The 71,910-nt window shown below is 39.3% G+C and overlaps 1 protein-coding gene and 1 long non-coding RNA gene across 5 annotated transcripts in view; both read left to right on the forward strand.

Moving 5' to 3' along the window:
* The first annotated feature begins 1,492 nt into the window (after nucleotides 1-1,492).
* On the forward strand, nucleotides 1,493-48,455 carry RRAGB (Ras related GTP binding B). 4 transcript variants are annotated; one of them, XM_064278361.1, is made up of 11 exons: nucleotides 1,493-1,596; nucleotides 2,410-2,443; nucleotides 4,698-4,797; nucleotides 9,389-9,472; nucleotides 11,369-11,435; nucleotides 14,294-14,516; nucleotides 32,422-32,517; nucleotides 34,689-34,811; nucleotides 38,925-39,016; nucleotides 43,630-43,745; nucleotides 47,166-48,455. In XM_064278361.1, exons 1-11 carry the CDS (start codon nucleotides 1,505-1,507, stop codon nucleotides 47,207-47,209), a joined length of 1,071 nt encoding a protein of 356 aa, XP_064134431.1. In that variant the 5' UTR covers nucleotides 1,493-1,504; the 3' UTR covers nucleotides 47,210-48,455. The 4 variants fall into 4 exon arrangements, with proteins under 4 accessions (XP_064134431.1, XP_003420438.1, XP_064134430.1 ...); XM_003420390.4 differs by lacking the exon at nucleotides 47,166-48,455 and adding an exon at nucleotides 44,554-47,123; XM_064278360.1 differs by lacking the exons at nucleotides 9,389-9,472; nucleotides 47,166-48,455 and adding an exon at nucleotides 44,554-47,123 and having other exon boundaries at nucleotides 4,698-4,827.
* A 15,161-nt stretch (nucleotides 48,456-63,616) lies between these two features.
* LOC135228916 (uncharacterized) overlaps nucleotides 63,617-71,910 on the forward strand; it is a 10,310-nt gene continuing 2,016 nt past the window's right edge. Inside the window, exon 1 of the long non-coding RNA XR_010319789.1 lies at nucleotides 63,617-71,416. This is a non-coding gene — a long non-coding RNA (uncharacterized LOC135228916). The remainder of the gene's footprint in view (nucleotides 71,417-71,910) is intronic.

The following is a 71,910-nucleotide window of genomic DNA, read 5'->3' on the forward strand; positions in this document are numbered from 1 at the left end:
CTATTGGTGCATGCAACAACCTGGATAAATCTCCAGAATATTATGCTGTAAGAAAAAGGCCAATAGTAAACACATAATGTACTATTCCATTTATGTAACACAGAAGGGCTTAAAATGAAAAAGAACTGTCCCCTGACCCATCCCTTCTTATCCCCGGTCCCTCTCTCCATAAACAATTGCTTTGAACTCTTTCAGCCATTTCTTCTAGTAGTCTCCACATTTCAATACAGTGTGATACCTACTAGTATCCAGACTTTATTGACTTTTTACTATGCAGTATATGAGAATTTAATTTCCTTACTCCACGCCCCCTCTTTCCAGTTTTAATTAATAGGAAGGAGTGGGGAGATGGATGTTTGTGGGAAAATCTCCCATGAATCCCAGGTTTCAGCAATAATGATTTTATTGAGCGTTTACTGTGGGGACAACACAGTTGTAATAACTTTGGACGTACTGACTCATTTACAAGCTTGAGTTACAGGCACTAACATAACAATAAAGCAGGAAAACAATGACAATGCTTTGCCTTCCTCACCCAAAACAGTTAAGCATAAGCCAGACTCATAGCGACCCTATAGGGCAGAGCACAACTGCCCCCATAGAGTTTCCAAGAAGCGCCTGACGGATGCGAAATGCCAGCCCTTACGGTTAATAGCCAGCACCTAGCCACTATGCCACCAGGGTTTCCGTTAAGCATGAATAGCGGTAAAAAGTCTAGCTTCCAGGCACTGAAATGCAACCGTCTCCTTTAATTCTCCGTGAGGGATGGGTGGGGCCTGGTCTACTCACTGTTAAAAAGACCTTCAGGCTTACCGCCATATCCGGACAGAGGCGCTGAGTGAGAGCCAAAGCCACATGATGACGACAGGCGGCACTCTGGCTTTCCCCGAGCAGTCTCTATGGTGTTCACCCCAGCCCACCGCCCCTTGGGTAACGGTAGTCACGTGACAGGCTCGGGGCTTACGGCAGGTGCCCACGTGATCCTGGCCTGCAGTCGGGTGGCTGCCGTAAGGTACCTGGGTTCCTGATGGGCAGGCAGTTAAGTCGTAACCGCTGCCTCCGGTAACCCTCCGGCGCTGCCAGGTTCAAGAGCAACAAGCCAGCTGAAGCGTTCACCGCTTGGTGCCACCGGCGCGGGTCTGCTCTTTCTACGACCTCCGCCTTCGCGGTCCTCACCCGTTCGCGGGTGAAGTCACCTTTGGGTTTCGAGACCTTGGGGCTTGAAGCTCGAACTCGGGACGAGCCTTCTCTTTGCCTCTCATCCTCCATCTCTTACCCTTGCACCACCGAAACGTTTGGCCAGCTTGGCGGTGCTTTGAGGCCAAGTTCGGAGCGGTAAAGGTAACCGTGGGGAGAGCGGCCCCCCAGTGGACAAAGGCGGAGGCAAGAATAGAGCAGGCCTTTAAGGGCCGCAGGCGATGAGAATTAGCATCTGAGCGGGGGGTGAATACGGAAAAAAAAAGTACTGCGGATACAGAAGGAACTGAAAAGGACTTGTTGCACGATGGAAGACTCTGACTCCGAGAAAAAGATGGAGAAAGAGAATCTGGGGCCAAGAATGGATCCTCCAATGGGGGAACCGGAGGGATCGCTTGGGTGGGTGAAGGCTATTATACTAAATCCGAGGAAGGAGGTGTTTTAACTGAGCAGAGTATTGTGGATTAGACCCCAATCATAAATTGCTTCTGTTTACCAGTAACGTTCGTTGATTGGTGTCATGATCTTTACAACAGAATAAACTGTAAAGGGCACTGGTGCTAAAAAAAAAAAAAAAAAAGGCAGAAAATAGCCCTCAGGAAAGAGGTGGTATCATTGTGGAGGGTGGGGGTGTTCTAATTGAGGAGGCAGTTCTGAGTTGCTTTGAATTGTCAGTAAAGAAATTTGACATCACCATTTTGGGGCTAGGAAGTCTAGGAAGAGGGGGTGCTTCCTGGGCAGGGACCAGTGGCTTGAGAGCGCTTTCTGTGCCAATGTGAATTTGAGACTTGTATGTACTTTATGCCTGTGATGAGTGAAATATAGCTTGAAAGGATGGTTGAGGAACTAAAAATATTTCCAGATTTTAAAAATAGTCTGACTTAAAGGGATATTCAAATATAAAAATAAATCCTTTGATTTACTTATTTTTTAAAACAAAAAATTGAATCTTGAATTTTAATGGCTTATTTATAATCTAAATAAATCTTCCTGAAAGCTATCTCCTGAGCAGGTAATTAGGGACTAGGGAGCATAAACTCAGTTTTATAATTTGGGAAAATGAGAGACAACTTAACTGAGGTCCCACTTACTGCTCTATTGGCTTTTGCGCTAAACATGCTCTTTTGTATTTCAACATTTATTTGCGTTTCGTTAATTCCAATTTCTAAGTAATTGAATCATGGAAACTGTCTTTTGGTTTATATTCTATAGGTGGGTGCTGCCAAATACAGCCATGAAGAAAAAGGTAAGTCTTGTTTTAGATACATCAAAACCATGAAGGTAAATGTAAGAAGATGCTGTTCAGGCAATATGTTTGTGAGGAACATATACCGTGTCTTTTATGTGGTCTCCCTGATGCTAATCTCTTTTTTGCTCTCAGATTTAATTTTTCTAATATATAAATCTGACTGAGTTATTCATATACTTCATACTTAAGAACTTTTCATAAATTCTCCCAGCCAATAGAATGTAAATCCAAATGGCTTTGCATGGCCTACGATGCCCTTTAAAAATCTTTTCCTCACTAAACCATCTGCTACACCTATGCACCCTCTCATAGCCATAAAGAATTTATTCTTCCCAAATTTACAAATTAACTTGCCCTTTATGCAGGACACACACACACAGCACACATACTGCACAGGCATCTGCCTGCGCATTATTTTGAACCTAAGTCAAATGTTACCACTATAAGGCCTTACATGAGTTCTCCAGATGGAATTGAGTACTTCTTCCTTTGTGCTTTTATGGTACTGTGCCCCACCTTGGGGTTTAGGCATAATTGCTAAGAGTGCAGTGCTGGAATAAATTTCTGAACATTTCTTAACCTCTTGGGGTGTCAGCTTCTTCATTCGTAAAAGCTGTCTCATAGGGTTGTTGTAAAGTTTAAATGAGTAGATTCATGTAGAGTGCTTACATCAGTCCCTGACACAGTTATACTGGGTAAGTCTTTCATAAGCAATTGAGATAAGTTTTTTTTAATTAAAAAACAAAAGAAATGCACTGTATTTAATCTTAAACTCATCTAGTAATTCAGTTACGTAACTCGTTTAACTAAGGAAATATTCCTGATGAGCCTGTGTAAAGTTGCTATCAACAAGAATACCTAAAAATACCAGAAATTTCTATATGATCAAGAACAAAAGGAAAACTTTTTCTGTAGCAACCTTCAACTGGTTTGTTAGTAACATTTCCTTAGTGAGATAAAGTTATATAGCTGAATTCCTAGCTTAAATTGAGCTTGAGTGCAGTGTATTTTCATTAATACTCCCTACATTTTTTATAAAAAATTTTTATAAGTCTATTGGGATTGAAGGTAGTACGTGTACTTGATTTAAAAAGCAAGGTAATTAGAACTATATAAGTTCCAAATTTGAAATTGTTTCTTAAAAATCAACTTACCCATGTCTGTCCTAGTGTAAGAATCTACAGCATCTTTGACAGATGTTTTCCTGTCTTTGTTAAATGCTGCCATTGTCGTAAGCCCACCCTTTTCACTGGACAATTCTCATTGTTAAAAACTCTCGTTTTGTATCATTGTTTCAGCAGCTTGCTCATTCTTTTGATAAACATATTTTGAGCATCTGTTATATGTTAGGCATTGGAGATACAAAAGGGGACTCTCCCTACTCTCAAGAAACTCACAGTCTTGTGAGAGACAGGTGCGGGGGGGGGTGGGGGGAAGGTAACTACAATGCATTACGGTCTTTGCAATGACACAAGTATGCATAGAGTGCCATGAGAGGACAGAGGTGGGACACTTAAGCCAGCAATGGGCTAAGAGAAGCTTCTTGAGGAGATGATCATTGAATCAAATCTTGAAAGATGAGTAGGACTTAGTTGAAGGAAAACTAAAGAATGAAAAGTTACTGGCAGAGAGTACAACATGAAACAAAAGCATAGAGCCAAGAAAAGGCTTGGGCCCAGAGAGCTGAGAATAATCAAAGGAGCTATCAGCAGTTCAGTTCAATGTGGCTGGACTCTAAAAATACCACGGGTAGTTTCTGAAAATAAAAAAGAAAGAGAGTAATTAATGGAGCAAGATTATGGAGATAAGAGATGAGATCAAGGGCAGAGGTGGAAAGCTTGACTTTAAGCAGGAGGAGGAAGAACTTTCAGTTATATTGAAACCCTGTGCTAGGTAATTGAGTGCATAAAACATATTATGAGAGATCAGGGTTCATATTCCTCTCACGGTTATAGTTCTCTAACCTAGTTCTGAATATAGAATATAGTAGTGGTACATATTAATAACATAACAAATTTACTGTCATCCTGCCCTCAAGAGGATGTGTGACCATGAGAGATAAATGCCTAGCCACTGTAATTCTAGGTATCTCTGTACTGTTGGGGAACAGTTTAGTTAGTTACAAATATCTGCATCAGGTTGTCAGTACTTCAGTAAAAAATCAAATACAGGAGAGAAATAGGTCCCTTTAGATTTGATTTGCTCTAAATTGCAAACTGGTTCTCTTTCTTTTTCTCTACTTTGTCCTTAGGTGCTGTTGATGGGTAAAAGTGGGTCTGGTAAGACCAGCATGAGGTCTATTATCTTTGCAAATTATATTGCCAGAGACACACGTCGCCTGGGTGCAACAAGTAAGATGTTTTATCTTATTGCAAATTCAGGTGATCTTAACTATTAATAATTTGCATAACCCACTTGGTTGCAGTAGCTTGGGGACTGTGAGCATTGAGGAATTTGTTTTGGAGCATGTTTCCCCTTTTTGCAGAGAGGGGTGTGTCCTAATTCTGGTTACTACCACTCACACTCTTGGGGAGGTTCTAGGCTGCTTATGAAGTGGTATGCTATTGCCTCACTTCCTCTCTGTTCTGCTATATCTTAAACAAGCATAAGAACCCTTTTGTTTGTTTTGGGGAGATGGTGTGTGTTTTTAACTGTTATTATATAAAGGGGAATTGGTAAGTATTAACAAGCATAACAGTAAAATTTGTTAAGATTTTTTAAAAGCAGTGTTTAATCCTAGTCTTCATTAAAAGGAAAACAAGTGGAGATGATGGTGGTGGTGGTTAACCTAATCTGTACTCTGTTTCTTCTCTTCTTGGATACACTTAGATGTTCTCTTTGGAGTTCCAGTTCTATCTTGGCAAATGTGTTATTGCCCATCATGGTTTGAGAGTTAAATCTGGTTTCTTTCTTAGTCTACACTAACTAATTGGGCTGCCATGGCTGTTAGTACAGTCCTGAGAGAACCCCTGTGTCTCTGGGTCATGCCATTTCATTCTGCAGCATCCAAGCATTTCTGAATACTGCCTTTGTTCCTGGCCTCTAGGTGAGGAAGGCATTGCCCTACCTGGCCTCCAAAGATTCCTGACATGGATTTCTACCATCTTGAATGCTTTTAGGGATGAGTCACCCACTACTTCATGAGGCATCTCACTCTGGTTTCAAGAACAATAATGGGACTATTGTTTCTCTTGTTCTGGGTATTATATCCAGTGAATAGTCCTGCAACCAACATTTCATAACTATTCAACTTAAAATAGTTTTGAAATAATCTAGCAGCATTATTAAACTTTGAACAGAATGTTGCAAGTTATATTTTACAAATACATTTTATAAATACATTATTTTCCAGACCCTAGGATACAAATTAGAAAAAAACTTAATCTCTATTCCCAAAGCACTTGGAGTGTATTGTTGACTCTCATAATTGGGGCAGCTTTAATTACTAGAAAGCTATTTCTTAGAGCCCCAAATCGTTTTCCTTTTATTTCTTTTAGCTGGTTCTTTTTCTGTTCTCTTGAGCCTCTACAGATTTTTGAGGATGGTTAGTGTCTTAATCTATCCCTTGCCTCCCAAATCTTGTCTTTCTGAAATTAAATATCCTCAGTTCCTCCAACTATTCCTCATGTGACACGATTTTGAAGCATTTTTAAGGGCTCGTTTTAACTTGTATGCATTTTTCTTAAAGTGCTAAGACTTAAAGGCAAATGTGGTCTAATCAGGGCAGAGTGGTACTACTGTATCTCTTGTTCAGGTTATTACTGTTAGGGAAGTTAGTCCCTTTGCTCCTCCTTTTTTGTAGCGGCCTTCATTATACTGAGTTATATTTAAAAAACCTCAATTCCTTTTCACATATACTGTTATTAAACACATACTCTCCTGGTTCTTGTGCAGTTAATATTTTAAGCCTAAGAATAAATTTTTATCTATATTAAATTATTCAATTTTATTTGTTTTATTCCATGATGTGTTTCTATGCCCTGCATTTGTTAACTCTGAAATACAGGACAAGTTATTTTATCTCTCTGGGCCTCAGTTTCCTTATCTGTAAAGACAGGTTAGATCCCTCTCAATGCTAGCATTTTATCATCCTAATTTCAGTTCAGCTACTTATTTTCACCTCTGACATATTAGCTGTCCTTCCTAGCTTCTTGTACTTTGTACATTTGATAAGTATCTCATCTACTTTTCACTAAGACACCGATAAAAAAAATTTGGTCAGAACAGGGTCCAATGGCTTGTTGTGTCTCTAGAGACTTCCTTCTATGTGATATCTGTGGCTCTGGCCTCTGGAAAGTCTACCTATCCAAACTTCTCCCTGTCTTGATTTTCTAGATTTAAAAACTTTTGTCTTCTTCCAAGTTAAGTATCTGAGCCAAGTAACCATATGATTTCAGTAGATAGAGGAAGCTAATGTGTATTAAATAACTGCCATTTGCCAGGCTTTTGAATAATGCTGTTTCATTGACTTTATTCCTCATATTAACTTCATTTTAATCATTGAAGAAAGTATGGCTTAGAAATTAAGCTCACTTAACTAGTAAATGTTGGTGCTGGAATATAAATCTATGCTCATGCTCTATTCATTTTGCTACAGCCTATATACCTTACCATATTCTAATAATTCCTTATAGACTTCTTTCTCTTTGTGTTTTAAATTTTTTACAGTTTGTCAAAGCACCTGTTTCCTAGTCCAATTGATATTTCTGTTTTTTAGCTGATTTAGCAGAATTATTACCCTGAGACTAGTGAATAGTTCTGTAACCAAAATTTTATAACTATTCAACTTGCTTGAAATAGTTTTGAAATAGTCTAGCAGTATTATTAAGGTCTGAACAGAATGTTGCAAATTATATGACTCATGTACGTTAAAGCGAGCTGTTGAAGTATTGTGTCCCAGGCACTGCGAATGGGACAGGGAATCCCCTTGAGGATATCTCAAGCAGGACCTTTACTGATACTTAATTAGCAAATACTGTATCTCCTTAAAGGTAGTAGAAGTATATACTTATAAACCTTACGCTGGCTTTGATGCTTTAGTATATCATTAGCTAATTTGTCATTGCTGAAGAAAGGTCTGGGTTATATTGCTAAACTTATAGACTAGCTCAAAATATGTATAGTGCATTGATTTTTCTTCATATTCTTTTATATGCAGTTGCTGATTTTTCTATAAAAGTAGTAAAAGGGTACTTCTTTTAAAATATTACACTGACTTTAATGTTTTAATGTTTTTCTATTGTGTCACTGCTGAAAAAAGTCTAGTTTTATTTTGTTAAACTTAGAGCTTCCTATGTTTTGAACTTTTACATAAGGATACTGAGTGGTGGTGTTATTAATTTATTGTGGACTGTTAAAATGCATTTATTGGAATAGTAAACTTGTCAATAAAAATATGATTATGAAGTATTTTAGTTTCAAACACTGTTGACGTCTCTAAGATATCCTACCTTCTCAAAATTCTCTGTCCCCTCAGCTTTTATTTAATGCTTTATTACTCTGGTTTTTTTTTCCTTCATTTTTGATCATCTCTCTCCTTTGAAAAAAAAATTTTACCAGAGTATTTTCTTCTTTCTGCCCCATAAGTGTATGTGATTCCCCAAGGTTCTAGTCTTGGTTCTCTTCAGTTGCCCTTATGACAACAAGGCAGGAAGAGTAAGAGAGCCAGAGGCCATGTAGGAGACATGAGACTAAAGGGGAAAGTAGGATTAAGAGGTTATATCATAAAGTGCCTTATAAACCAAGTCAAGGAGTTCGAACTGAAGGTAGAAGGCAGCCCCTTGAGGATTTTAAACAGAGGAGTATTTTAAAAATATGGAGATTTATATTTTATTATTTTAAATTTCAATTGCAAAAGTAATACTTGTGAAGATGCAAGTATTACAGAAGTGTAAAAAGTCTATTCCCACCCTCACTCTCAGGCCTACATCCTAGGGACAAACACCATTGGTAGTTTTGTGGCTATCCTTCTGGCATTTTGGGGGGGAGTATATAATCATTCATATACAGAGACACATGTTTTTTTTCTTTTTAAACAAGAATGGAATAAAAATAGGCATTTTGGGGATAGCTCTATATCTCTAATATGGAGGATAGATTGGAAGGAGGCAAGGGTAGAAACAGGTTAACCAATTAGGGAGACTGTTTTAGCAGACCAGGTAAGAGATGACAGGGGCTTGGCTTAGGTTACAGTGGTGGTGGTAGATATGCTGAAAAGGAAATGGATTTGGGATATATTTTAGAGGTAGAGTCAACAGGACTTGGTGATAAATTTAGGGGTGGGGAATGGTGAGGGAAAGAGTAGACTCAAGGATGAAACTAAGATTTTGGCTTAGGCCACTGGTTAAATTCACTGTAATGGAGAAGGCTGAAAAAGGAATAGATTTAGTGGGAAGAATGGGGAAATGATAGTTATGTTTGGGTATACTGAGTTTGAGATACCTGTGGTTCATCTAAGTGGAGATAACCAATATATGAGCCAGAAGGTAGAAGAGAAATCTGTACTAGAGATACATATTTGTGAATTATCAATATCCAAATGGTAAATAAAGTAATATGAATAAATTAGCTTACCCAGACGAAGAATACATAGAGAGAAGAAAAGGTGGCTAAGGATAGAATCCTCAAGAACTCCAACATTTAAGGGACAGAAAGAAGAATAGAAGCCTATGAAGGAGATCAGCCTGAAAAATCATAGGTATGATATCAGAGGCCAAGAGAATTTTTTGAGAAAAAGAGAGTAGTCAACAGTGTCATGTTGGAGAAAGTAAGACAAGGACTGAAAAGTCTACTGGATTTGATAATGGGGCCATTGGTCACTTGATGAGAACTGGATTTCTATCCATGTACCCCATATCTAAACAGTCACTGAATCCTGTCACTTCTTTTGTTATTGTCTTTCCCTTTCTCAGTAGTACTTCTTTCCATTTTTTTTTTTTTTAGTACTAGACCGTTTACATAGTCTTCAAATTAATAGCAGTTTGAGCACCTACTCTCTCGTAGACTCTCTTGGAAATACAAAGACATGTAAGATATGATTCCTTTTCCAAGGAGGGGAAGTAAAGGGGAGAAGGGAAGTAGTTTGAGCATCTACTATGTGCCAGGCACTTTATGTATAACTCATTTAATCCTCACAGCAATACTGTGGGATCAGTAGTATGCCCCCCGCCTTTTTGATAGAAGAGGAAATACTCAGAGGTTAAATGACTTGCCCAAGGTCACATAGAGAAGTAGAGCTGAGGTCTCTGACTCCAAAGCCGTGCTTTTTTTTAAAGTATGCATTGTTACTTATCTAGTTTATGAGAAGAGTTATGTACAAAATTATACAAAAGAGAAGTTAGTCAATTTAAGCAATAGCTTCAAGATAGTCATAGAAGAAGCACCAATGTGTGATTGATTATCACATAAATTGTATAGTTAATAATTTCTAGACTTTGAGAAATTTCCAGAACAAGAATTTTCATTATTCTTTTTTGATTTAGTGCCTGGCAGACAGTAGATGCTTAATAAATGTTTGAATGAATTTAGAGGGAGAGATGATGGTAAGTGGGGGGTGGCCACGCAGGGCTTTTAGAGGAGGTGGGATTTAAGCTGGGTCTTGAAAGATGAATATAACTTTAAAAGAAAGACGGGGAGGGCTTTCTAGGCAGATGGACATAGTAGGCAAAGTATAGGGGGGAGGGAAGTATAAGGCAGAGGTCGCAAACAGGCAGCCTGCACGCTGAATGAGGCCTGTAGATGTGTTTTGTTTGACTCATGAAATGTCTTAGAAAATTTTGAATTGGTTGTCAAAATTTAAAACTTTTCGTAAAAATATGGATTTCCCACTACTTTTGAAATTTTTAAAGATCTGGTAACTCTGGGCCCATATTCCTGCATGGCTAATAACCTAGAGCTGAGTAACTGCTACCTGCCCCACCATCCCCTTGGGTGAATGTTTACTCTCCATACATGACTAATTTTGCTCATAACATTTACTGGCCTGGCACCTATTAGCAGGTTTGCGACCACTGATATAAGGTATGTTGGGGATTGGGGAGGTAACAGGGTTTGGGAGGACTATGAATAAACCAAACTGGGCTGGAGTGAAAGGCTTTATTAAAGTGAATCATTGGAGAATATAAAGGTAGATTGAAAGCCAAATTGTGAAGCACCTTAAATGCCCCTTATACGCATGGAGAAGCCACTGAAAGTTTGTGGAATGGGGAGTGACATGTTCAAAGTAGTGTTAAGGAGATGAATCTGGCAATAGCCTAGAGGTTGAGGTAAAGTAGGTAAGGCCTTCTGGTGGGGAGGTCTGTTGTGGAGCTTAGTAATGTAGGCACGAGGGCCTTAATGTTAGTGATGGGTTGTAAAATAAGGATTGAATAGAATTTAGAGATATTGCAAAGGAATTGTCAGCTGAGTTTAGCAATTAATTTAATGTGGACAGAGGAGCTAGAAACAACAAAAAAATGAGAAAATGGTATAGTCATTAACTAAAATAAGGAAATCAGTAGAGGGAGACAGTTTCATTATGTTTCATGTTGTTTTGTGTTTGTTTTTTGTTGTTTGATTTTTTTGTGGGTGAGGTGAGTGGGGGCAAGTGGGACAGGAAAATCTATTAAATTGTGAATGTCTGTCTTACGTGTTAAATTTTAATATTAGTAAAATTGATTGGAGATTGGAGGTTGTTCCTGCTCTAGGTACTAAACTACTAAAAAGTAAAATAACTTACATGAGAGCCAGTTCTGTAGCTCAGGGTAGTTTAAGTGCCCATCTTGCCACTAAACCACACTACTAAGCTGAAAATCACCATCTTGTTGTGGCTTTGAGCATTTCACTCCACTTTGGCCCTTCTAAATTCCATGGGTTTGTGCTTTGCTTATTTTGAATTTTACCTCACAAGGTACAGTTACTAGTCTTATCATATTTATTTTCCAGTTGATGTTGAACATTCTCATGTTCGATTTTTGGGAAACCTGGTATTGAACCTATGGGACTGTGGTGGGTAAGTATCATCTACTTAGTTTGTAAAGCCAGTGGCAGTAATCATGGTATCTAGTATAATAATCGTGGAAAATACAGCTATAATAACTATCCTCTACAATAGACACATTAGATTGAAATTACTTTAAATTTGACACTTGATTAAATAAACATCTGACCTTTTATGTAATTATGAAAATGTCCTCTGTATGTGTGACATGGTTAAGTAGCACTACCACAAGCTCCATGTAGGCATCTTTAGTATGGAGTAGCTTATCTGTCTTTTGCAGGTGAAGAAATTAGGTTTCTATCTCAGGCAGCGTCACATCAGTTCTGAGCTCTTAACCATCACACCATACTACCCTGTTCTTAATTATTTCACTAATTATCTTCAGGAGGTCTAGCACTGTAGATCAGACCCTGAACACATATTCTCCAGATGAGTTGCCTACTGTTGGAAGAGTAGGAGACAGCTCTTCTTTCATGACCAAATTACTCACTGACTTTCCCATCACAAATGCACACTCACTATCCCTTGCACTCTGATGTTGCACCATAGCCTGTGATCATTTACATCTCTATGCTAAGGCAGCGGTATGGGGTGCACAGTGGTTAGGAGCCTAAATGCTGGAGTTACACTTGGGTTTGTATCCCAGTTCTATTAACTGTGTTCTCGTGAATAACCAAACGAAAAACCAAACCCACTGCCGTCGATTCCGACTCATAGCGACCCTATATAGGTCACTTAAACTCTCTGATCCCCAGTTTCTTCATCTGTGCAATTGTTGTTAAGCGCTGTCAAGTCAGCTCAGACTCATAGGGACCCTATGTACAACAGATCGAAACACTGCCCGATCCTGTGCCATGCCCACAATCGTTATGCTTGAGCCCATTGTTGCAGCCACTGTGTCGGTCCATCTCGTTGAGGCTCTCTTCTTTTTCCTTGATGCTGTGCTTTACCAAGCACGATGTCCTTCTCAGGGACTTACCCCTCCTGACAACATGTCCAAAGTATGTAAGACGTAGTCTCGCCATCCTTAATTCTAAGGAGCGTTTTAGTTGTACTTCTTCCAAAACAGATGTGTTCATTCTTTTGGTAGTCCATGGTATATTTCAATATTCTTCACCAACACCACAATTCAAAGGCGTCGATTATTCTTCTGTACAATAGGGATAATGGATAATAATAGTACCAACTCATAGATTATTTTATGTACAAAAGTGTGTAGCAAAGTACCTTAAAAAATAGGTAGATGTTATTGTTAGCTTAATGTTTCCCAGCTCCTAGTATAGAGCCGGAAACCCTGGTGGCGTAGTGGTTAAGTGCTATGGCTACTAACCAAAGGGTTGGCAGTTCGAATCTGCCAGGCGCTCCTTGGAAACTCTATGGGGGTAGTTCCTACTGTGTCCTATAGGGTTGCTATGAGTTGGAATCGACTCGATGGCACTGGGTTTGGTTTTTTTAGTATAGAGCCAGCCATAGAGTAGATATTCATTGAATATTTGTTAAAAGAATAGCTAAATAGCCAACTGCTCTGTAAGAAAGTGACTTCATTACTGTCAATAGATGGATCACTTAACACCCACCCTGTTAACTCGCTACATACTAACCCTTTGTCATTATCATTGCTTCCAATTCTGTGATCCCTGTCAAGAGACCCTATGGTCCAAGTTCCTTGTTTTTAGGCAATAAGATGTTATCTCCTATTCTACAGGTAAGACAGCTGAGGTCCAGTGAGATCATGACTCTCCCAAGTCATACAGCTAATTAATAGCAAAGTGCAGGAAAACCTAGGTTTAAGATTTTTTTTCACTGCAAAATGCTACTGTTTTCTGCTAGCCAGCTGGTAATTGAGAACTTGAGAAACAGAATACAGCTTAAGGAGCAAAGAGTAACATTCTCCTGAAAAATTATCATTGGAGTCATTTTCATACAGCTTAGAGTATTTGGCTTTTTAGTTATTCATTGAACAAATATTCATTGAGCCCCTGCTCTGTGGCAGGTTCTGTGCTTGAAGCTGGAAAACAATGGGAACAGTAGCAGTCCTTGCCCTCATGGAACTTGCCATCTAGGGAGTGATTGATATTAATTAAAAATTCACACAACCACATGTAATATTACATTTGTAGTGTTAAAAAGAAGAGGAATATATTGTTATAAGGGCCTATGGTGAATAGATTGAACCAAGTCAAGGAGGTCAGGGATGAGGAAGTATGGATTGAATTGTAATCTAAAGGAACAGCTAGGAGTTAATTAGATGAAACAAAAAAACCAAACCTGTTGCCTTCGAGTCAATTCTGACTCATAGTGTCCCTATAGGACAGAGTAGAAGTGCCCCATAAGGTTTCCAAGGAGTGGCTGATGGATTCAAACTGCTGATCTTCTGGTTAGCAGCCAAGCTCTTAACGACTGCACCACCAGGGCTCCTGATTAGATGAACCCCCCCCCCCCGCCCAAAAAAAGCATTGCTGTTGAGTACAGTTCCAACTCACAGTGACCCTATAGGACGGAGTAGAACTGCCCCCATAGGGTTTCCAGGGAGTGGCTGGTGGATTCAAACTACTGACCTTTTGGTTAACGTCCAAGCTCTTAACCACTGCACCACCAGGGCAAACATCTGTGACAGAGTGAACTGCATGTGTAAAGGCCTCATGAGCCAATTGAGGAACTTAAAAGAATGTCAGTGTGTTTGGAACACAGTGAGAGGGGTGGAGGGTGGTGGAAATTGTGGCTTAAGAGGTTTGAAGCTAAAGACCAGACCTTTAAATTGAAGCTTTAAGATTATCTTTTGTACTGATTAGGCCAACGGAAATACAGCCTAAGCAGGAGTGACTAAATTGAACACTTGTTTATCATCTAGAATTTTTTTTTTCCTACAGGCAAGACACTTTCATGGAAAATTATTTCACTAGCCAGCGGGACAACATCTTCCGAAATGTAGAAGTTCTGATTTATGTCTTTGATGTGGAGAGCCGTGAACTGGAAAAGGACATGCACTATTACCAATCATGTTTGGAAGCCATTCTGCAGAACTCTCCAGATGCCAAAATCTTTTGCTTGGTGCACAAAATGGATCTGGTACAGGAGGATCAACGGGACTTGGTAAGAAACAAAATGGGTGCTGCACAAATGGTTGATGTGCTTTGCAAACTTCTTTTGTAGAGGTACAGGTAAATTTGTACCATTCCTTTATCAGGAAAAAAAATCTCAGCATAGGCTTTTAAAATAAAGTTCTGTCATTTCTTTCGTTTTGTTTTAATAAGACTGTGTTTTCAGTAAAAGTTTACACAGCAGTCTAGGTTCCCATTCAACAATTTCTACACAAACTGTTCAGTGACATTCATTGGTTACATTCTTCACAATGTGTAAGCATTCTCAGTTATTTCCATTCTGGTCTGTTTGTCATTTGTTTTTAAAAACACTCTTAAACAAATTTTCCACAGTAAAGGAAAGATATGATTCATATAGCAAATAATTTTCAGAATTAGATAATGAAGCTGCCCATGTGATATCACCAAGCAGTCTTTTTAAAAAATTTTTTGTTTATTTTTTAAAAACAATGTAATGGACTGAATTGTGTCACCCCAAAATATGTGTCAACTTGGTTAGGCCGTGTGTGGTTGTCCTCCATTTTGTGATTTTCCTATGTGTTATAAATCATAATCTCTGCCTATGGTTAAAGAGGATCAGGGTGGGATGTAACACCCTTGCTCAGGCCACATCTCTGATCCAATGTAAAGGGAGTTTCCCTGGGGTGTGGCCTGCACCATCTTTTATCTTACAAGAGAGAAAAGGAAAGGGAAGCAAGCAGAGAGTTGGGGACCTCATACCACCAAGAAAGCAGGGCTGGAAGCAGAGCATGTCCTTTGGCCATGAGGTTCCTGCGCTGGGATGCTCCCGTACCAAGGGAAGACTGATGACGGGGACCTTCCTCCAGAGCTGACGTCCTGAATTCAAACTTCTAGCCTACTAGACTATGAGAGGGTGAACTTCTCTTTGTTGAAGTCATTCACTTGCGATATTTCTGTTGTAGCAGCACTGGATGACTAAGACACATAATAACTTTTTTTTTATCATACTGAAAATAAAAAAAAAAACAGTGCCATTGAGTCGATTCCGACTCATAGTGACCCTCTAGGACAGAGTAGAACTACCCATAGAGTTTCCAAGGAGCGCCTGGTGGATTCAAGCTGCCGACCCTTTGGTTAGCAGCCGTAGCACTTAATTTAACCACTACACTGCCAGGGTTTCCGTATTGAAAATACACACAACAAAATATACACTTCAACAGTTTTTTAAAAATATTTTATTGTGTTTTTGGTGTAAGTTTACAAAGCAAGTTAGGTTCCAATTTGACAGTTTCCACACAAATTGATGAATGACATTAGTTACATTTTTCTCATTGTGTCAACATTCTCTTTGTGTTCTGGTTGTTCCGTACCAGTACTCTAGTTTTCCTGCGCTGTTATCTTCTTATTTTGCCTTGATTAAATGTTGATCTTCTGGACTAATACAGATGGTCAATTCAACAATTTCTACATGTATCATTCAGTGACATTAATTACATTCTTCAAGTTGTGCAAGTTGTCCTTTTCCCATAACTTTTCTTTTTTAATGTAATTATGCTTTAGGTGAAAGTTTACAGCTCATGTTAATTTCTCATTCAATAATTTATACCCATATTGTTTTGTGACATTGGTGCAATCCCCACAATGTGACAGCATGCTCCGCCTTTCCATCCTGGGTTCCCTGTGTCCATTCATCCAGTTCCTGTCCCTTCCTGCCTTCTCATCTTGCTTTTGGACAGGAGTTGCCCGTTTGGTCTTGTATATTTGATTGAACTAAGGGGGACATTCTTCACATGTGTTCTTTTTGTTTTATACGCCTGTATAATCTTTGTCAGAAAATCGGGCTTGGAGAATGGTTTCAGTTCTAGGTTAGCAGAGTTTCCAGGGGCCATAGTCTTGTGGGTTCCTCTACTTTGTTGGACAGGTAAGTCTGGTTTTGTTTTGTTTTTCACAAATTTGAATTCTCTTTTACATTTTTCTCCCATTCTGTCTGGGACTTCTTGCTGTGATCCGTGTCAGAGCAGTCATTGGTGGTAGCTGGGCACCATCTAGTTCTTCTGGTGTCAGGCTGGTGGTGTCTCTGGTTCATGTGCTCCTTTAGTCCTTTGGGTTGATATTTTCCTTGTGTCTTTAGTTTTTTTAATTCTCCTTTGCTCCAGACGAATGGGACCAATAGATGTATCGTAGATGGCAGCTCGCAAACCTTTAAGACTCCGGATGTTACTCACCAAAGTGGGATGTAGAAAGAACATTTTCTTTATGAACTATGTTATGCCAGTTGACCTAGATGTCCCCCAAGACGATGGTCCCCAGCCCCCAGCCCTAACAACTCAGTCCCTCAAAGCGTTTGTATGTGTCTAAGAAACTTCTGTGCTTTAGCTTTGGTCTAGTTGTGCTGATTTCCCCTATTTTGTGTGTTGTCCTTCCCCTCACAGAGGTTGACAGTTGTCTACTATCTAGTTAGTGATTTTCTCTTCCAACCCCTCCCTACCCTCATAACCATCGAAGAAATTTTTTTTTCCTGTGTGTAAATCTTCTCTTGAGTTCTTAATTTGTGGTCTCATACAATATTTGTCTTTTTGTTACTGACCTATTTCACTCAGCAAAATGCCCTCCATAATTCATCCATGCTGTGAGATGTTTCCTGAATTTATCATTGATCATCGTCACATAGTATTCTATTGTGTATATGTACCATAATTTGTTTATCCATTCATCTGTTGAAGGGCTTTTAGGTTGTTTTCATCTTTTTGCTATTGTGAATAGTGCTGCAGTGAACATGGGTGTGCATATGTCTATTCGTGTGATGGCTCTTCTTTTTCTAGGATATATTCCTAGGTGTGGCATTGCTGAATCATATGGTATTTCTATTTCTGGCATTTTAAGGAAGTGCCATATTGTTTTCCAAAGTGATTGTAGCATTTTACATTCCCACCAGCAGTACATAAGGGTTCCAATCTCCCTGCAAACTCTCCAACATTTGTTATTTTGTGTTTTTTGGATTAGTGCCAGTATTGTCAGGATAAGATGATATCTCATTGTACTTTTCATTTACATTTCTCTAATGGCTAACGGTAGCACTGGTGGCACAGTGTTTAAGATCTTTGGCTACTAAGAAAAAGGTCAGCAGTTTGAATCCACCAGCCATTCCTTTGAAACCCTATGGGTCAGTTCTACTCTGTCCTATAGGGTCACTATGAGCTAGAATCAACCCGACAGCAACAGGTCTAATGCTAATGATCGTGAGCATTTCCTCATGTGTCTTTTAGCTGCCTGAATGTCTTCTTTGGTGAAGTATCTGTTCATATAATTTGCCCATTTTTTAATTGGATTGTCTTTTTGTTATTGAGGTGTTAAAGCATTTTGTAGTTTTAGAGATTAGCCCCTTGTCGAATATGTTGTAGCCCAAAAATTTTTCCCTGTCTGTAGATTCTCTTTACTCTTTTGGTGAAGTCTTTTGATGAGCATAAGCTTTTAATTTTTAGGAGCTCCCAGTTGTCTAGTTTCTCTTCTGGTGTTTGTGCCTTGTTAGTTATGGTTTGTATACTATTTATGGCATGTATTAGGGCCTCTAACTTTGTCCCTATTTTTTTTCCATGATCTTTATTGTTTTAGATTTTATATTTAGGTATTTGATCCATTTTGAGTTATTTTTTGTGTGTGGTGTGAGATATGGATCTTGTTTCATTTTTTTACACATGGATTTCCAGTTATGCCAGCACCACGTGTTAAACAGACCGTCATTTCCCGCATTTAACGAACTTTGGCTCTTTGTCAAATACCAACTGCTCATAGGTGGATGGATTTACATCTGGGTTCTCAATTCTGTTCCATTGGCCTATGTGTCTGTTGTTGTACCATTACCTGGCTATTTTGACTACCGTTGCTATATAATAGGTTCTAAAATCAGGTAATGTGAGGCCTCCCACTTTGTTCTTCTTCAGTAATGCTTTACTTACCCACGGCCTCTTCCCTTTCCATATGAAGTTGGTGATTTGTTTCTCCACCTCGTTAAAAAATGCTGTTGGAATTTGGGTTGGGATTGCATTGTATCTGTAGATTGCTTTCAGTAGAATTGACGTTTTCATTATGTGGAGTCTTCCTATCCATGAGCATGGTATGTTTTTCTACTTACGTAGGCCTCTTTTGGTTTCCTGTGGTAGTGTTCTGTAGTTTTTTTTTTTTTGTATAGGTCTTTTACATCCCTGGTTAGATTTATTCCTAAGTACTTTATCTTCTTGGGGGCCATTGTAAATGGTATTGATTTGGTGATTTCCTTTTCGAAGTTCTCTTTCTTGGTGTAGAGGAATCCAACTGATATTTTTTATGTTAATCTTGTATCCTGCTACATAGCTGAAATCTTCTCTTAGTTCTAGTAGCTTTCTTGTCAATTCTTTGGGGTTTTCTTTGTATAAGATCATACCATCTATGAATATGTATAGTTTTACCTCTTCCTTACCAATTTTGGATGCCCTTTCTTTTTCTTGCATTATTGCTCTGGCTAGGACTTCCAGCACCATGTCGAATAAGGGTAGTAATAGAGGGCATCCTTGTCTGGTTCCCATTCTCAAAGGGAATGCTTTCAGTCACTGTCCATTTAGAGTGATGTTGGCTGTTGGTATTATGTAAATGCCCTTTATTATGTCAAGGAATTTCCCTTCTGTTCCTATTTTGCTGAGAGTTTTTATCAGAAGTTAGTGTTGGACTTGTTAAGTGTCTTTAGTGCATTGATCATGTATTTTTTCTTCTTTTTTTTATTTATGTGGTAGATTACATTGATTGATTTTCTAGTGTTGAACCATCCCCACATACCTGATATGAATCCCACTTGGTCATAATTTATTATTTTTTTATATGCAAGTGCAAGTGAATTCTATTGGTGTCATAGATTGACTTGTGGCCCCCAAAAATATGTGTGTCAATTTTGGCTAGGCCATGATTCCCAGTATTGTGTGTTCGTCAACCGTTTTGTCATCTGATGTGATTTTCCTGTGTGTCGTAAATCCTGTCTCTGTGATGTTGATGAGATGGGATTAGCAGCAGTTACGTTAATGAGGCAGGACTCAATCTACAAGATTGGATTGTGTCTTGAGCCAGTCTCTTTTCAGATATAAAAGAGAGAAGCGAGAAGAGCGACATGGGGACCTCATACTGCCAAGAAAGCAGCTCTGGGAGCAGAGTGCATCCTTTGGACCTGGGGTCCCTGTGTGGAAAAGCTGTGTTTTTGTTTTGTTTTGATCTGTCCAAGTAGGCTGGGAATGTGTGCCACTCTGGTCATCGGCATCATTGAAGTTCTCACCTCCTGTCTCTAGGTGTTCAGAGCAGCTACTAAGTGTGTGAGCTGGGTAATCTGTTCGCTATTCTTGCAGGGGTGCTGAAGATGTATGTGAATTTTTGGATGAGGTGATGAATCTATCCTGCTTGTCACCAGGCTGCGGGTGCAGGGGGTGTTCTCCCTGGTCGTTGTGTTGGGTGTTGTGTGTGTGCTCCGCAGCTTACCAGTTGCTTGGGGCGTAGGTGCCCAGGTTGTCCGTCACCAAGTGTGTGGTACAGGGACTCTCACCTACAGTCCCAGGTGGTCAGGGCTGCCTGGTGATGTTCACAGCAGGCACAGGTCTCTGGTTACAGTGGGGGCCAGGGCCAGGGGCTGCTGGCTTCTCCCAGTTGTCCAGATGAATGGAGTGCCTCTGTCTGTTAGAATGCATAGTAAGGAGGGTATTGGTGACATTCTTTGGTTGCCTGGTGCTGTTGGCTGGAGGTGTTGGGAGGCACCACTAATTCTCAAGTGCTTATCATGGGAGGCTAGATGGAGTGGGTGGTATTGCTGGTCCTCAAGCCCATGATGTGAAGGGGTAAGGCCCCTTAGGGGACGCGGTGGTGTCAAATGTCCCAAGTCTGCAGCTCCCATTTGGCTGCTGCTGGTGAAAATGGGCTTCAAGTTGATGCCCTGCTCATTTTGTCCTAATAAGAGTGTGTAGTGTTGGGTCAGCATGCAAGGCATTGGGGCAGAGGTAAAAGGGAGGGGTGAAAGGCACTGCAAGTCCATGGACCTCCCATGCCTGTGGCTGGGTAAAGGAGTGGGTGCCTCCTGACCCAGCCGTGAGTTCCCAGCTTAGGGGACATGGATTAGGGGCATGGTGCTGTTGAATGCTGCAGGACTGGTGTCTGAGAGGAGAAGAAGATGGATGAAGTTAAGGGAGTGCTCCTTGGCTGTGTAGCTCTGGCTGGGGGAAGGGTTATGGTGCTTGCAGTCTGGCATTGCTCCCATTTGGTTTCAGAGGTGTGTGCAGATTCTCTGCTGCTTGGCTGCACCAGATGGGGTGGGTTTTGGCTTGGGATGTTGCTGCTTGTCTCAACTTGTGTGCACTGTGCAGATTCAGCCAGCAGGACACCAGGCATCTCCGTGACCCGTAATTCCCCATTTCCGCTATTTTTGAATTGTCTCTTCTTCTACCTGTTGCTCAGTCTGATTCTTCAGCTTTTTCTTTGATTATTAGGGTTTCTGGGTTGTCATATACATCCAATTCACTTGTTTTTCCAGGTCTTTGTTGGAAGAAGGACAACATGAAGCATCTCACTATTGTGCTATCTTGGCCTGGCTCTCCCTTAATTTTTTTTAAAGCTCTGTTTTGTTTTCCTTGTTAGTTTTATATCCTTTGGGCTTATTTTCTCACCCCTTTTATTTTTCAGATTTTTACTACTCAAAAGTTTGGTGATTGTTCATGCATGGATTGATCTTATTTATAAGTAATTACCAAAAATAAATAAATAAATAAAAGACTTTTCAGGGCTAGTAATGGAATGTGTTTGATGAGCATCAGTAATAATCTTTGCTCTCTTGAAAGGGAATTATAGGATCACTGATTATGTGATCCCTGGCTTCTTAAGAGACACTTAGACAGATGAGCTTCCCTCAGGGGCTATGGGTTCACTTTTTCTGTTTCTCCTTTCAGTTCTTCAAGTTTTCACTTCATATATGGTAAAGATCTGTTCTTAAGAACAGGAAATATTACTGGCCTTTTTTTATGTAGGCCTCAGGGATCATTCCTTCTGCTCCTTTCCTGTGGTTCATTTTCTGGCATCAGGGAGTTTTCTCATGTGCATGGGCTGATCAGTACAGTCATCCCCTGTGGACACCAAAATCCATGAATGCTCAAGTCCCTTATATAAAATGGTGTAGTATTTGCATATAGCCTACTCACATCCTCCCATATACTTTAAATCATCTCTAGATTACATGTAATACCTAATATGATGTAAATGCTATGCAAATAGTTGTTTCATCACAATTTCAGACTTGCTCTGGAAGGTAGCCTAGGAAATTTATTGAGTTTATTGAGCTCCTCTGGGAACAGTGATGCTGCCTCGGCATCAGCTGTTGCTGATTCTCCCATGATCTTGAAACTCTTGAGGTGTAGCAATTTACATAGCTAGCCAGCCAGCCCTTACTAGCCTTAAACTCCTTCTCACTCTTCTCAACCCCCTCACACCTACCCTTCGAGGAATTGCTTTGACCACGTAATTGCTTCTCAGGAGCCATTTTTTCACAGAAACACAGGGTGCACACAGCACAAGAAGTGAAAGAATGAGGCACGAGTTGAATAGCACTCAAACAACGAGTGCTGGAGAAAGACTTAGGATCTGTGAAATGGTGGGAGGCTACAGCAGGGTATGCCTACACATCAGTTCATTCATGCAGATTCAGCGTATTGTTCAGCATGGCAAATTCAAGTTTTCCTTTTTGGAACTTTTTTCCCCCCAAGTATTTTCGTTCCGCAGTTGTTTGAATCCACAGATGTGGAAACTGTATACGGAGGGCCGACTATACTAAGCTGAATATCTTTGCTTTTTAAGATTTAAAGAGGTCTTTTTTTTTTTTTTTGCAGCAGCAGATTTGCCCAATGCACTATATTATTTCATTTCTTGACTGCTGCTTCCATGGGCATTGATTATTGATACAAGTAAAAGAAATCCTTGATAACTTTGATTTCTTCACCATTTATCATGATGTACTTTATTGGCCCAGTTGTGAGGATTTTTTTAATATTCAGATGTAACCCATACTGAAGGATTTTACCTTCATCAGTAAGTGCTTCAAGTAGTCTTCATTTTCAACAAACGAGGTTGTGTTATCTGCACATCACAGGTTGTTTATGAGTCCTCTCCCAATCCTGATGCTGTATTATTTTTCATATACTTCAGCTTCTCAGATTGTTTGCTCAGTGTACAGATTGAATAAGTAAAAGGATACAACCCTGCCATACACCTTTTCCAAATTTAACCATGCAGTATCCTGTTGCCCGGTTTGAATGACTGTCTCTTGACCCATGTACAGGTTCTACATGAGCACAATCAAGTGTCCCGGAATTCCCGATCTTCGTAATGTTAGTTTACGAGCTTTCCAAAACCATTTGACAAGGTTCTGCATTTGCTCAAAAATATTACTTTTGAATATCTAGTGTCTCTCTTTATTAATTCTTCTTTTAATTCAGCAGAAAATCCTGTATGTAGCTTGGGTCTTGAGTTTGAGGAGGCTTTGTTGCTAATTTGATCTGTTTTGTTTCCTTAAAAAATTATTTCCTGAACAAAATCACAATAGAGAAATCTGGAACACTCCAACAAATGAGCTCCTAATGAGTTTTTTAATCACTTCTTATTTTGAGTGATCATCTTATTGTTTTTCAAATGCACATATAAATATCCCCCAAAATATATTAATATTCTTTGTGAAATTTTAAGCTTAATTAAGAAAAGCATATTCTTTATTTCATTAAAGATCCAGACTTGGAAATTTTGAAGTAAACATGGCTAGAGTACTTTTCTAAATTATCAATTTCAAACAAGATAAATGTTTTCCTCTATGTGTATTTTGGCGCTCCTTGGAAACTCTATGGGGCAGTTCTACTCTGTCCTATACGGTCGCTATGAGTTGGAATCGACTCAACGGCAACGGGTTCAACAGATTATGTGTGTGTTTATGTGTATGTATGCACACAGGTGCACCACAAACCGACACACTCATGGAAAAATATCTGTGTGTACATATTTGCATAAATACACATTTCTCCTGTGTATTTGGGCATATATAGATAGATACATATCCAAGATGGATAGATAATTGTGTGTATGTTACTTGTATATATCTAGATAAACATAGTATGTACGTAAATAATATGTATATGAGTATATATATATATGGACGTAAGAGAGAAAGATATATACAAAGGTTAAAGTATTTTTGTATGAGTATAAACCTGTTGCTGTCGAATCGATTCTGGCTCATGGCAACCCTATAGGATGGAGCAGAACTGCCCCATAGGGTTTCCAAGGGGCGGGCTAGTGGATTTGAACTGCCAACATTTTGGTTACCAGTGAGCTCTTAACCACTGTGCCACCAGGGCTCTAGTACAAGTATAAAACCAAAAACCAAGCCCACTGCCATCGATTCAATTCCAACTCATAGCGACCCTATAGGACAGAGTAGAGCTGCCCCATCGAGTTTCCAAGGAGCACCTGGCAGATTCGAACTGCCAACCTAATGGTTAGCAGCCATAGTACAACCAGTACGCCACCAGGGTTTCTGGTGCAAGTATAGCTATCTTAAAATAACCCAGATTTGTGATGGAAAATTTGGCAGTGGATATTGGTGATGGTTCCACACATGATTGATGTAACTGATGTCACTGAATTGTACACGTGAAAAAAATGTTGAATTGGCAGATGTTGTTATATATGTTTTCAATTTTATTGTGCTTTAAGTGAAAGTTTAAAAATCAAGTCAGTCTCTCACACAAAAACCCTTGCACAACTTGCTACATACTCCCAATTACTTCCCCCCCCATGAGACAGCCCGCTCCCTCCTTCCACCCTCTCTTTTCATGACCATTTTGCCAGCTTCTAAGCCCCTGTACCCTCGCATCTCCCCTCCAGGCAGGAGATGCCAACATTCTCTCAAGTGTCCACCCGAACCAAGTACCTCACACCTCAGCAGCCTCCCTCTCCAACCCGTTGTCCAGTCCAATCCACGTCAGACGAGCTGGCTTTGGAAATGGTTCCTGTAGTGCGCCAACAGAAGGTCTAGGGGCCATGATCACCGGGTCCTTCAAGTCTCAGTCAGACCATTAAGTCTGGTTTTTTTTAATGAGAATTTGGGGTCTGCATCCTGCTGCTCTCCTACTCCTTCAGGGGTTCTCTGTTGTGTTCCCTGTCAGGGAAGTCATCGGTTGCGGCCGGGCACCATCTCGTTCTTCTGGTCTCAGAATGATGTAGTCTCTGGTTCACGTAGCCCTTTCTGTCTCTTGGGCTCATTATTATCTTGTGTTCTTGGTGTTCTTCATTCTCTTTGATCCAGGTGGGTTGAGACTCATCGATGCATCTTAGATGGCCGCTTGCTAGCATTAAAGACCCCAGATGCCACTCTTCAAAGTGGGATGCAGAATGTTTTCTTAATAGATTTTATTATGCCAGTTGACATAGATGTCCCCTGAAACCATGGTCCCCAAGACCCTGCCCCTGCTTCACTGACCTTCGAAGCATTCAGTTCATTCAGGAAACTTCATTGCTATGGTTTAGTCTAGTTGTGCTGACCTCCACTGTGTTGAGTGTTGACCTTCCCGTCACCCAAAGTAGTTCTTGTCTACTATCTATTTAGTAAATACCCCTCTCTCACCCTCTCACCCTCTCTCCCTCCCCCCTCTCATAACCACAAAAGAGTGTGTTCTTCTCAGATTAAACTATTTCTCGAGATCTTGTAATAGTGGTCTTATACACTATTTGTCCTTTTGCAACTGACTAACTTCACTCAGCGTAATGCCTTCCAGGTTCCTCCATGGTGTGGAATGTTTCACAGATTCCTCACTGTTCTTTATCAATGTATAGTATTCCATTGTGTGAACATACCATAATTAATTTATTCATTCATCCATTGATGGGCACCTTGGTTGCTTCCATGTTTTTGCTTTTGTAAACAGTGCTGCAATAAACATGGGTGTGCGTATATCTGTTCATGTAAAGGCTCTTATTTCTCTAGGCTATATTCCAAGGAGTGGGATTGCTGGATTGTGTGGTACTTCTATTTCTAGCTTTTTAAGGAAGTGCCATATCGATTTCCAAAGTGGTTGTACCATTTTAGAATCCCACCAGCAGTGTATAAGTGTTCCAATCTCTCCACAGCCTCTCCAACATTTATTATTTTGTGTTTTTTGGATTAATGCCAGCCTTGTTGGAGTGAGATGGAATCTCATCATATTTTTAATTTGCGTTTCTCTAATGGCTAATGATCAAGAGCATTTCCTCATGTATCTGTTAGCCACCGGAATGTCTTCTTTAGTGAAGTGGCTGTTCATATCCTTTGCCCATTTTTTAATTGGGTTGTGTGTCTTTTTGTGGTTGAGTTTTAGCAGAATCATGTAGATTTTAGAGATCAGCGCTGGTCAGAGATGTCGTAGGTGAAAATTTTTTCCCAGTCTGTAGGTGGTCTTTTTACTCTTTTGGTGAAGTCTTTAGATGAGCATAGGTGTTTGATTTTTAGGACCTCCCAGTTATCTGGTTTCTCTTCATCATTTTTAATAATGTTTTATATTCTGTTTATGCCATGTATTAGGGCTCCTAACATTGTCCCTATTTTTTCTTCCATGATCTTTATCTTTTTATACTTTTTTTTTAGGTCTTCGATCCAATTGGAGTTAGTTTTTGTGCATGGTGTGAGGTATGGGTCCTGTTTCATTTTTTTGCAGATGGATATCCAGTTATGCCAGCACCATTTGTTTAAAAGATTATCTTTTCCCCAATTAACTGACACTGGGCTTTGTCAAATATCACCTGCTCATACATGGATGGATTTATATCTGGATTCTCAATTCTGTTCCATGGGTCTATGTGTCTGCTGTACCAGTACCAGGCTGTTCTGACTACTTTGGTGGTATAATATGTTCTAAAATCAGGTACAGTGAGTCTTCCCACTTTGTTGTTCTTTTTAAGTAATGCTTTACTTATCCAAGGCTTCTTTCCATTTCATATTAAGTTGGTGATTTGTTTGTCCATCTCATTAAAAAAATGTTGTTGGAATTTGGATCAGAAGCACATTGTATATATAGATGGCTAAAAAAAAATTTTTTTTTTGGTAGAATAGACATTTTTACAATGTAAAGTCTTCCTATCCATGAGTAAGGTATGTTTTTCCACTTATGTAGGTCCCTTTTGGTTTCTTGCAGTAGTACCTTGTAGTTTTCCTTTTATAGGTCTTTTATATCTTTGGTAAGGTTTATTCCTAAGTATTTTATCTTCTCGGGGGCCACTGTGAATGGTATTGGTTTGGCGATTTCCTCTTCGATGTCCTTTTTGTTGGTGTAGAGGAATCCAACTGATTTTTGTGTGTTTATCTTATAACCTGATACTCTGCTGAACACTTCTATTAGTTTCAGTAGTTTTCTTGAGGATCCCTTAAGGTTTTCTGTGTATAACATCATGTTGCCTGCAAATAGAGGTAATTTTACTTCTTTCTTGCCAATCTGGATGCGCTTTATTTCTTTGTCTAGCCTAATTGCTGTGGTTAGGACATCCAGCACAATGTTGAATAAGAGCGGTGCTAAAGGGCATCATTGTCATGTTCCGGTTCCCAAGGGAAATGCTTTCAGGCTCTGTCCATTTAGGATGATGTTGGCTGTTGGCTTTGTATAAATGCCCTTTATTATGTTGAGGAATTTTCCTTCTGTTCCTATTTTGCTGAGAGTTTTTATCATGAATGGGTGTTGGACTTTGTCAGTTGCCTTTTCTGCATCAATTGATAAAATCATGTGGTTCTTATCTTTTGTTTTATTTATGTGCTGGATTACATTCATTGTTTTTGTAATGTTGAACCATCCTTGCATACCTGGTATAAATCCCACTTTGTCATAGTAGATTATTTTTTTGATATGTTGTTGAATTCTATTGGCTAGAATTTTGTTGAGGATTTTTGCATCTATGTTCATGAGGGGTATAGCTCTGTAATTTTCTTTTTTTGTGGTTTCTCAGGGTTATGCTGGCTTCATAGAATGAGTTAGGTATTATTCCGTCCTTTTCTATGCTTTGAAATACCTTCAATAGTAGTGGCGTTAACTCTTCTCTGAAAGTTTGGTAGAACTCGGCAGTGAAGCCGTCAGGGCCAGGGCTTTTTTTGTTGGGAGTTTTTTGATTACCTTTTCAATCTCTTTTTTTTTGTTTTGGGTCTATTTAGTTGTTCTACTTCTGTTTGTGTTAGTTTATGTAGGTAGTATGTTTCTAGGAATTCATCCATTTCTTCTAGGTTTTCCAATTTCTTAGAGTACAATTTTTCATAGTAATCTGATATGATTCTTTTAATTTCAGTTGAGTCTGTTGTGATATGGCCCATCCGATTTCTAATTCAGGTTATTTGTTTCTTTTCCTGTATTTCTTCAGTCTGGCCAATGGTTTATCAATTTTGTTAATTTTTTCAAAGAACCAGCTTTTGGCCTTGTTAACTCTTTCAATTGTTTTTCTGTTCTCTAATTCATTTTATTCTGCTCTAATTTTTATTATTCTTCTGGTACCTGACGGTTTCTTTTGTTGCTCTATATTTGTTCAAGTTGTAGGGACAGTTCTTTGATTTTGGCTCTTTCTTCTTTATGTATGTGTGCACTTAATGATATAAATTGACCTCTGAGCACTGCTTTCGCTGTGTCCCAGAGGTTTTGATAGGAAGTGTTTTCAGTCTCTTTGAATTCTATGAATTTCTTTATTCCCTCCTAATGTCTTCTATAACCCAGTCTTTTTTGTGCAGGGTATTATTCAGTTTCCAAGTATTTGGTTTCTTTTCCCTGGTTTTTCTGTTATTGATTTCTACTTTTATGGCCTTATGATCTGAGAGGATGCTTTGTAATATTTCTATGTTTTGGATTCTGCAAAGTCTTGTTTTATGACCTAATATGTGATCTATTCTAGAGAATGTTCCATGTGCACTAGAAAAGAAAGTATACTTTGCAGCTGTTGGGTGGAGTGTTCTGTATAAGTCTATGAGGTCAAGTTGGTTGATTGTAGCAATTATTTCTTCCGTGTCTCTCTTGAGCTTCTTACTGGATGTCCTATCCTTCACCAAAAGTGGTGTGTTGAAGTCTTCTACTATAATTGTGGAGGTGTCTGTCTCACTTTTCAATTCTGTTAAAGTTTGTTTTATGAATCTTGCAGCCCTATGATTGGGTGCATAAATATTTAATATGGTTATATCTTCCTCATAAATTGTCCCTTTAATCATTATGTGGTGTCCTTCTTTATCCTTTGTGGTGGATTTAAAGTTTATTTTGTCAGAAATTAATATTGCCACTCCTGCTCTTTTTTGATTGTTTTTTGCTTGATATATTTTTTTCCATCCTTTGAGTTTTAGTTTATTTGTGTCTCTAAGTCTAAGGTGTGTCTCTTGTAGGCAGCATATAGATGGATCATGTTTTTTTATTCAGTCTGCAACTGTGTGTCTCTTTTTTGGTAAATTTAGTCCATTTAGATTCAGCGTAATTATAGATAAGTATGAGTTTTATGAGTTTAGTGCTGTCATTTTGATGCCTTTTTTTTTGCATGTTGTTGACAATTTCATTTTTCCTCTTACTTTTTTGTGCTGAGAAGTTTTTCTTTGTAGAATGTGTGTTCCTCCTTTTCATAGTAGTTGAATTTATTTTTGCTGAGTCATTATGTTTATCTTAGTTTTTATTTTGATGTATGGAATTGTTAGACCTCTTTGTGGTTACCTTAATATTTATCCGTATTTGACTAAGTAAAAACCTAACTTAATTTGCCCTATATCGCCTTGGTTTCCTCTCCATATGTAACATCTATGCCTCCTGTATTTAGTCCCTCTTTTTTGATTATTGTAATGTTTTACATAATGACATCAATTATTCCCTGTTTTGAGTAATTTAAAAAAAAAATCTTATTTTGTTTTTGTGATTTCCCTATCTGAGTTGATATCAGGATGTTTTGTTCTGTGACCTTGTGTTGTGTTGGTATCTGATACTATTGATTTTCTGACCAAAGAATTTCCTTTAGTAATTCTTACAGTTTTGGTTTGTTTTTGCAAATTCTCTAAGCTTGTGTTTATCTGTAAATGTCTTAATTTCACCTTCATATTTGAGAGAGAGTTTTGCTAGATATATGATTCTTGGCTGACAGTTTTTCTCTTTCAGTGCTCTGTTTATGTCATCCCATTGCCTTCTTGCCTGCATGGTTTCTGCCGAGTAGTCCGAACTTATTCTTATTGATTGTCCTTTGTAGGTGACTTTTTGTTTATCCTTGTCTGCTTTTAAAATTTTCTCTTTATCTTTGGTTTTGGCAAGTTTGATGATAATATATCTTGGTGATTTTCTTTTGGTCTCTATCTTGTATGGGGTTCAGTGAGCATCTTGGATAGATATCTTTCATGATGCCAAGGAAGTTTTCTGCCAACAGATCTTCAGCTATTCTCTCTGTATTTTCTGTTATCCTTCCCTGTTCTGGAACTCCAATCACATGCAAGTTATTCTTCTTGATAGAGGCCCACATGATTCTTAGGGTTTCTTCATTTTTTTTAATTCTTTTATCTCATTTTTCTTCAACTATTTTGGTGTCAATTGCCTTATCCTGCAGCTCCCCCACTCTGCATTCTAATTCCTCAATTCTGCTCCTCTGACTTAGTATTGAGTTGTCTAATTCTGTAATTTTATTGTTAATCTTTTGGATTTCTGAATGATATCTCCCTATGGATTCTTACAGTTTATTAATTTTTTCACGATTTTCTTGAATAATCTTTTTGATTTCTTCAACTGCTTTATCTGTGTGTTCTTTGGCTTTTTCTGTAAATCGCCTTATTTCATTTATGAGGTCATGCCTGATGTGTTGAAACATTCTGTATATTAGTTTTTTATACTCTACATCTGGCAATTCCAGGAAAGTATCTACACCTGGGAATGATTTTGATTCTTTGATTTGGGAGTTTGTAGAAGCAATCATGGTCTGCTGCTTTATGTGATTTGATATTGACTGCTGTCTCGGAGCTATCTATAAGATATTGTAATGTTTTCTTTTATATTTGCTCACTGAGTCTTATATTCTTGTTTTGTTTCGTTACAATACACCCAGATGGGCTACTAAATTGTGCTAAATTGATTGCTGTAGGTTTTGAATCACTTATGTCCTGTTACCAGCTGGTCTGAGCTGTTACCAGGTATATAAGCCTATGAGTCCATTGACTACTGAATAGAATCAACTCAGGTATCCTGACAGCGGGTCACCTAGTGTGTGGTGTAGGCTCTCACCTATTAACTTAGAGGAGTAGTGGTGATGGTTGTATGAGCAAGTTTCTAGTAGCAGGGGTCACACTCTGAGGAGGGCAGGATGCTGACAGCCTTCCCCCAAGTGTCAGTGAGGTAGAGCGCTCTGGTGGGTGGACTCTGCACCCGTACCTTAGGTACCCAATGCTTGTACCTCTATAGAATGGTAGGCGTCACTATCCTCAGTCCCCTTTAGCAGGTGGCTAGATGGTGTGGGTGGAGCATTAGCCCTCAGTTCCCTGGTGGGGTTCACTGAGGGCTCTATTTAATAGGTAGAGTGGTACCTGACCTCCAAAACTTGCCTTTCCACTGGTCACCTAAAACACTTACAGTCAGATCTCTATCAGAATTACCTCTGCGCTATAATAGCCACCTGGTTCCCTGTAGGGATGAAAGCCAAAGACTGTGGGTCGCTTATGCCTGGATGGAGCTGGTTCTGTATTGTTATTCCAGTTTAGGGAAGTCAGGGAAGGATTTTTCCTTTGTTAAATGCTGCTTTTCTCAAGCCAGGACAATGGGTTAGAAAAGAAAGAAGAAAAAAGAACAGCAGTGCGCCTCACTCTCTGGCCCAGGGAATTCCAATGTTAATGAAGTCGGCTGGGGCAGGGAGTGGAGGGATCTGATAGTAGAGAGTAGCAGGCAAGATAGAGAAAGTTACTTATCTTTTTTGGTGAGGACTGTTTTTTCTGAGATTCCAGAGGGGTGTGTATCTTGTGTGCACTGGCTGGTTCTCCGCTGAGACTGCCCCAGATGTTTAGGGCTGTGTCCCGTGCTTGCGCTGTCTCAGGAAGCATTAATCAGCTCCTCCATGCTTAGTCCAAAGCCGAGTGCCAAGGTTTCCTGTCAGGGATGTTGCGCTTCAGGCTACAAAACCAGTTGCCGCTTCCTCTTGGTTTTTCGTTTGCCTGTCAGCTGCGTCGGTGTGCAGCCTGTGTACACTGGCTGGGTCCCCTCCGAGGTTGGTCCCAAGGGTTAGGCCTGTGTCCGTGTTTGCCCTGTCTCAGTAAGCCACAATCAGCCCCACCCCTCTGGCACCAGGGAACCACGAGTGCTCAAGGCTGCGGTGTGGCACACTGGCTCCAGAACCAATCACTGCTTCAGCGTGTGGCTTTTTGCTCCCCTGTCACTCAGGTCAACTCCATAGTTCTGTGTTTGATGGTCAGGGTTTGTAGATTGTCCTGTACGTAATCGATTCACTTGTTTTTTCAAGTCTTTGTTGCAAGAGGGATAAGCGGAAGCTCCTGCCTAGTCAGCCATCTTGGTCCCACCTCTGTATTTTTACAATTAAAAAAAGGCATGCAAAGGAAAAAAATGACCTAGATTTGGTGGTTTGGGGTGTAAGGTTTATTTTATCAAAACTTCTTTAAATGGTAAATTTTATTTTCCAACACAGTGCTTCTCAGTATTCAGCACAAGCAGCTTAGGCCTGAAGAATTCTAGTAGCTAGACTGTTGCAGTTTTAGACTTGACATGAAATGATTTCTGCCATCCTAGTCTGTGAAATAATGTGCATCTCAGAATTTCTCTTAAGAAGGTACAAAAGATCCCAATTAAAATCTGCTGAAATAATTATATCTTTGATTTTACAAGTAAAGAGGAGAACTGTTATATGCTGATCAGTATGTGTTGGACTTTTTAATTCAGATTTTTAAAGAACGAGAAGAAGACCTCAGACGTTTGTCTCGTCCACTGGAATGTTCTTGTTTCCGAACATCTATCTGGGATGAAACTCTCTATAAGGTGTGTATGTTTCCCTGCGTTCCCTCATTTTAACAGCATGAATAAAAAGCTAGAAGAATATTAACAAAACTTAAAAAAATTTAAACAACTTCAAAGCCATCTAGATTTATTGAACCACAAGAGAAATAGTCCACAATAAATTGTTCGAAGACTGTCAAACTTAACGTTAAGAGATTCTGTTTTTATCTAAGATTAGGTAGGCGTAGCTGCTAAATCACACTGAATTAGCCAGTTTGGTCATGATTAATTTTATACTGATCTTTGTGACAGCAGAGGTTTCACTTACTGGTTATCTTTTTTGACCCATTTCAGTCTCAGTGTTATTGAAGCTGTATCCAGTATTCAGGTACCTCTACAGAATATAAGCTAGTCTACCTAAGTTTGGAGCAAGGGTAACAATAAAAGAAAAATATCTCAGGGAGAGATTGGAGAATAGTATCCTTAGATTGAGGCATATTATATCTACAATATGGTAGCTTCAACTTCCATGCCAAATTGGAGACCAGTATTCTTTCAACCAAATGGATTGTTCTCACTTCTGAAATGGATACCACACTGTTTTCAGTAGTTGTGGAGGTTACAATATTAGCTGTGTTATTCCTGAAGCTGAAATTACCCTATTGGCACATAGACTCCTTTTCTGGCTTCCCCCCTTTCTACCACTGACTCCTTTTGGTTCCTCCTTCACACTGGTTCTGGTATCCATTGACAGGTCTGACCCTGGGTAGGAAAGCATCCTTTTCTGTCACTGGTAGCTACAGCCTCAGTATCAACTGCACCTGACAAGTATCTACAACCAGAAGCATAGAAATTTGAGTTGCCAAGAAGAAAAACCCCAGTGGACATTGAAATAGCTACTGATACTTTTTAATATCTAATTCATTTTTCCCCCAATATTATGTTGATCCAGCCTCACTCTTTAATAACAGATCATTTTGAGATACCTGTCTAGGAAATACTTTTCTAGATTAATATGGGCCGAATTTCTCTCAAAGCCTTATTCCCATAGAACAGGTAACCGTGAATAAGGATGGACATGACGCACTGATAAGAACCAACTGCGGTGTGAAGGATGGCAATACATAACACGACCAAAGACAGTTGGCTAATCACAACACTGCTGTGAGTGACAATGTCTCTGCTGTGGTTAGCTTTGGTGCCTTCTCCAAGGTAAATTCAGCAGTGACATTAACACCGACCTGGGAACTAGGAACCTGAACCCCATGCCTAAGTGATAAAACTAATTGGAACATAGACACATGACACTACTATATCTTACATCAATGTTGCATACATCTGACTTAAATTTTTATATTAAATTTTATTCAACAAGCGCTCATTGCATATCTACTTGATGCTGTTGGATACACAAATAACTAAGACCAGGTTCCTGCCCTGTAGTAGGGGAAAGAAGAACAGCATACATACACCTAACCAGACAAATTGGAGTGAGATTGAAGGAAGTATCATAATGGAATACAAATAAAAGAACTTTAAGAGAATAGAGGGAGGGTGTGGTTAATTTCAATGCTTTATGTTAGTCGTAGTCCTCTAGATGAAGTCACTTTTAGGCAAACACATGGTGGAACATTTTTAATTCAATTGAATCAATTATTTTTATAGCTGACAATAAAACTTTTGGGATGGTAATGCCAATAATTTCTCTTTAAGTGGTATATTATCCCATTCAGGAGAGGAGCATTTATACATGTGGCTTTGGTATTTTCACAGAATTGATTCTTGGATATATGTTAAATATAGCATTATTAGGTCCTGATCCTTTAGAGTGTTCTACACTATTAGACTTAAGTATTTGTGGAATGGCTGGATTAGAAGGATTTTAGCACGATAGATCAGATTTATCAATTTTTTTCCTATGGCAACATTATGGAATTAAATTACTCATTTACTTTTAATTATCATTGGAAAGCAGTTTCTCCAGCGTTTTACGAAGTGTTTGAACTTCAAAAAAAAATCCAACTGAAGAATAAAAATCAAATATTAACTTCAATTTCTGATTTCGTTCCTGTTACATCATAGTTGCTTTTAGTATTTGTTTGGGACTGGATTATCATCCTATTTTGCTGTCCGTATGTTATAGTGTATTTATTTGCAAAGGTCCAGGACTGGCTACCTATTAGTAACATTACTCTGTGCTTCTGTTCTGTTAGGCTTGGTCCAGCATTGTTTATCAGCTGATTCCCAATGTTCAGCAGCTGGAAATGAACCTAAGGAATTTTGCTGAAATTATCGAGGCTGATGAAGTGCTTCTGTTTGAGAGAGCTACTTTTCTGGTGAGAACTGTCTGCTCTGCAGATGTATTTCACACTGTACCTTCTATTCAGCAACAAAGAACAGTGTGCTGCTACTTTCAAGAAGAACTTTTATTCCTGTTGTCATTACTTTAGCAAGCACAGCCTTATTTTAAAGTAGTATTCACAAGTGACCTGAAAGAAGTACATTGTGTCTTTGAAAGAAGCACATTGTGTCTTTGAAAGAAGTACAGTGCTTACATCGATGTGTAGTTCTTCAGTTAAAAAAAAATTTTTTTTTTACTTAGTAAAAATTAGATTTTTACAGGTATACCTTATTATGGAGTTTATATTATTTCTGCTAATAATTATTCATTTTTGTTAAAGGATTCCTCTTTCCTTTTGACTCTCATTATGACATGAGGAATATTTTCCATTTGAGGAAACTCATCCCACTCTTTTCTCCAAAGGACTGAGTTGAAAACTTTTAACATGGAAGAGATATAATGGTCAACTCAGTAACAATAGTTAACAGTTCAGAAGGAGAAGTGGAAGGGGAAAAAGGCACATTGGTATCTTTATTTTTCTTATAAATTGAACTTAGCAACTGTATTAGAGCCTACTGTGTACATGGCCCTGAGGGGAGAATACAAAGGCTGATGTTATATTTATAAATAAAAGTTTTAAATAACAGTAATAGAAACTAATTTGAAATTTCACAAAACATTGTATGAGTAATTGCCAAATTAGCTTAGTAAATGTAGTAAGAGCAGCTCACAGTAATTTTATCTGAGCTCTACCAATACTTGGTAACTTTAGACACATTTCTTAATCTCCTTGAGCTTGTTTCCCCTTCTATAAGAAAGAAATAATAGTATTTGTATCATAGGATTTTTTGTGTATGTAGATTTAAATGGGACAAAGTAACATTATGCTAGCATAAATATATGCTAGCACAAGGCTTGGCATATATTTGGTAAACTATTAAACGTTGGTTCCTTTCACTATTATAGTAACAAAGTGCAAAGAATCCAGAGTGTAGTTTTTTTTCCCCTTCCTTGTGCCATCCAAGCCATCATTCTTGCTAGCTGACACAACTGAGACAAGGAGTCTTAACTAGAGTGTCGCTCTGCCTCAGCCCATTGACAGGGTTCACTCGCCTGGAATTGCGCTACCCTGAGCCTGTTTTTCCTGCTGGTCTGGTTAGCAACAAGCAAATAAAATATTCTGTCTGTCTTGATGTAGATGGCTTGACAGAATCCTAGTTCACTAGTATTCCCCTGCCATATCCACCACACACATGGTCGTAGAGGTTAACCCTAATTCCTCACTAACAGTAACAGGTTGCCTTTGTTTCTCTTGAAGACCAAGTTTAGGTGTAACTAACCATTTTCACTGAGGGAGATGAAATCAAGCAAGGGGTACCTGTTCTGTCATAGATATTGGAATTATGTTTTCAAAGTTTCGTATTGTTTCAGGGAATTTCACTTATAATTTTCTTCTGGCTGATGATTCAGTTTTACTTCCTACTAGAAGCATTACATCTGTATATTCCATTTGTAGGTAATATTTGAGTGGGTTTATTAAAATCTGAGAGTGTTAGGGGAAGTATTTTTAGCTGATGTGGGTGTCCATCATCAACAGGTTCATGAACACATTCAACAGTAAATTCTCAGGGGTTGGGTTCCCCTGTTCAGCTTTTTAAAGATAATACCAAAAGCTACTTAGTTATCACTTTCATTAAAATTAAATACATTAAGTACACCTCAAGAACAACTAAGAATGATTTATTTTTCCTTTTTGATTTGTACTTTTTTATCAAAGAACATCTTGAGAAATACTGAAATAAGATAAACAGTGATTAAAATAAGAAAGAACAGTAGTATATCAAAATAGATAATACTTAAAAGTTGTAATAAAATTATAATCAAATGGTATTGAATGCGTCATTCATAGCGGTATAGAAACCCCCCAAAAATGTTGGCAGGGTATGGGACAAAGGAGAAGAGATAGTAAGCCAGGTGCCAAGTCTACACTGAAAATCAGGGTGATAGACTGACAGATGTCTTCTGTGAGGAGTGTTGTTAGGTGCCGTTGAGTTAGTTCCAACTCATAGTGACCCTATGTATAACAGAATAAAACATCAGTCCGGTGCCATCCTCACAATTGTCGCTATGTTTGACCCCATTGCAGCAGCCACTGTGTCAGTCCATCTCATTGAGAGTCTTCCTCTTTTTCACTAACCTTCTACTTTACCAAGTATGATGTCCTTCTCCAGGCACTGGTCCCTCCTGATAACACGTCCAAAGTACGTAAGATGAAGTCTCACCATCCTCACTTCTAAAAACATTCTGGCTGTACTTCTTCCAAGACAGATTTGTTCGTTCTTCTAGCAGGCCCTGGTGTATTCAATATTCTTCGCCAGCACCATAATTCAAAGACATCAATTCTTTGGTCTTCCTTATTCATTGCCCACTTTTTGCATGCGTATGAGGTGATTGAAAACACCATGGCTTGGGTCAGGCACACCTAGTCATCAAAGTGACATCTTTGCTTTTTAAGATTTTAAACAGGTCTTATGTGGCAGATTTACCAAATGCAATACATTTTTTGATTTCTTGACTGCTGCTTCCATAGGCATTGATTGTGGATCCAAGTAAAACGAAATCGTTTACAACTTCAATATTTTCTCTGTTTATCATGATGTTGCTTATTGGTCCAGTCGTGAGGATTTTTGTTTTCTTTATGTTGAGGTGTAATTCATACTGAAGGCTATAGTCTTTGATCTTCATCAGTAAGTGCTTCAAATCCTCTTCACTTTGGGTAAGGAAGGTTGTTTCTCCTGCATAACGCAGGTTTTTAATGAGTTGCCCTCCAATCCGATGCCACGTTCTTCTTCATATAGTCCAGCTTCTTGGATTATTTGCTCAGCATACAGATTGTATAGGTATCGTGAAAGGATAGAACCCTAGCATGCACCTTTTCCAATTTTAAACCACACAGTGTCTTCTTGTTCTGTTTAAATGACTGCTGGTTTATGTACAGTTTCTTATGACCACAATTATTCTTCGCAATGTTATCCATAATTTGTTATGATCCACACAGTCAATTTGCGTAAACACAGGTAACATCTTTCTGGTATTCTCTGCTTTCAGCCAAGATCCATCTGACATCAGCAATGATAACCGTTGTTCCACATCCTCTTCTGAATCTGGTTTGAATATCTGGCAGTTCCCAGTTGATGTATGGCTGCAATCATTTTTTAATTATCTTCAGCAAAATTTTGCTTTCCTGTGATATTAATGATATTGTTCAACAATTTCCACATTGCACTGGAACACCTTTCTTTGGTATAGGCACGAATATGGATCTCTTTCATTTGGTTGCCCAAATTTCTTGGCATAGATGAGTGAGCACTTCCAGGGTTGCATCTGTTGGTTGAAGCATCTCAGTTGGTGTTCCATCAATGCCTGGAGCCTTGTTTTTTGCCAATGTCTTCAGTGCAGCTTGGACTTCTTCCTTCAGTACCATCGATTCTTGATCATATGCTACCTCCTGAAATGGTTGAACATCGACCAATTCTTTTTGGTAGAGTGACTCTGTATCCCTTCTATCTTCTTTTGATGCTTCCTATGTCATTCAGTTTTTTGCCCATAGATTCCTTCCAATTTGCAAATCGAGGCTTGAAGTTTTTCTTATTTCACCTAGTGTAATTCTTCCATTTTGGTTTTCTAACTCCCCTTCTTTGCACAATTCATTATAATACTTTACTTTGTCTTCTCTAGCCACTCTTTGAAATCTTCTGCTCAGCTCTTTTACTTCATCATTTCTTCAGTTTCCTTAGCTACTGTATGTTTAGGAGCAAGTTTCAGAGTCTCTTCTGACATTCGTTCTTATCTTTTCGTTCTTTTCTGTCTTTTAATTGACTTGTTTAATTTTCTTCAGCTTCAACTTGCATAGGAGCAATTGATTGTCTATTCGGCCTTTGGCCCTTGGACTTGTTCTGACTAATGACATTGAGCTTCTCCATCATCTCTTTCCACAGATGTAGCCATTTTAATTCCTGTGTATTCCATCCAGCAAGGTTCATGAATAGGAGTAGAGGGTGATATAACTATATTGCATGGATTCAAAGAGTGATATCCTTTTTCATAGGTGATTTCTCACTATCAGTGTAAAGAGCAGCGTGATGCCCACAGATTTGAGAAAATCAGCAACATTATTAAGCAATTCAAGCTGAGCTGCAGGTAAGAGATCTTATAAGTGTGATCTATTTATCTCTGGAAAAAATGTTGTTTTTGAGAAGCTCAAGTAACTGTAGTTGACTGCACTTCTACATTCAGAATAGTTCCTTTAAACAAAAAGAAAACTAATCTCTAAGGAAGCCTACAGTTGACTGAGGTGCAAGTCCTTTCCCTTTAATGCAAAATCAACTGATACAGAAGAAGTGTTTAAAAAAAAGCAGAGTAACCTTTTGAGATTGTTTGATACTGCTTGAAGGGAAAGAAACAGAGTATTCAAAAAGTTTTGAAAAAGAAAAATTTGTCCTACCAAATAACAAAATTTAGTATATAAAACCACGGTAATTAAAATAGTGAGTTAGTGATTCAGGAATAGACAGCAGAATCTGTGGTACAGAATAGAGAGTATAGAAAAAAGTCTATGTTGTCTCAGCTTTGGTTAAATAAAATTTGAACCATAGCATTATAAATATAAGAAGAAATGACTGCGCATCATAATTTTGTAAAAATTTAATAATCAAAATTCTTATCTTGGTAAAACTTTGATGCCCAGACAATAGGTATACATTTACTCTCTTCATGAGTTAGAATACTTTGAGACTTTCTGGCATATTTGTGCTAACGAATTTTGTTTTCCTTGAGAAACTATCTTATAGAAGGCAGGAGAGAAGGGAGTGCTTTGTTCATTTATTTATTTTTTCATTGGGGAGAATTGAACAGGTTTGAGGGCAAAAGGGGAGAGGCCAGGGGCAAGGCAAAGATTAATGGAAAAAAAAGAACAATTAGTGGAAAAGAGAAATGGAATAGAATGAAGTGAGTCTATATGTGGAAGTGTTAGCCTTAAACAGGAAGAAGATTTAAAGAAAAAAAGGAGAGACTGAGCAAAGATACAGAGAAATTTTGAGGTCTCTTATAGGAAAGTCATCAGGCCTCAAGTTTGTAGATCCTGATTTCAGGGGAATCTTCTGGGATGTAAGCAGAATGTAAAAAGTCTGACCAATTATTGTGAGGTATAAGCTAGGCGATTGACAAGTAATGAGATAGAAGATAACGAATCATAAATGAGCCCCAGCTGATATTTGAGGGACAGACAGAGGTAGCATGGGCAGGGTTGGGACTGAACAGGTTAGGAATGGGAGACTAGGCTGCCACCAGTGCCAGCCTGCTGTATAAATGCAGATTTTATTAGTGGCCTAGAGCATAACAACATCAAGGTTAATATGGTGTGAACAATCACGTAAATTTGAAGTCCGGTAGAAATGGCAATTAAATTCCATATACCTCTGTTCTGTGTTTTCAGGTTACTGGGAATAGACTGTAACATAGCTCTAATATCCTCTGGCCAGGAAAAATCTAAACAGAGTAGCCTCAGTTAAGTGGCCCTCCCCACTCTCCATCATCAGAGCCTACAAAATCTATAGGATTGACTCTGGGTGGGGTGTGGAGAAGGGCTATGAACAGTCTCTCTCTGTCTGGCTGGTTATAAATAACTTGAGATACCAATTTTAGTAATCATAAAGGGAAACCCTGTTCTGGGTGAGATTTAAGAAAAATCAGCACACAGAAAAAAATATATAATGTTTTTCTTCTTTGATTCTTTTGTGGGGTGGGATCTATATAAAAATCTGTGTTCATACGGAGGCTTAGAGTAGTTATAAGAAAAAAGTTTGTCATATTAATTTATGAGAAGTTAGAAAGGCATTGTACAGGGATAATATAAGTTTTGTGGGCCATGCTTTTCATAGCTGTTAATAGTTGATGAGTATTATGAGGCTACTTTCAATAGATGATGTAACTTGTGAGGATATATGTTTAACTGAAAAAAGTATAATGGTAAAATCATATGAGCTGGAAGTCAGGAGAGGCTCAGTTGTGGTTCTGGGTTTTCTGGGAACTGAGAGTGGGATCATAACGTTCTTGGGCCTTATTTTCCTCACCTGTGAAGTGATGGGGCTAGGCTCAGAAGACCATTCAGGTCATAACATTCTATGATTCTAGTCTCAGAAGTAGCAGGTTGGCCAGAATGTCACCAAGGGGGTCATAGAGGCAGTTTGGCTGGTTGGATTTCCAAGTGGTTGCCCTGGAGACCATAATTAATCATCTTAATTCGTAACAATCTAGTTCAGATTAATACCACCTTAATTTCAATAGTATACACCAGCAGGGTGGTGAAATGAGCACTGAACAGGGAGTCAGAAGACCTGCAGTTTAGCTCCAGCTACGCCACTTGCTAACTTTGCTACAAAAGTTCTCTAAGCTCTAGTGTGGTAGATAGACTAATGTCCACGCCCTAATCCCTGGAACCGGTGGTATGTTACGTGTAAAAAGAAATTTGCAGGTGGCATTAAGGTTACAAACCTTAAAATAGAGAAATTAATCTGAATTATCTGGGTAGGTCCAATCTAATCACATGGGCAGAAGAGGAAGGCAGAAAGGCAGGTCAGAGCATTCAAAGATGGAAGAAGAGGCGGGGAAATTTAAGATGTGAGAGGGACTTGACCTGCCATTGCTGACTTTCAAGATGGAGAAAAGGGGTCACAAGACAAAGAATGTGGGTAACCTTTAGAAAACTGGGAATAGCTCTCAGCAGAAAGCCAGCAAGGACACCAGGAACTTCATTCTACAACCATAAGGAAGTGAGTTCTGCCAATAATTTAAATGATCAAGGAGATGGATTCTTTCCTAGAAACTCCAGAAGGGAAGGCAGCCCTGCCAACATCTTGACATTATAGCGTGATGAAACCCATGTTAGGCATCTGACCTGTAGAACTATAAGATAATAAATTTGTATTATTTAAACCAGCACAGACCTAAAAAGCTCTTGCTGTCGAGTTGATTCACACTCATAGAGACCCTATAGGATGCAGTAAAACTGCCCCATAGGGTTTCCAAGGCTGTAATCTTTACAGGTGCAGACGGCTTCACCTTTTTTCTGTTAAATCACTAAGTTTGCAGTAATTTTTTTATGGAAGCAGTATAAAACTAACATACCTACTTTATTCATCTGTAAAAGAATGGAAATAATAATGATAGTAATTATGGCCTATCTGTGTCTATATAAGGCTATTGTAAGATCAAAAGAGATGGCAGGCAGTGTCAGTGGGAATGGCCGATAAAGACCTTGAAAAATCTGCTCCTCCATAAAAGCAATGAGAAACACTGGCGAAAATTGTCAAAATCAATTTTTATAGAACTCTTGAAATTAATCAGAGGTTTTCAACAATCTGAGGAGGTTTATTCAAGAAATACAGCTGAATTTTGGTAAGAACAGTGAGCTTTGTGGTATTTTAACTTTCTGTATTTCTATCCCCTTCTTCCCAGCTCTGCAGTAGCCTTGAAAACCAAGAATCTCACAATCATGGTCACCATGAAAATTAGCATCCTATCATCCACTGGAGGGTGCAGAATGGGGTTTGAAAAAAAAAAGTCCCATCCCAGAGAACTGTCACTGTCTGACCTATTTGGCAATTCTCTGGAAACTCCACTTGGAGGGATTATCTTTATTTGACTGTTCATTCACTGTGAACAGTCTCCCCCTACCCCTCCCCACCCCCTGCCCCAAGCACTTGTTGAAAACAATCAACAGCAATTGTTTAACATTTAAACTGCCCAAGGTGGTGGTGACAGTTGGGGCAAAGCAAAACTGAGTGAATTCTTTGCTAGAAGATGTGCTGGTATTTAGAAATACTAAAAGGAGTCTATAAAAGGACACTAGACAGTAACTTGAATGCATGTGAATAAATAGAGTATGTAATGGTAACCACATAGCAAAACAAAATAAAAAAACAAAACAAAACAAACCCATTGCCATCGAGTTGATTCCAACTCATAGCGACCCTATACTAAACCAAACCAGACCAAACCTGCTGTTGCCCTCAAGTCCATTCCGACTCATACAGAGTAAAACTGCCCTATGGGGTTTCTAAGGAGCACCCTGTGGATTCGAACTGCTGACCTTTTTGGTTAGCAGCTGTAGCTCTTAACCACTACACCACCAGCGTTTCCGACCCTATACTACACATAAAAAAAAAATTTACACATAGGTAAATAAAAAAGACAGTGTGGATGTATTTTTAATTTACAAGTATTTTGATTTCGTGATAACGTTTTTAAGAAGAAATAGCAAATGACAGGCAAATACATCACAAACAAAATATAATGACAAACAAGAAAATTATATTTGTCATTTGCTATTTCTTCTGTGCTAACATTGTGCTAGCAAATGACAAGCAAATATAATTTTCTTGTTTCCTTTCAAAGAGAAAGGATCACTTCTTGAATTTAAGTGTGACATTGAAAGCATATTATAGGTATTAATGTCAATGATAGGGAAAATTCAACTTTTTTACAAATTTTTAACATGGATCTAGGTCTACACCCACTTTCATTTCACAATCAATATCAAGTCCTAATCCACTTTCTGACCTAGTCACTTTTCAAAGCATTTCAATTCAGTATTAGAGTTTGCCTGGAAAGCAGAATGGGGTTAGTGATTAACCATCTTATCAAAGTGGTGAGTTGAGGTACAATGCTGTAAAAATCTTCAACATAAAAGATAAGAACTTCTTTTGTTGTTATGATTTTACATTCTTTAACTACTTTTCTCCTGTCTCCTATAGCAAGCTAGCTGCTTCTTTCCAGAGCATGGAAGTCAGGAACTCCAACTTTGCTGCTTTCATTGACATCTTTACATCCAACACTTATGTGATGGTCGTGATGTCTGATCCCTCCATTCGTAAGTTTAATCTTAGCTGATGTAGGTTCAGGTCTACATATTATTTAAACTAATTGCTCTACAGGTAGTATCTTATTAGTTACTTAAAACCTATTTTAGTACTAGTGGTAAATAGGTTTTTTTAATAGACTTAACGTTTTGAAGCTTGAAAACAATTATCTTTAGCTTCTAGAATACTATGTTTTTCTTCATTGAAACTTCAAAAAGCGAGTTACTAAATCTAGGAATTTTAAAGAACAAAGAGTCTAAATTCATGATTTATGCTCCATAAGGTAAAGATTTTTAAAAAACTAGTAAGTTTAAGAGGTAGCCTATTAACTGCTGAGCCATTTTATATGTTGTTGCATATAAAGTACCATACTCCCATATTTGTTTTATGGGCAGGAAAGGAGGCATCTGGTACCTCCATACCGTAGCAGCCTTGCTCATCACAGCCACTGAAATAAAGGTTCTGGCAGTATTTCCAGGATGTTCCCAGAAGTTTAAATTATCTCTGATCCACTGGCTTTTCCTACCTTAGGTTAATATTAAAGTACAACATAAGATAATGGGTTTTGTACTATTAGCCCCAAGCCTAAACAATATGTCCCACTTTATTTTGGAAATTTTACATTTAATCAAAACTTATAAGCAAATCTATTTATTCAGAAAAGTTAAACCTTGGTAACTTGGGACCTCCTATTCCTGCATGTTCTCTGTGATATATGTTCAGAGATTTGGCTCTCTTTTTATTTATTTTTACTGTTCAGATATTCCTTTGGCTACCCATACTTACTCTGTTGGATATCTTCCCCATCCCCACTCTCAGCTTCTGCAGCTACTCTGATCAACATCCGAAATGCCAGGAAACACTTTGAAAAGCTGGAAAGAGTGGATGGACCAAAGCAGTGTCTTCTTATGCACTAAACATTGCCAAATGTTTTTTCAGGAGAAAAAAAAGTAGAAATGCTGTTTCTTTAATTGATGTTAGTGTTGTTTTCATATATTTAGGTTCTGAAATGTGATACTTGCCATTTCTGTATTTCTTCCCTTAGATCCAGTCTTAACATTTAACCTTGATGATATTTACTCAGATAGCCTGTGAGGAGTTAGGTGAGCTGTCCATGGAGTTGGTATAACATAAAGTGTTTTGATAGCAAGGTTCTAATAGTCTAAGTGTTCCGAAAACCTGATTCCAGTAGTTACATATGCCAAAGCCTTTCCCAGTATTGTCTTGTATTTGTTATCAGATAATAACCTACAAGTTTGGAACATTAATGTTTTTTCAGCATGCATTAAAAATATTCCTTAACTTCAATTGTAAATAAACTTTTGCTGTTAGGGATTTCAGTGTCTGTTTTCTTGTCCTTGTTTCAACTCTGCCATAGAAAAAGCAAACAAATTTCACAGTTAACTTACGTAAAGGAAACCTGCTGGTTGGGAAATAGTACAAAATAAAATTGAATTTAGATGTAATATGACAGGAAATAGGAAACCACAGTAAGCTTTTGAATAGGGAAGTTATATGAAAGCAATTTTGAAAGAAAATCAAGCTAGACTATCTGGGCTGAGTGATGGTAGTCAGGGAGGCTCTAGTAGTAATTCAGGCCTGAAGTGTGTTGAAAGCCTATTCCAGGATGCAACTGGAGAAGGAATGAATAAAAAATGGAAGGAAAATAGGTAAGATTTATGAAAAGAAAGTCTTTCTTTGAGGTCCAGGAGTAATCAGTTAATTTTATATATTCCATAACACCTAATGAGATGTGCCTTTATTATGCTAGTCAAGCAGTATTAAAATCTTTTTAAATCTGGTGCTTGTGTTTGACTTCATCCCCTAAGGAAAAGATGAAGCATTAAGAACTGGAAGAAATGGAGCTTGACAACACTAACCAGAATTACTCAAAGCCCTAACATTTCTAGTTTCCATACATAGGATAACAACATAAAAACATTTAGGGAATCTACAGCACAGTAAAACAAAACAAAACAAAAAACCCACCGTTGTCAAGTTGATTCCGACTCATAGTGACCCATCTAATTTTGCTCGTCTCAATGTCATAAAGAAACTTTATCCAAACCACCAGTCCCTCACCTTTCCCTACCTTATTTTATTATCCCCAGTTGAGGCGTAAACAAAGTTTGTTTTCATTGAGCAGCAAAGAACATGAATTTTGGGTAGCCCAATGTATATATGTAGATTAAAAATCTCAAGTCTTAACCTCACAAGAGTAATTTCATTAACCTAAAAACCAAAATCAAACCCATTGCTGTCGAGTTGATTCCAATTCATAGTAACCCTATAGGACAGAGTAGAACTGCCCCATAGGGTTTCGAAGGAGCACCTGGTGGATGTGAACTGCTCACCTTTTGATTAGCAGCCATAATTCTTCTGTAGAAGGAGAGTTTTTAAGTAGATGTTCCAGATTTGTTATCCTATCAGCATCTAGGGAAATGAAAAGAGCTAATGAACAGGTGTGTGTTCTGTGACTAATGTAATACGAATCATGATTTGGCATGTTCTCATTATCCTCAGTGTCTGGGATAGCATTTAGAAGGGGCTTTTACTCGAAAGTTAGACACCCTGGTGGCACCGTGGTTTTCTTAGGGGGAAAAAAGTGAATATCTAGATACAGATATAAACATTAAATTAGATGAAAAAAAATTAGATGAGCATGGAAAAACCATAAAGTTATACCCCCACCCTATTTGTCCTTGGTTCAGCCTTCACTAAGATTTTAGTCATAACTTGGACTACTTACAGAATGTATGAAAGGTTAGAAAAGTAAGCTTATGATTTGACCTAATCCTTCTTATGATGATGACCAGGCAGTCTTCGCTGGTGACCATTTTTTTTTTTGAGATAGATATGTGTCCAAATATGGGGCCACTTAGCAACTGAAGTAAACACAGGTGGACAATTACGTATTTGAAGGCATGCACACAGAAACAGGTGGAGAGAAGGAATCAAAATCAGAGATGTGAAAATTAATGGATTAGTCAAACAATGAAATGATGGCTTTTATAGGCCTTGTTAACTGTGTCAGTAGGATAGACCAGGGCTTTGATCCCATTCCATCTGGTTTGAACTCCTGCTGAGAATTTGCATTTCTGCCCCAGATAGACTAAAAAAAACACCCACTGCCATCGAGATATACTAGTGGTTTTCAAAATTGGTGCCTAACCAGCAGTATTAGCATCACCTGGGACTATGTTAGAAATGTACGTTGTCAGTAGGGATTCAAACCTGAACAAACCAGTTCTCAAACAATACTTTGAGGCAGTAGTTCTCAAACTTCAGCTTGCATCAAACCAGGTGGAGAGGGCTTGTTAAAACAGATTAAAGCAAGAACAATAAAACAGATTGTTGCCCCCCACCCCAGAGTTTCAGATTCAGTAGGTCTTGAGTGGGACCCATTAATTTGCATTTTATCATGTTCCTAGGTGATACTGATGCTGATCCTGCTGATCTAGGAGCCACACTTTGAAAACAACTGCTATAAGGAAAAGAGAAAATGTAGATGTGGGAGCAGGAGTGGGAAAACGGATGTTCCACAGGTTAGCAAGGATAAGTTGAAGGTATTATACCAAGATAAATACGTTTTAGAGCACTGATCCTTAAAATAGTCTGAAAGTTTGAGAAGCACTATTTTAGACAAAAGCAATGACTGGGAAGCTTATATTTCATAAGTAATGTGTTGCTGAATGGAAGCCATTGCTAGCATGAGAAGAGTGTGGGTAATGATTTGTATAGTGACCTAGCTTTTTCTGGTTTCAGTCAGCTTTATCTGTTAACTCAACAGGGTATCATGAAAGCTAGAGGAGGTGGGTTGCCAAATGAAAACGGTGCTGCCTTTAGTTGAGTTTTAGGTTTTAAGTACTTTATAAAGATCATCTCATTTAACCTTCACAGAAACCCTATAAGGTAAATACTATGACTATCCCCATTTTTCAGATGGGAAAATTTGGCCCAAAGAGGATAAGAAACTTGCCCATAGTTATGTAGTAGTGGTGAAGCTGGAATTGGAACTCAGGCAGTGTAACTCTAGAGCTTGTGGGCTTAACCCTGAAGTTATATGGCCTTTGTGAATTTAAGGGCCTATCCAGGGAGAGTTTGAAGTACCCCAGGCATGGTGCCTGGCTGTGAGACTACCCTGGTGTTGGCTACTATGGAAGTAGTAAACCAGACACTTGTGAACCCTTCTTACTTGTGTTATCACTGAGGATTTGCCACACAGAGTAGGAAGCCCTTAAATATGGAAGACGGAGCCAGGAGTCAATGTCAGAGTGATTCAATGTGAGAAAGACCCCTTACTGAGCAATTTTTCTGTATTTCGGCACCCTGGAATTGGGCTACTGTGATCAGTTATGTCCTCTACTTCTCTGGGACCTTTTAAAAATAGGAGGGATAAACTTCTCTAGGCCTCCCACAGCAATGCTTTTTTGCAAAGGGCAGCTTATGATTTCCCACTTAGATAAATTCCTGGTATTTCCTTATGAAGCAGAAAGGTGATCAGGGCCTCCCTGTAGCCCTCACTAACAAAATTTCTGGCCACGATTTATTCAAAAGATGTTTTTAAATATCTGTTATGTGCCAGACAGTTTTCAAAGCTCAGGATACAGGAATGAACAAAATAAAGCCCCAGCTCCCATGGTCTTATATTCTATTGAGAGGAAACAGAAAATAACCAATTGAATACCAAAAAAAAAAAAAAAAACCCCGTTGCCGTTGAGTCGATTCCAACTCATAGTGACCCTATAGGACAGAGTAGAACCGCCCCGTAGGGTTTCCAAGGAGCGCCTGGTAGACGTGAACTGCCGACCTTTTGGTTAGCAGCCATTGCTCTTAAGCACTACACCTTCAGGGTTTCCAACCAATTGAATAGATACATACTATATGAGGAGAGATAAGTGTGATGAAAATTAACACAGTGATGGGCGAGTGGTTGCAGTAGAAAGAATAAGGGCCCCCCAAAGATGTTTAAATCCTAATCCCTGGAACTTGTGAATGTGTTATGTTGAATGGCAAGGGGGAATTAAGGTTGCTAATAAGAGATTATCCTGGATTATTCAGGTAGCCCAATGTAATCATAAGGGTCTTTTAAATGTGGAAGGAGGAGGCAGGAGAGTCTGTGTCAAAGTGATTTGATGTGAGAAAAACTCAATTCATTGTTGCTGGCTTTGAAGATGTAGAAAGAGGGCATTAAGTGGGCAGCCACTAGAAGGCTGAAAAAGGCAAGGAAATGAATTCTCCCCTACAGCCACTCTAGAAAGAAACAGCCCTGCAAATCCCTTGATTTTATCCTAGTAAAACTCATACCAGGCTTTTGACCTCCAGAACTGTAAAATAATAAATCTGTGTTGTTTTAGCCACTAAATTTGTGGTAATTTGTTACAACAGCAATAGGAAACTAATACAGGGATTTCTTTCTGTATTAACCTCTATGATGTGGTGACATGTGAACAAAGACCTGAATAAAAAGTGTGAGTCATGTATAAAAACCCAAAAACCCAAACCCACTGCCATCGAGTCAATTCCGACTCATAGCGACCCTATAGGACGGAGTGGAACTGCCCCATAGAGTTTCCAAGGAGCACCTGGCGGATTCGAACTGCCATAGCACTTAACCACTACGCCACTAGGGTCATGTATAAATCTGGGGAAAAAGCATTCCAGTCAAATAAAATAAAAGTACAAAGTCCCTGAGGTGCAAGGGTTCTTGAAGTATTAAGGGAACAGCAGCAAAGTCAATGTGGCTGGACTGGAGCCAAGAGTGGTAAAAGGAGTAGGAGATTAAGGTGGTTAATGGTTGAGGGTAGGGAGAGAGGAGACTGTGTAGGGCCCTTTAAGCCATTGTAAGGACATTAATGGAGTCCCTGAGTGGTGCAAACAGTTAATACTCTTGGCTGCTAATCAAAGGGTTGGCGGTTCAGATACACCAGAAGCACCTTGGAAGAAAGGCCTGTAAGAAAGATCTACTTCTGAAAAATCAGCCATTAAGAACCCTATGGAGAAAGAGGAAAGATGCCGGCATAGGTGGTCACACATTACTTCTGCAGCAATGTCAGAAATAGAAAACTAAGAAGTGATGAAACCAAAGATCTTGGAACCCCGGACAGCAACTGAAGAGTTGGAGAACAAGAGGAAAGAAGAATCAAAAGGAAGGTAAAATACACATGGTGGGAAAACAGTTTGAGAGATCATGCAAACCTGATTTGGCAGCCCGGCTCATCACAGCCATCTTGACACAGAGACAAGGGGCACCTCTAAGCAGAGAGCACAAGGAGGGGGCAGCATGGAGAAGACATACCAAGTTGGAGAAATTAAGAGACTGGCCCTGGAACAGAGTGACAAGGTAGGTGGAACGTGCACTAGGACTGGGCAGACCTGGGAAAGAGTGGGGCTCAGGTGTAGCATACAGTGGAATCCCAGGAACCCCAGGGGAGAGCTGCCTGAGGAGAGTGGTGCAGACTGAACAGTAGGCAATCCCAGGCAAGGAATGGGAAGGCTGGTGCAAGTGCCATGGGGGAAGGGTGCAGAGAAGGTGCAGTGGCATGACACCCTGTGAGTTGGTGCTCCCCTAGCCCTGGGAGTGCAACAAAGTGTAATCACTGGGAATTGGCCCCCAAAACAAATTACCCAGGAGGCCCATCTGCTGGAGACAGCTGGGGCCGCTCTCAGCCTAGCCATCCATTGGAGACTACCCCAGCCATTTAACAGTAGAAAGCATCCATAGGCTGAGCTCCCCACCAGAAACCTACTGGCCCGAGGCAGGAATTCTGCCCAGGCACCCGTGGAAGGAACACCACCCAGGCTGCTTGTGCCCGCCTTGGCCCATCCCCCTAAGGTGAGCCCACTACAACCTGATGTCATAAACGCGACCATCCCAGTCCAACAGTCTGAGAGCAACTGCCCTAATGCTGTGGACATGCCCACCCAAACTCAATCTCACAGTAGCACATACCCCACCCAGAAACCGAAGGGCCTGGTCAGGACTAGCAAAACATCTGCGATACCGCCCCTGGAACTGCACCATAAACACCACCACGACCTCGGGCTGGTACAGAGCTTAAGTCACCTTCTCTGGACTTTCATGGTGCCCAGGACACCACCGCCCCCCACCCCCGATCTGTGCCACACCCGGGATTCCATTCAGACCAGCGTAGGGCCTATACAGCATCACCTCTGACCTGAGCAGAGCCAGCGGCCTTGCCCCCAGTTCTGCCTACTGACCCTAGTTCAGTGCAACACCGTAGGGTGAGCCCCCAGACTGCCCAAGACTGATGCAGCAGCCATGCCTCATTCCAGTTTGGCACTGTTGACACCTCCACCCAAGCCCAACATCACAATCATACAAATCCTTCCGAGATGCTGAAAGTGCCAAGCCACAGAGAAGGCCTTGAAGCAACACAGTCCAAAGCAACTATGCAAGCTTTCTCAGGATGGGGACAGATAGAAAAGGAGACCCTGTGAACCCTGGAAATAGCAACAAGCAAGAGAAATATTCTAAGGAGAAGAGAAAGAAGCTAAACTGATTTTTTTTTTTTTTTGGTTTGTCACTATGCTCGGGATGAGTGTCCCTCACTATTATGATTTAGATGAAGGTTTACAGAGCAAATTAGTTCCTCATTTAACAATTAGTATGCACACTGTTTTGTGACATTGGTTGCCAACCCCATGACGGGTCAACACTCTCCCCTTCTCGACCTTGGGTTCCCCCTTACCAGCTTTCCTGTCCCCTCCTGCATTCTCGTCTCAGGACCTGGGCTGTTGTGCCTGTTTAGTCTCATTTTGTTTTATGTTCCTGTCTAATCTTCTGCTGAAGGGTGAACCTCAGGAGTGACTTTAATACTGAGTTAAAGGGGTGTCCAGGGACCATACTCTTGGGGTTTCTCTAGTCTCTGTCAGACCAGTAAGTCTGGTCTTCTTTTGTAAGTCAGAATTTTCTACATTTTTCTCCAGTTCCGTCCAGGACCCTCTATTGTGGTCCTGTGAGAGCAGTCAGTGATGGTAGCCAGGCACCATCTAGTTGGACTGGACTCGGTCTGGTGGAGGCTGTGGTAGTTGTGGTCCATTAGTCCTTTGGACTTTTTCCTTTGTGTCTTTGGTTTTCTTCATTCTCCCTTGCTCCAGACAGGGTGAACCAGTGGAGTATGTTAGATGGCCACTCACAAGCTTTTAATACCCCAGATGCAACTCACCAAAGTAGGATGTAGAACATTTTCTTTGTAACCTGTGTTATGCCAATTCAGCTAAATGTCCGCCGAGACCATGGTCCCCAGCACTAACCCCAGGAATTCAGTCCCTCAGGGAGTTTGGATGTGTCAATGAAACTTCCGTGACCTTGTCTTGGTCAAATTGTGCTGACTTCCCCAGTATTGTGTACTGTCTTACCCTTCACCAAAATTACCACTTAATTATTGTCTGTTTAGTGTTTTTCCCTCCCCACCCCTTCCCTTCCTAGTAACCATCAAAGATTGTTTCTTTTTGTGTATAAACCACTTCATGAGTTTTTATAATAGTACTCTCATACAGTATTTGTCCTTTTGTGATTGACTTATTTCACTCAGCATAATGCCCTCCAGATTCATCATGTTGTGAGCTGTTTCACAGATTCATCATTGTTCTTTATCATTGCATAATATTGCATTGTGTTTATGTACCATAGTTTGTTTACCCATTCATCTGTTGATGGGCATTTAGGTTGTTTCCATCTTTTTGCTATTGTGAAAAATGCTGCAGTGAACAGGGATGTGCATATGTCTCTTCATGTGATGGCTCTTATATCTCTAGGATATATTCCTAGTAGTGTGGGATTGCTGGATCCTACAGTATTTCTATTTCTAGCTTTTTAAGGAAGTGCCATGTCATTTTCCAAAATGGTTGTACCATTTTACATTCCCACAAGCAATGCATAAGAGTTCCAAGCTCCCTGTAGCCTCTCCAACATTTGTTATTTTCTGTTTTTTTGAACCATGCCAGTAATTAATGTTGGGGGTGAGATGGTATCTCATTGCGGTTTTGATTTGCATTTCTCTAAAGAGAACATTTCCTCATGTGTCTGTTAGCCAACTGTTAGCTACCTGAAGGTTCACCTGAAAGTGAAGTGTCTGTTCATATCTTTTGTCCATTTTTTAATTGGATTATTTGTCTTTTTGTTTTAGAGGTGTTGGATTTTCCTATAGATTTGAGACTAGACCTCTGGCGGATTTGCCATAGCTAAGAATTTGTTCTCAGTCTATATGTTCTCTTTTTAGTCTTTAGTGAAGTCTTTCGATGGAAATAAATGTTTAAATTTTAGAAGATCCCAGTTATCTAGCTTATATTCTGGTGTTTGTGTATTGTTAGTTATGGATTGTATGCTATTTATGCCATGTATTAAGGCCTCTAGTGTTGACCCCATTTTTTCTTCTATGATCTTTATACCTTTGGTTTTATATTTAGGTCTTCAATCCATTTTGAATTGGTTTTTGTATATGGTGTGAGGTATGGGTTCTGCTTCATTTTTTTTTTACACAGACATCCAGTTTTGCCATCACTATTTGTTAAAAAAGACAGTGTCTTCCTCATTTAATGGACTTTGGGCCTTTGTCAAAGATCAGGTGACCAGAGGTGGATGGATTTACATCTGGGTTCTTGATTCTGTTCCATTGGTCAGTGTATCTGTCATTGTACCAATACCAGGCTGTTTTGATTAAGGCAGCTGTATAGTAGGTTCTGAGGTCAGGTAGTGTGAGTCCTCCTACTTTATTATTCTTCTTCATTAGTGCCTTACTTATCCAGGCCCTCTTGCCTTTCCATACAACGATTAGTTTTTCCATCTCTTTAAAGAATGCTGTTGGTATATGGATCGGGGTGGCTTTGTATTTGCTGGTTGCTTTGGGTGCAGTTGACATTTTCACAATCTTGAGTGTACCTACCCATGAGCATGTTATGTTTTTCCATTTATGTAGGCCTCATTTGGTTTCTTGCAGTAGTGTTTTATAGTTTTCCTTGTATAGGTCTTTTACGTCTCTGGTTAGATTTATTCCAAAGTATTTTATTTTTTTAGGAGCTATTATAAATGGTGTTAGTTTCCTAATTTCCTTTTTCTAATTCTTTTTATTGGTGTATAGGAATCCATCTGATTTTTGATTGTTTATCTTGTATTCTGTCACTTTACTGAATCTTTCTTTTAGTTCCAGTAGTTTTCTTGTGTAGTCGTTTGGATTCTCTATGTATATTATTATATCATCCACGAATAAGGGTAGTTTTCCTTCTTCCTTCCCAACCTGGATGCCCTTTATTTATTTTTCTTGCCTTATTGCTCTAGAACTTCCTGGACAATATTAACTAGGCGTGATGATAAAATGCAAAACCTGTCTTTTTCCTATGCTCAAGGAGAATGTTCTCAGGCTTCCTCCTTTAAGAATGCTATTGACTATAATAAAGGGCATTTATACAAAGCCAACAGCCAACAAAACCCTAAATGGAGACGGCCTGAAAACATTCCCATTGAGATCAGGAACCAGACAAGGATGCCCTTTATCACCACTCTGATTCAACATTGTGCTGGAAGTTAGGCTAGATAAAGAAACAAAGGGCATCCAGATTGGCAAGGAAGAAGTCAAAGTATCTCTATTTGCAGATGACATGATCTTATACACAGAAAACCCTAAGGAATCCTCCAGAAAACTACTAAAACTAATGGAAGAGTTCAGCAGAGTATCGGGATACAAGATGAACATACAAAAATAAGTTGGTTTCCTCTACAACAACAAAAAGAACATCGAAGAGGAAATGACCAAATCAATGCCATTTACAGTAGCCCCCAAGAAGATAAAATACTTAGGAATAAATCTTACCAGAGATGTCAAAAACTTATACAAAGAAAACTACAGTACACTTCTGCAAGAAACCAAAAGAAACTTACATAAGTGGAAAAACATACCTTGCTCATGGATAGGAAGACTTAACATAATGTCTGTTCTACCAAAAGCGATCTATACATTTAATGCAATTCCGATCCAAATCCCAAGGACATTCTTTAATGAGATGGAGAAACAAATCACCAATTTCATATGGAAGGGAAAGAGGCTCCGGATAAATAATGCATTACTGAAAAAGAAGAACAAAGTGGGAGGCCTCACTTTACCTGATCGTACAACCTAAAACAGCCTGGTACTGGTCCAACAACAGATACCTGGACCAATGGAACAGAGTTGAGAATCCAGACATAAATCCATCCATATATGAGCAGTTGATATTTGACAAAGGCCCCAAAACAGTTAAATGGGGAAAAGACAGGCTTTTCAAGAAATGGTGCTGGCAGAACTGGATATCCATCTGCAAAAAAATGAAACAAGACCCATATCTCATTCCATGCACAAAAACTAACTCAAATTGGATCAAAGACCTAAATATAAAATCTAAAACGATAAAGATCATGGAAGAAAAAATAGGGACAACATTGTTCTTGTTGTTGTTAGGTGCCATCGAGTCGTTTCTGACTCATAGCGACCCTATGCACAACAGAACTAAACACTGCCTGGTCCTGCACCATCCTTAAAATCGTTGTTATGCTTGAGCTCATTGTTGCAGCCACTGTGTCAGTCCACCTCATTGAGGGTCTTCCTCTTTTCCACTGACCCTGTACTCTGCCAAGCATGATGTCCTTCTCCAGGGACTAATCCCTCCTAACAACATGTCCAAAGCATGTAAGACAGAGTCTTGCCATCCTTGCCTCTAAGGAGCATTCTGGGCACACTTCTTCCAAGACAGATTTGTTCGTTCTTTTGTCAGTCCATGGTATATTCAATATTCTTTTTCAACACCACAATTCAAAGGTGTCAACTCTTCTTCGGTCTTCCTTAATCATTGTCGAGCTTTCACATGCATATGATGTGAATGAAAAGACCATGGCTTGGGTCAGGCACACCTTAGTCTTCAGGGTGACATCTTTGCTCTTCAACACTTTGAAGAGGTCCTTTGCAGCAGATTTGCCCAGTGCAATGCGTCTTTTGATTTCATGGCTGTTGATTGTGGATCCAAGTAAAATGAAGTCCTTGACAACGTCAGTCTTTTCTCTGTTTATCATTATGTTGCTCATTGGTCCAGTTGTGTGGATTTTTGTTTTCTTTATGTTGAGGTGTAATCCATACTGAAGGCTGTGGTCTTTGATCTTAATTAGTAAGTGCTTCAAGTCCTCTTCACTTTCAGCAAGCAAGGTTGTGTCATCTGCATAATGCAGGTTGTTAATGAGTCTTCCTCCAATCCCGATGCCCCATTCTTCTTCATATAGTCCAGCTTCTCAGATCATTTGTTCAGCATACAGATTAAATAGGTATGGGGAAAGAATACAACCCTGACACACACCTTTCCTGACTTTAAACCAATCAGTATCCCCTTATTCTATCTGCAAAACTGCCTCTTGATCTATGTAAAGGTTCCTCATGAGCACAATTAAGTGTTCTGGAATTCCCATTCTTCGCAGTGTTATCCATAGCTTGTTATGATCCACAAGGTCGAATGCCTTTGCATAGTCAATAAAACACAGGTAAACATCCTTCTGGTATTCTCTGCCTTCAGCCAGGATCCATCTGAAATCAGCAATGATATCCCTGGTTCCACGTCCTCTTCTGAATCCAGCCTGAATTTCTGGCAGTTCCCTGTTGAAATACCGCTGCAGCCATTTTTGAATGATCTTCAGCAAAATTTCCCTTGCATGTGATATTCATGATATTGTTCTATAATTTCAACATTCGGTTGGATCACCTTTCTTGGGAATAGGCATAAATATGGATGTCTTCCAGTCAGTTGGCCAGGAGCCAATACATGGCATAAAAAAAAAATTTTTTTTGTACAAAACATTATAATGAATGTAGAAGAAAAACTAGATAACTGGGAGCTCCTGAAAATCAAATACTTATGCTTATCCAAAGACTTCACCAAAAGACTAAAGAGACTATCTAAAGAAGTTTTTAGCTATGACGTTTCTGATCAGCACCTAATCTCTAAAATCTACATGATACTGCAAAAATTCAACTGCAAAAAGACAACCCAATTCAAACATGGGCAAAAGATATGAATAGACACTTCACTAAAGAAGACATTCTGGTAGCTAACAGATACATGAGGAAATGTTCACGATCATTAGCCATTAGAGAAATGCAGATCAAAACTACAATGAGATTTCATCTCACTCCAACAAGGCTGGCATTAATCCAAAAAAAACACAAAATACTAAATGTTGGAGAGGATGTGGAGAGATTGGAACACTTCTACACTGCTGATGGGAATATCTGTTCCTAAGTATTTTATCTTCTTGGGGGCTACTGTAAATGGCATTGATTTGGTGATTTCCTCTTCGATGTTCCTTTTGTTGGTGTAGAGGAAACCAACTGATTTTTGTATGTTTATCTTGTATCCCGATACTCTGCTGAACTCTTCTATTAGTTTCAGTAGTTTTCTGGAGGATTTCTTAGGATCTTCTGTGTATAAGATCATGTCATCTGCAAATACAGATACTTTGACTTCTTCCTTGCCAATCTGGATGCCCTTTATTTCTTTATCTGGCCTAACTGCTCTGGCTAGGACTTCCAGCACAATGTTGAATCAGAGTGGTGATAAAGGGCATCCTTGTCTGGTTCCCGATCTCAATGGGAATATTTTCAGGATTTGGCTGTTCGCTTTGTATAAATGCCCTTTATTATCTTGAGAAATTTTCCTTCTGTTCGTATTTTGCTGAGAGTTTTTATCATAAATGAGCATTGAACTTTGTCAAATACCTTTTCTGCATCAATTGATAAAATCATGTGATTCTTCTCTTTTGTTTATGTGGCGGATTACATTAATTGTTTTTCTAATGTTGAACCATCCCTGCATTAAAAAAATTTTTTTTTTAATGCAGGGATGATGCATAGCTGGTATGAATCCCACTTGGTCATGGCGAATTAGTTTTTTGATATGTTGTTAAAATCCATTGGGTAGAATTTTGTTGAGGATTTTTGCATATACATTCATGAGGGATATAGGTCTATAATTTTCTTTTCTTGTGGTGTCTTTACCTGGTTTTGGTATCAGGGATATGGTGGCTTCATAGAATGAGTTTGGTAGTATTCCGTCCTTTTCTATGTTCTGAAATACCTTTAGTAGTAGTGGTGTGAACTCCTCTCTGAAAGTTTGGTAGAACTCTGCAGTGAAGCTGTCCAGACCGGGGCTTTTTTTTGTTGGGAATTTTTGATTACCTTTTCATTCTCTTCTTTTGTTATGGGTCCCCGTAGTTGTTCTACCTCTGTTTGTGTTAGTTTAGGTAGGTAGTGTGTTTCTAGGAATTCATACATTTCTTCTAGGTTTTCAAATTTGTTTGAGTATAGTTTTTCATTTTAATCTGATATGATCCTTTTAATTTCAGTTGGGTTGATTGTAATATCACCCCTCTCTTTTCTTATTTGGGTTATTTGCTTCGTCTCCTATTTTTCTTTTGTCAGTTTGGCCAGTGGTTTATCAATCTTGTTGAGTTTTTCGAACAACCAGCTTTTGGTCTTGTTAATTCTTTCAATTGTTTTTCTGTTTTCTATTTCATTTAGTTCAGCTCTAATTTTTATTATTTGTTTTCTTCTGGTGCCTGTGGGTGTCTTTTGTTGCTCTCTTTCTATTTGTTCAAGTTGTAGGGATAATTCTTTGATTTTGGCCCTTTCTTCTTTTTGGATGTGTGCATTTATTGATATAAATTGGCCTCTGAGCACTGCTTTTGCTGTGTCCCAAAGGTTCTGATAGGAAGTGTTCTCATTCTCATTGGATTTTCTGAATTTCTTTATTCCATCCTTAATGTCTTCTATAATCCAGTTTTTTTTGAGCAGGGTATTGTTCAGTTTCCAAGTATTTGATTTCTTTTCCCTGCTTTTCCTGTTATTGATTTCCACTTTTATGGCCTTATGGTCAGAGAAGATTGTTTGTAATATTTCAATGTTTTGGATTCTGCTAAGCTTTGCTTTATGACCTAATATGTGGTCTATTCTAGAGAATATTCCATGTGCACTTGAAAAGAAAGTATACTTGGTTGCTGTTGGGTGGAGTGTTCTGTATATGCCTACGAGGCCAAGTTGGTTGATTGTGGCATTTAGATCTTCCGTGTCTTTATTGAGCTTCTTTCTGGATGTCCTGTCCTTCACCAAAAGTGGTGTGTTGAAGTCTTCTGCTATTATTGTGGATCTATCTCACATTTCAATGCTGATAGAGTTTGTTTTATGTATCTTGCAGCCCTGTCACTGGGTGCATAAATATTTAATATGGTTATGTCTTCTTGGTGTATTGTCCCTTTAATGATTATATAGTGTCCTTCCTTATCCTTTCTGATGGATTTAACTTTCAAGTCTATTTTGTCAGAAATTAATATTGCCACTCCTGCTCTTTTTTGATTGTTGTTTGCTTGATAGATTTTTTTCCATCCTGTGAGTTTTAGTTTGTTTGTGTCTCTAAGTCTAAGGTGTGTCTCTTTTAGGCAGCATATAGATGGATGTTTTGTTTTAATCCATCCTGCCACTCTGCCTTTTTATTGGTACATTTAGTCCATTTGCATTCAGGTTAATTATGGATACGTATGAACTTAGTGCTATCATTTTGATGTCTTTTTTTGTGTGTTGACAGTTTCTTTTTCCCACTTGATTTTATGTGCTGAGTAGATTTTCTTTATATATTGTGCTTTCCTCATATGTGCTGTTGTTGATTTTGTTTCTGCTGAGTCTGTTTTTTTTTCCTTGTATTTTATTTTAATGATTATGATAGTTTGTCTCCTTTGTGGTTACCTTATTATTTACCCCTATTTTTCTAAATTTCAAGCTAACTTTTATTTCTTTGTATTGCCGTATCTTCCTCTCCGTATGGAAGGTGTATAATTACATTTCTTTGTCCCTCTTTATTATTTTAATGTTGTCTTCTTTTATATGATAACATCGCCATTACCCTGTGTTGGCCTTTTTTTTTGTTGTTTTCTTGTTGTTTTTTTTTTTTGGATTTCCCTGTCTGGGTTGACTTCTGGTTGCTCTGCCCAGTGTTCTAGTTTTGGGTCAATACCTGATATTATTGATTTTCTAACCAAAGAACTCACTTTAGTATTTCTTGTAGTTTTCATTTGGTTTTTATGAATTCCCTCAACTTGTGTTTATCTGGAAATATCTTAATTTCACCTCCATATTTAAGAGACAGTTTTGATGGGTATATGATTCTTGGCAGGCAATTTTTTTCCTTCAGTTTTGTAAATATGTCACCCCATTGCCTTCTTGCCTGCATGGTTTCTGCCGAGTAGCCTGAGCTCATTCTTATTGGCTCTCCTTCGTAGGTTACTTTTCTTTTATCCCTTGCTGCTCTTATAATTGTCTCTTTATCTTTGGTTTTGGCAAGTTTGATTATAATATGTCTTGGTGACTTTCTTTTAACATCTACCTTATGTGGAGTTCGATGAGCATCTTGGATAGATATCTTCTCATCTTTCCCAATATCGGGGAAGTTTTCAGCCAACAAATCCTCAACAATTTTCTCTGTATTTTCTGTTATCCCTCCCTGTTCTGGTACTCCAATCACTAGTAGGTTATTTCTCTTGATAGAGTCCCACATGATTGTTAAAGTTTCTTCATTTTTTTTAATTCTTTTATATGATTTTTCTTCAAATATATTAGTGCCAAGTGATTTATTTTCGGGTTCAGAAATTGTAGCTTCTTCTTGTTCAATTCTTCTCTGATTTTCTATTGAGTTATCTAATTCTGTAATTTTATTGTTAATCTTCTGAATTTCTGATTGCTGTCTGTCTATGGATTTTTCCAGCTTATTAAACTTTTCATTATGTTCCTGAATAATCTTTCTGATTTCTTCAGTTACTTTATCTGTGTGTTCCTTGGCTTTTCTGCGTATTGCTTCATTTCCTTCCTGATGTCCTGTACGGTTCCGTATATTAAACTTTTGGATTCTGCATCTGGTAATTTCAGGAATGCACTTTCATCTAGAAGATCCCTGGATTGTTTTGAGAGCCTGATGAGGTGATCAGGGTCTGTTTCTTTATGTGACTTGATATTAACTGTTGCCTCCAAGCCATCTATAAGTTATTGTATTCGTTTATGCTTGCTTACTGTGTCATAGCTACTTGCTGTGTTTTGTTTTGGTATACCCCTATGGATTGCTTGAGTGAGCTAGCTTGATGATTTTTTGCCTTTGGAGCTCTGGTGTCCTGCCCCCAGCTGGCTAGAGCTGTTTTCAGGTATATCAGTCTAGGAGTCCATTCAGTTTTCTTGTATGAATTCAGCTCAGGTTTCCAGGTAGCTGATATCAAGTGTGTGGTACAGGCTCTGTCCTATAGTCTTAGAAGGGCATGGGTGATTGGCGTATATGCTGGTATCTGATTGTAGCAGGGGTCACACTCTGAACAAGGCAGGGGGCTGAGAACCGACCCCCAATGTCTCTGTGGAAAATGCATGTCTGTTGCCTAGAGTGTGCTTGTGGGTGGGTTCTGCAGAGGGACCATGGGCACACAAAGTTTTTGGTTGTAAGAACTGGGAGGTACCAGTTATCTTTGGACCCCTGTCGCGGGTGGCTTGGTGACCTGGGTGGAGCTACCAGTCCTTTGTCCCTGTTGTGGGTAGGTGAGGACCTTGTTTAGTAGGCAAAGCAATGTCAGTCGTTAAATACCCACCTCTCCACAGCACAGCTGAAATGGTTGGCGTTTGCCAGCAAGGGCCTATTGTCCTGAAATAGGCCCACACAGGTCCATTCAGAAGGGAAAGGTGCTCAAGTTCCACGGATGGTTTATGCCTGCACAGGAGCCGTTTCTGTCCTGAGCTCTCCTGGTTAATGGAGCTAGGAAATTATCTTTTCCCCCCAGTTGCAAATTTCTTTCCTTCCCCAAGGCCAGGAGGATGGCTCTAGGTGCTCACCAGTGTCTACCTCAGGCCCAGGGATTCAGCTGCTGAAGCCGGCTTGGGGGTGAGGGGTGCAAGGTAAAATATACGCAAGTACTTAGCTTTTGCTGAGAGTGCCATTCTCCTCAGGTTCCGGAGGTGTGAGTGGGCTGTGTAGCTGGCTGCTTCTCCCTGAGGAAACTGCGTCCAAATGCTAGTACCAGCCTACCTCAGCCGCCACCGCCACTGCCGCTGCCACTCCAGGAATGGTGCCTGAGGGCTCCCCGCGATTCAGGTCCGGTAACTCCTCTCCGCTTGTGAACAGCCTCTTCCTCCCCCTGCCCCTCAGTTTATTGTCTAAGCTTGCCTTTGATGCTCAGGACTCTGAGCTTGTCACAGATATACTCGTTTCACTTGTTTTTTCGGATCTTTTTTGTAAAGAGGGCTCCACGGAAGCATCTGACTATTCCACACTCTTGGCTCTGGCACTCCTGCTCTTTTTTGTATGCTGTTTACTTGAAATATTTTTTTCCTCATTTGATTTTTAGTATACTTACGTCTTTGTTTCTAAGGTGTGTTTCTTGTAGACGGTGTAGTGATGAGTCCTGTTTTTTTAAATCCATTCTGACTCTATTTATGGGTGCATTTAAGCCATTTATGTTCTGTTGATTATTGATAGGTATAGGTTTATTGCTGTCATTTTGTAGTGATTTTTTCTTTTTTTGTGGTGCTGACGTTCTCTTTGTTCCTCTTACTCTCCTGTGCTGAATTCCCTTTTTTGTTTGTGGATCTTCGTGTGTGTGTTTCTTTCATTTGTTAGATTTTGTGTTTACTGAGACTTTGTTTTTCTTCTTCATTTTGATGAGTAGGTTTGTTAACTTTCTTTGTGGTTACCTTGAAATTTATCCCTATTTTCCTAAGTTTAGACCAATCTTTTATTACTTGATATCACCTTGACTTCCTCTCCATTTGAAAGTTCTATACTTAAACTGTTTATTTGCTCTTTTATTGTTCTGACACTGTTGTCATTTACAAATTGACATCTATGGTGCCCCGTTGTAAATCTTTTGGTTTTGTTTTCTCCTTGAGAGTTCATTACCTCAGTTGATATCTGGCTGATCCGGCCCTGTTCCTCGGTTCCAGTTGTTGTCAGATGTTGTTTGTTCTCTAACTCAAGGACTCCATATAATAATTCTTTTAAGTCTGGTTTGGTTTTTTTTTTTATTAACTTTTATTGAGCTTCAAGTGAACGTTTACAATTCAAGTCAGTCTGTCACATATAAGTTTATATACACCTTACTCCATACTCCCACTTATTCTCCCCCTAATGAGTCAGCCCTTCCAGTCTCTCCCTTCGTGACAAGTTTGCCAGCTTCCCACTCTCTCTATCCTCCCATCCCCCCTCCAGACAGGAGATGCCAACACAGTCTCAAGTGTCCACCTGATATTATTAGCTCACTCTTCAGCAGCATCTCTCTCCCACCCACTGTCCAGTCCCTTTCATGTCTGCTGAGTTGTCTTCGGGAATGGTTCCTGTCCTGTGCCAACAGAAGGTTTGGGGACCATGACCGCCGGGATTCCTCTAGTCTCAGTCAGACCATTAAGTCTGGTCTTTTTATGAGAGTTTGGGGTCTGTATCCCACTGATCTCCTGCTCCCTCAGGGGTTCTGTACTGTGTTCCCTGTCAGGGCAGTCATCGATTGTGGCCGGGCACCAACTAGTTCTTCTGGTCTCAGGATGATGTAGGTCTCTGGTTCATGTGGCCCTTTCTGTCTCTTGGGCTCTTAGTTGTGGTGTGACCTTGGTGTTCTTCATTCTCCTTTGCTCCAGGTGGCTTGAGACCAATTGATGCATCTTAGATGGCCGCTTGTTAGCATTTAAGACCCCAGACGCCACATTTCAAAGTGGGATGCAGAATGTTTTCATAATAGAATTATTTTGCCAATTGACTTAGAAGTCCCCTTAAACCATGGTCCCCAAACCCCCGCCCTTGCTCCGCTGACCTTTGAAGCATTCATTTTATCCCGGAAACTTCTTTGCTTTTGGTCCAGTCCAATTGAGCTGACCTTCCATGTATTGAGTGTTGTCCTTCCCTTCACCTAAAACAGTTCTTATCCACTAATTAATCAATAAAAAAACCCTCTCCCTCCCCCCTCCCCCCCCCGTAACCACAACAGTATGATTTCTTCTCAGTTTATACTATTTCTCAAGGTCTTATAATAGTGGTCTTATACAATATTTGTCCTTTTGCCTCTGACTAATTTCACTCAGCATAATCCCTTCCAGGTTCCTCCATGTTATGAAATGTTTCAGAGATTCGTCACTGTTCTTTATCGATGCGTAGTATTCCATTGTGTGAATATACCACAATTTATTTACCCATTCATCCGTTGATGGACACCTTGGTTGCTTCCAACTTTTTGCTATTGTAAACAGAGCTGCAATAAACATGGGTGTGCATATATCTGTTTGTATGAAGGCTCTTGTATCTCTAGGGTATATTCCTAGGAGTGGGATTTCTGGGTTGTATGGTAGTTCTATTTCTAACTGTTTAAGATAATGCCAGATAGATTTCCAAAGTGGTTGTACCATTTGACATTCCCACCAGCAGTGTATAAGAGTTCCAATCTTTCCGCAGCCTCTCCAACATTTATTATTTTGTGTTTTTTGGATTAATGCCAGCTTTGTTGGAGTGAGATGGAATCTCATCATAGTTTTAATTTGCATTTCTCTAATGGCTGATGATCGAGAGCATTTTCTCATGTATCTGTTAGCTGCCTGAATATCTTCTTTAGTGAAGTGTGTGTTCATATCCTTTGCCCACTTCTTGATTGGGTTGTTTGTCTTTTTGTGGCTGAGTTTTGACAGAATCATGTAGATTTTAGAGATCAGGCTCTAGTCGGAGATATCATAGCTGAAAATTCTTTCCCAATCTGTAGGTGGTCTTTTTACTCTTTTGGTGAAGTCTTTAGATGAGCATAGGTGTTTCATTTTTAGGAGCTCCCAGTTATCTGGTTTCTCTTCGTCATTTTTGGTAATGTTTTGTATTCTGTTTATGCCTTGTATTAGGACTCCTAGGGTTGTCCCTATTTTTTCTTCCATGATCTTTATCGTTTTAGTCTTTATGTTTAGGTCTTTGATCCACGTGGAGTTAGTTTTTGTGCATGATGTGAGGTGTGGGTCCTGTTTCATTTTTTTGCCAATGGATATCCAGTTATGCCAGCACCATTTGTTAAAAAGACTATCTTTTCCCCAATTAACTGACACTGGGCCTTTGTCAAATATCAGCTGCTCATATGTGGATGGATTTATATCTGGGTTCTCAATTCTGTTCCATTGGTCTATGTGCCTGTTGTTGTACCAGTACCAGGCTGTTTTGACTACTGTGGCTGTATAATATGTTCTAAAATCAGGTAGAGTGAGGCCTCCGACTTTTTTCTTCTTTTTCAGTAATGCTTTGCTTATCCGAGGCTTCTTTCCCTTCCATATGAAATTGGTGATTTGTTTCCCTATCACCTTAAAAAATGACATTGGAATTTGGATCGGAAGTGCGTTATATGTATGGATGGCTTTTGGTAGAATAGACATTTTTACTATGTTAAGTCTTCCTATCCATGAGCAAGGTATGTTTTTCCACTTAAGTATGTCCTTTTGAATTTCTTGTAGTAGAGCTTTGTAGTTTTCTTTGTATAGGTCTTTTACATCGTTGGTAAGATTTATTCCTAAGTATTTTATCTTCTTGGGGGCTACTGTGAATGGTATTGATTTGGTTATTTCCTCTTTGGTGTTCTTTTTGTTGATGTAGAGGAATCCAAGTGATTTTTGTATGTTTATCTTATGACCTGAGACTCTGCCAAACTCTTCTATTAGTTTCAGTAGTTTTCTGGAGGATTCCTTAGGGTTTTCTGTGTATAAGATCATGTCATCTGCAAATAGAGATAATTTTACTTCCTCCTTGCCCATCCTGATGCCCTTTATTTCTTTGTCTACCCTAATTGCCCTGGCTAGGACTTCTAGCACGATGTTGAATAAGAGCGGTGATAAAGGGCATCCTTGTCTGGTTCCCGTTCTCAAGGGAAATGCTTTCAGGTTCTCTCCATTTAGAGTGATATTGGCTGTTGGCTTTGCATAGATGCCCTTTATTATGTTGAGGAATTTTCCTTCAATTCCTATTTTGGTGAGAGTTTTTATCATAAATGGGTGTTGGACTTTGTCAAATGCCTTTTCTGCATCAGTTGAGAAGATCATGTGGTTTTTGTCTTTTGTTTTATTTATGTGATGGATTACATTAATGGTTTTTCTGATATTAAACCCAGCCTTGCATACCTGGTATAAATCCCACTTGATCGTGGTGAATTATTTTTTTGATATGTTGTTGAATTCTATTGGCTAGAATTTTGTTGAGGATTTTTGCATCTATGTTCATGAGGGATATAAGTCTGTAATTTTCCTTTTTTGTAATGTCTTTACCTGGTTTTGGTATCAGGGAGATGGTGGCTTCATAGAATGAGTTGGGTAGTATTCCGTCATTTTCTATGCTTTGCAATACCTTCAGTAGTAGTGGTGTTAACTCTTCTCTGAAAGTTTGGTAGAACTCTGCAGTGAAGCCGTCCGGGCCAGGGCTTTTTTTTGTTAGGAGTTTTTTGATTACCTTTTCAATCTCTTTTTTTATTATGGGTCTATTTAGTTGTTCTACTTCTGAATGTGTTAGTTTAGGTAGGTAGTGTTTTTCCAGGAATTCATCCATTTCTTCTAGGTTTAGAAATTTGTTAGAGTACAATTTTTCGTAATAATCTGATATGATTCTTTTAATTTCAGTTGGTTCTGTTGTGATGTGGTCCTTCTCGTTTCTTATTCAGGTTATTTGTTTCCTTTCCTGTATTTCTTTAGTCAGTCTAGCCAATGGTTTATCAATTTTGTTAATTTTTTCAAAGAACCAGCTTTTCGCTTTGTTAATTCTTTCAATTGTTTTTCTGTTCTCTAATTCATTTAGTTTAGCTCTAATTTTTATGATTTGATTTCTTCTGGTGCCTGATGGATTCTTTTGTTGCTCACTTTCTATTTGTTCAAGTTGTAGGGACAGTTCTCTGCTTTTGGCTCTTTCTTCTTTTTGTATGTGTGCATTTATCGATATAAATTGGCCTCTGAGCACTGCTTTTGCTGTGTCCCAGAGGTTTTGATAGGAAGTATTTTCATTCTCGTTGCATTCTATGAATTTCCTTATTCCCTTCTTGATGTCTTCTATAACCCAGTCTTTTTTCAGGAGGGTATTTTCAGTTTCCAAGTATTTGATTTCTTTTCCCTAGTTTTTCTGTTATTGATTTCTACTTTTATTGCCTTGTGGTCTGAGAAGATGCTTTGTAATATTTCGATGTTTTGGACTCTGCAAAGGTTTGTTTTATGACCTAATACGTGGTCTAATCTAGAGAATGTTCCATGTGCGCTAGAAAAAAAAAGTATACTTTGCAGCAGTTGGGTGGAGAGTTCTGTATAAGTCAATGAGGTCAAGTTGGTTGATTGTTGTAATTAGGTTTTCCGTGTCTCTATTGAGCTTCTTACTGGATGTCCTGTCCTTCTCCGAAAGTGGTGTGTTGAAGTCTCCTCCTATAAATGTGGAGGTGTCTATCTCACTTTTCAATTCTGTTAAAATTTGATTTATGTATCTTGCAGCCCTGTCATTGGGTGCATAAATATTTAATATGGTTATGTCTTCCTGATCAATTGTCCCTTTTATCATTATATAGTGTCCTTCTTTATCCTTTGTGGTGGATTTAAGTCTAAAGTCTATTTTGTCAGAAATTAATATTGCTACTCCTTTTTTGCTTATTGTTTGCTTGATATATTTTTTTTCCATCCTTTGAGTTTTAGTTTGTCTCTAAGTCTAAGGTATGTCTCTTTTAGGCAGCATATAGACGGATCGTGTTTCTTTATCCAGTCCGAGACTCTCTGTCTCTTTATTGGTGCATTTAGTCCATTTACATTCAGCATAATTATAGATAAGTGTTTAGTGTTGTCATTTTGATGCCTTTTTATGTGTGTTGTTGGCAATTTCATTTTTCCACTCACTTTTTTGTGCTGAGACGTTTTTCTTAGTAAATTGTGAGATCCTCATTTTCGTAGTGTTTGACTTTATGTTTGTTGAGTCGTTACATTTTTCTTGGTTTTTATCTTGAGTTATGGAGTTCTTATATCTCTTTGTGGTTACCTTATTATTTACCCCTATTTTTCTAAGTAAAAACCTAACTTGTATTCTTCTATATCGCCTTGTATCACTCTCCATATGGCAGTTCTATGCCTCCTGTGTTTAGTCCCTCTTTTTGATTATTGTGATATTTTACATATTGACTTCAGTGATTCCCTGTTATGAGCATTTTTTTTAATTAATCTTAATTTGTTTTTGTGATTTCCCTATTTGAGTTGATATCAGGATGTTCTGTTTTGTGACCTTGTGTTGTGCTGGTATCTGATATTATTGGTTTTCTGACCAAACAATATCCTTTAGTATTTCTTGTAGCTTTGGTTTGGTTTTTGCAAATTCTCTAAACTTGTGTTTATCTGTGAATATCTTAATTTCGCCTTCATATTTCAGAAAGAGTTTTGCTGGATATATGATCCTTGGCTGGCAGTTCTTCTCCTTCAGTGCTCTGTGTATGTCGTCCCATTCCCTTCTTGCCTGCATGGTTTTTGCTGAGTAGTCTGAACTTATTCTTATTGATTCTCCCTTGAAGGAAACCTTTCTTTTCTCCCTGGCTGCTTTTAAAATTTTCTCTTTATCTTTGGTTTTGGCAAGTTTGATGAAAATATGTCTTGGTGTTTTTCTTTTTGGATCAATCTTAAATGGGGTTCGATGAGCATCTTGGATAGATATCCTTTCGTCTTTCATGATGTCAGGGAAGTTTTCTGTCAGGAGTTCTTCAACTATTTTCTCTGTGTTTTCTGTCCTCCCTCCCTGTTCTGGGACTCCAATCACACGCAAGTTATCCTTCTTGATAGAGTCCCACATGATTCTTAGGGTTCCTTCATTTTTTTTAATTCTTTTATCTGATTTTTTTTCAGCTATGTTGGTGTTAATTCCCTGGTCCTCCAGATTTCCCACTCTGCATTCTAATTGCTCGAGTCTGCTCCTCTGACTTCCTATTGCACTGTCTAATTCTGTAATTTTATTGTTAATCTTTTGGATTTCTACATGCTGGCTTTCTATGGATTCTTGCAACTTATTAATTTTTCCACTATGTTCTTGAATAATCTTTTTGAGTTCTTCAACAATTTTATCAGTGTGTTCCTTGGCTTTTTCTGCAGTTTGCCTTATTTCGTTTCTGATGTCTTGAAGCATTCTTTAAATTAGTTTTTTATATTCTGTGTCTGATAATTCCAGCATTGTATCTTCATTTGGGGAAGATTTTGATTCTGTTGTTTGGGGGGTTGTAGAAGCTGTCATGGTCTGCTTCTTTATGTGGTTTGATATGGACTGCTGTCTCCGAGCCATCACTGGGAAACTAGTTTTTCCAGAAAATCCGCTAAAAAAAATGCAGTCAGATCCCTATCAAAACTGCCTTTGGATTATAACCGCCACCTTGTTCCCTGTGAGGATGAAAGTCTGAGATTTGGATCATATATGCTTGGCTGTAGCTGGTTCTGTGTATTTAGTCCAATTAGGGGTGGATTTTTGGTCCCTGGGTTGTTTTTTGTTGTTGTTGTTCCTTCTCTCAGGCCAAAAGAGTGGATTAGGAAAAGACCAAAAGAACAAAAACGGGGGGGGAAGCAAAGCTGCCGCGGAGCCGGAGCCGTTCTCCCTCTGGCTCAGGCAATTCCAATATTAATGAAGCCGCCTGGGGAGGGTGGGGGAGGAATCAGCGAGATAGGAGAGTAGCACCTGAGAATATAACCAGAGTTGCTTGTCTTGCTTGGAATGACTATTATATCTGAGATTCCCGCAGGGCGTGTCGCCTGTGTGTGCTGGCTGTGTGGAGATTTCCCCCAGGGGTCTGGCCCTCTGAAGCCACCCGCTGCCAGTCCAAATCCTAGCGTCAAGTTTCCCCTGCTGGGACGCTTTACTCCCGGCTCCAAAATCAGTCGCTGCCTCCCGGGGACTTCTCGTCCTGCCAGCCGCGTCGCCATGCCGCCCTCACGAACCGGCTGGGCCCCCTCCCGGGGTTAGTTCAGGGGAGTGGAGCAGCTCCCTGTGCTTGTGCCATGCCAGCGCCCAGTCAAAATCCCGGCGGGACGATTCCCTGGCTGGGACACTGCTCTCCCAGCTCCAAGACCAGTCACTGCCTCCCGGGGACTTCTCCTACCGGCTGTGTCGCCACGCCACCCGCGCAAACCAGCTGGGCCTCCTCCCGGGGTGAGTTCAGGGGGGTAAGGCTGGGCCCCTTGTTTGTGCTGTCAGCTCCCCTGGGCTCTGCCCTAATTTGGGCGCCAAAGGTTACCTGACTGGGACGCTGGCTCAAGGCTCCAAAAACAGTCGCTGCTTCCCTGTATTTGTTCGTTTTCCGTCTCTAAATCTCTGTTTGTTGTTCAGGGTTCGTAGATTGTTATGTACATGATCGATTCACTTGTTTTTCCGAGTCTTTGTTGCAAGAGGGATCCGAGGTAGCGTCTACCTAGTCCGCCATCTTGGCCCTGCCTCCTGGTTGGTTTTTTATAAATTCCCTTAATTTCTGTTTATCTGGAAATGTCCTAATGTTGCCATCATATTTGAGCAAAAGTTTTTCAAGATATATTTTCCTTGTCCCTTTTTTTCTTTCAAAGTTTTATATATGTCATCCCATTGCCTTCTTGCCTGCATGGCTTCTGCAAGTAATCAGAGCTTTTTCTTATTGTTTCTCCTCTATATGTGACTTTTTGCTTTTCTTGAGCTACTCTCAGGAGTATTTCTCTTTGGTTTTAGTGAGTGCAATTATGATATGTCTTGGTGATTTTCTTTTGAGGTCTATCTTATTTGGTGTTTGTTGAACTTCTTGGGTTGTAAGCTTTTCATCTTTCATGATATTAGGTAAGCTTTTTTCTCAGCAAATCTTCAATGATCCTCTCTGTGTTTCCTATTTTCTTCCCCTTTCTGGAACTCTAATCACATGCAAATTTTTGCTTTTAATTGTATGCCACTTCCTTCTCAGAATTTCTTCATTTTTCTTCATTGTTTTCTCTGATTTTTCCTCAAAGTGGTAGCCAATATTTTGTCTTCAGTTTCACTGATCCTGTCTTCTACTGCTTCAAATTTGTTCCTAAAACCTTCTATTGCCCTGTCCATTTCTGAAATCTTGTTGTTTATCATTTGGTTTTCTAATTGCCGCTTTTGTATGATTTCTAGTTGTGTATTTTGAAATTTTGTTACTCTATTATTTTTCTGAATTCTTGCATTGTTTTGTCTGTGTTTTCCCTGACTTTGTCTGTATTTTCCATGGATTTGTCTATTTTCCCTTATTTTTGTCTGAATTTTCCTTCATCTCTTTCCTAAACTCTTGGAGAGCCCTGAATATTACTAGACTTTTGAATTCCCTATCAGGTAGTTCCAGTGCCTTTTCCTCTACTGGAGAATCCTCTGGGGTTTTATTTTAGTCACTTTCTTGAGCCATCCTGTCCTGTTTTTGTTTTTGTTTTAATGGTGTGATATTGTCTGCTGTCTCTGGGTCATTTAGGAATTATTTCCTTCATTTATCAATTGTATATTTGCTTCTAAGGGATAGAGAGAGAAGAAACAAGAAAAAATGAAACAAAACAAAAATATGATGCCGGAGGAGCTGACCAATGGGAGCAGCACAGACCTGGAGAGGCCATGGGCCAGTGGCTCTCTAGTCGATCATTGAAACACCACCTGTCGAGAATGGGTGAGGGCAGCTCACAGGACTAAGTGAGTGGGGGGAAAGGAAAGGACAGAAGGGAGAGAGAAGAACGTGAATAAAATGGCACTGAGGGAGCCTGCCAGTGAGGGCAGCACAGACTCGGGAGGCCATGTGCTGGTGGCTCTCTAGCCAAGTGGTGTAGCACAGCCCATCAAGAAGGGGAGGGGACATCACACAGTTCTAACTGGGCGGGAAAAAGGAAAGGAAGAAAGGGAGGGAGAAAAAGAGAAAAAAAGAAATAAAAATAGTGCCGGAGGAGTCAACTGGTTCCGGTGTAGCCGACCCAGGCAGCAGTGAGTTGGTTTCTCTCTGGCTGAGCAACCGTGGCCTGTTGGAAAATGGCAGTGGACAAGTATAGGGAAGAAGGTACGGGTGTGAGAAAGCATGTATCCCTGGTTACTGGGTGCTCTGTCTCCTGTTGGAAGCTCCAGGAAGTTGACTTCTCATACTCCCTGTCTGCGTTCCTTGGTGGCTGTAGT

This window comes from Loxodonta africana, chromosome X (assembly GCF_030014295.1).
Source record: "Loxodonta africana isolate mLoxAfr1 chromosome X, mLoxAfr1.hap2, whole genome shotgun sequence".
NCBI lineage: Eukaryota > Metazoa > Chordata > Mammalia > Proboscidea > Elephantidae > Loxodonta > Loxodonta africana.

Bases quoted from the DNA above. Each gene is read 5' to 3' on its own strand.
- RRAGB (XM_003420390.4), top strand. From the start codon at position 1,505: ATGGAAGACTCTGACTCCGAGAAAAAGATGGAGAAAGAGAATCTGGGG. The intron at 2,444-4,697 runs GTAAGTCTTGTT...CTTTGTCCTTAG, and splicing joins ATACAGCCATGAAGAAAAAG to GTGCTGTTGATGGGTAAAAG. The intron at 34,812-38,924 runs GTGAGAACTGTC...CCTTTTTCATAG, and splicing joins TTGAGAGAGCTACTTTTCTG to GTGATTTCTCACTATCAGTG.